The 72,089-nt window shown below is 36.7% G+C and overlaps 2 protein-coding genes across 24 annotated transcripts; one reads left to right on the top strand and one right to left on the bottom strand.

Moving 5' to 3' along the window:
- The first annotated feature begins 9,368 nt into the window (after positions 1-9,368).
- On the top strand, positions 9,369-10,162 carry LOC18438508 (large ribosomal subunit protein eL39). The gene is made up of 3 exons (XM_006848684.4): positions 9,369-9,438; positions 9,649-9,752; positions 9,908-10,162. The coding sequence occupies exons 1-3, from the start codon at positions 9,436-9,438 to the stop codon at positions 9,954-9,956; spliced, it is 156 nt and encodes a 51-aa protein (XP_006848747.1). The 5' UTR covers positions 9,369-9,435; the 3' UTR covers positions 9,957-10,162.
- Positions 10,163-37,955: 27,793 nt separating this feature from the next.
- LOC18438500 (uncharacterized) lies at positions 37,956-71,333 on the bottom strand. 23 transcript variants are annotated; one of them, XM_088853545.1, is made up of 9 exons: positions 71,044-71,333; positions 69,778-70,333; positions 64,038-64,435; positions 59,238-59,339; positions 40,456-40,557; positions 39,574-40,134; positions 38,416-38,529; positions 38,214-38,265; positions 37,956-38,137 (listed from the first exon to the last, which is right to left on the bottom strand). In XM_088853545.1, the coding sequence occupies exons 1-6, from the start codon at positions 71,286-71,288 to the stop codon at positions 39,924-39,926; spliced, it is 1,614 nt and encodes a 537-aa protein (XP_088709671.1). In that variant the 5' UTR covers positions 71,289-71,333; the 3' UTR covers positions 37,956-38,137; positions 38,214-38,265; positions 38,416-38,529; positions 39,574-39,923. The 23 variants fall into 23 exon arrangements, with proteins under 23 accessions (XP_088709671.1, XP_088709672.1, XP_088709673.1 ...); XM_088853546.1 differs by having other exon boundaries at positions 40,006-40,134; XM_088853547.1 differs by lacking the exon at positions 59,238-59,339 and having other exon boundaries at positions 40,456-40,560.
- Positions 71,334-72,089: the final 756 nt, after the last annotated feature.

Below are 72,089 nucleotides of genomic sequence, written 5' to 3'. Positions count from 1 at the left end.
TTGATGGAGCGCGTATAAGACAAACCCGAGATCAGAGAAGGGGTGCTGTGAGGCTGGTGATCGTAGAGCCTGAATTTTTCTTGCCCTTTTGAGAGAGATAAGATGAGTTTTGTGTTTACAGATGAAACTTTGTATATCTTTCTTTTTTGCTGCATTTTTCCTCTCACTGGCTTCCCATTTTATAGGGAGAAAAAAAGGCTCAACGTTTATATAGACGTTGGTTCATATGAACGTTAGATGTGATAAGTATATGATTCCTCCCACAATTGTAGGTAAAGTCACACTGGGCCATATAGCCATACGTGTTAACACAAAAAAAGAAGAAGATAAAAGAGTGTGACATCAAAGTCTTGATGGCTTGCCTATAAAGTAGAAATTGGAAGGGTACCTACAATTTTCCCATTAAAATTTCATGACTTTCAAAATTGGGAAAAGTTTTAATGTGGTTAGAACCCTATTGCAACAATTACGGTTGCAATCTTCTTCACCGTCCAATAAAATAAATGGATGGTGGATATTTTAAAAAGAAAAGAGAGACGGGAAATTGGTAAACGGAAAGCTCCGTTGTCATTTCAATTTCCCTCAAAATTCTCTCTCTATCCTCTTGGATGCCTCTCTCTCCATCATGAGAACCTCTTACCAAATTATCTTTATATCCTCTTGGACGACTCTCTCTCTCCATCAGGTTCATCACAGAACCCTTTAGAGAGATGTTCATCGCTAGGGATGGCAAGAACCCTTTAGAGAGAGGTACAAAGAGAAGATGGAAAGAGAGCATTAGGGTTAGGATTAGAAAAGGCCCCAACACTTTAGAGAGAGAAGACTGAGAGAGGGTACACAGAGAGAAGATCGAGGAAAACATGAGGAGCACATCGAAGAAAAGTTGAGACAGAGAGAGGTACAAAGAGAGAAGATTGAAGGAGACCATTAGGGCTTGGGTTAGAAATGGTCCTCTGAGCATTTGCTGCCATTCAAAATTAGCCCAATCAAAAACGAATTGCAAAGTTCAAGAAAAAGTTCAATGATTCTCTCTGCTGGCATTTGCTACCATTCGAAATCCTTTGCAACCATTGCAAATCCAGCACCTCAATCAAGCTGTCTCTATATTGTGGGTTTTACAGATTGAAATCCAGAATAATTTCTCAAGGTTTTTTTTTTGCTTTTTTTCCCCAATTAGCTATTTTGGTACATATGAGCTGCTTTCTTCTTCTTCTTCTTTTTTTCTTGGTTATTTTGTTTATTTTACCCATATGAGGATTCTTTTGCCCAAATCAATGTTCTGGTGCACCTGAGCTATTCGCTCTTTTTTTTTCTTTTTTTTTGCCTTAAATTTTTCTTCCACCTCATTTTGTTCCATGTAAAGCTATTATTAATGCATCCATTGCTTGCTTGAATTTAGTGGATGTTTATTCTAGCAAAGTCCACAGTGTTTTGAAGAACCTTGGGTTCAGTCACTAAATTTATTTTTAGTTTTTTCTTTTATTTTGTTTTGGGGAAAAATATTTTTTGGATAAATGGTGATCAAATTAGTGTGAACTACGAGAAAATCTTTTTCAATTCAAGATTGACAATTTGGTTGATTTAGTTTTGTTATTTACTTTGGAATTGAGCTGCAAATTATCTAATCTCTTAATCCACCTATTAAATTAATTTGAATCAGGCCTGGCAAATAAAAGAAATCAAACCAATATGTCTGGAAAATAAAAAGAATGAAAGATTTTAACCACTCAATTGAATAAGTTTCCTAAAAATTCTAAATACCAAAACTATTGGGCATGGTAAATGGATTTTGAAATGGTGGCGATCGGAGATGCTTCAAAAGATAATGCTAAAAATTTTCTCAACCCATTAATTTGAGTTTATATTTTGTTTTTCGATTTTGAACTCATTTATCCCAGATAAATGAGTGTTATGTACTTTTCAATGTACATTACATGCATGGATTAATTGGAATTTTATATGGATGATGTTATGAAATGTTGACGATTAGAGATATTGCAAATTTTCTGTAAATTTGCAGCAATTGCACTACTCTTTATGAGAATATTAAATATTTTTTGTATATGAATGAGGAAGAAAGGCTAGCCTATTATTTGTATGGTAAGAATTTTTGATGTGTATAAATGAGTATGTAAAGAGAGAATGTATATATTGGTAGCACCCTTATGATATTTATGTGTTCATGGTTTTATTGTTGTTGTTGTATGTGATGAAGATAACCATCTTAGAAATATTAGGAATGTTAAAAGAGTAGTACTTGAAGCTTGACAATTGTATGATAATGAGAAGTCTTTAATTCTAGCTCTAGAATTTTTTTAATAATTCTGACTTAAAAAGAGTCGATAAATGTCTAATTAGAATTTCCTTTCATGTTTATGGGTCTATAAAATAGGATGGACCTAAAACTGGACGCAAAGAACATAATTGACATGGAGGTGGAGAGTATTTCAGGTATTCATGTTGTTGAGGAGTATAACAACAATGAAACAAATGATATTATTCATGTGGATGGTGACAATGACAGCGACTCTTATGTAAGTCAGGATGAGACTTGCACGGTTGAGCTAATAACTTCGGAATGTAATGATGAGGTTCCACAAGAAGGTATGCGGTTTGAATCTCCTATAGCCGCATTTGATTTTTATAATAAATATGGAAAAAGAATGGGTTTCAATGTTCGATGTTCTTCAACTCATCGATCAAGAAAAGATGGGTCGGTCATTGCTCGTGAATATGTATGTTCAAAACAAGGTCTGTGGCAAAAGAAGTATGAGGGGAATCAATCTCAACCCTATACAAGGATAGAGTGTCAAGCAAAGCTAAGAATCAAGAAAGATGCATATGATATATGGTTCATTTCAAAACACAAGAAAGATCATTCTCATGCCTTTACTTCACCATCCAAAGTCCATCTCCTTCGGTCACATCGTACAATTCCGAAGGCCATGAGAGAGATGATCTACATGTATAACTCATGCCGGTTAACTGCCCCAAAGATAACAAAAGTGATGTCTACACAGGTTGGAGGTCCAAGGAGTCTCCCTTTTGTGGATGTAAATTGCAAGAATGCAATATATAACAATCAGAAAAAAAATTCTAAATTGGTAGGTGGGGATGCAGAGGGTTTGATGGAATTCTTTGCTACTAAGAGTGTCACGAACCCATTATTTGCATACAAGATACAAGTTGATGAAGATGGGCGCTTAACCAATGTGATATAGGTTGTTGCAAAATTAAGGATCGCTTACGAGTTCTTTGAGGATGTACTTATATTTGATACAACATACAAAACCAATGCCTATGGGATGCCATGTGCCCCAATTTTAGGAGTAAACTATCACACAAAAACTATATTCTTAGGATGTGCTTTGCTCCATAGAGAGGATGAGGAGTCTTTTACATAGCTGTTCAAAAAGTGGCTCGAGGTGATGAATAGACGCCAACCCAATACAATTATCACAGACCAAGATAGGGCAATGGCCCTTGCAATAAAAAATGTATTCCTAGAATCCCGACATCGCTTGTGTAGATGGCATATTACATAAAAAATTGAGCAGAAAATGGTGCAAGTTGAGCGCAAATATCCATCATTCCGTGGGGATTTATACAAGTATATTGACCATTGCACCATCATCATGGAATTTGAAGATGAGTAGCGAAGAATGATAGAAAGATATGAATTGATGAACAGTGATTGGATGCAATCCCTATATGAAATGCGACACCAGTGGATAGATGTATATTTGCAAGATTGCTTCTTTGCTGGCAATAGGACTAGTGGAAGAAGCAAAGCCATGAATAAGGACGTTAAGGCATACGTAAATTCCCATACTAGCTTGACTACATTTGTTAGCCGACTTCAAGAGCTAATTGATAAAAAATTTGATGAGGAAAACAATACAGATTTCAAATCTCACAATGAAACACTAGTTATGAAGATTGTGATCCATGTGGAGAGACAAATGGCTCAAATTTACTTCCCAACTATCTTTAAAAACTTCTTTCAGTCAGAGTTAATGAAGGCCACTGATCTTACTTGTGAAGTGCAAGAGGATGATGGGATGAAATGCACTTTTAGTTTGAAAGAATATGGGGCATGCTACCCTGCCCACACAATTGTATTCAGTAATAATGAGGAGAAAGTAACACGTAGCTGCCATCTATATGAGCACATGGGTATCCCTTGTAGTCATATACTTAGAGTATTTGTTTTAAAAATATACTTGAGTTACCCCAGTACTATATAATGAAGCGATGGACAAAGGATGTAACAAAGGGGGCTGCTCGTGATGGTTTTGGAATTCAAGTAAGGGCCAATCGTGAGGATGCCTATTCCATGCACTACAATGATCTATTTCAACGGTGCAACATGCTATTAGCTAATGAGCCATGAGTCCTAGTGTATATGAATACTCAAAGATGGTTATAGATGAGGCATGCGACAAGGTTGCTGCTAGAGTGGACAAGGAGAAAGCTTCCATAAAACAAGTCTCTCCTACCCCTAGTAGCCCTACGTCCTTAAGAACACCTGCCTTTTGTGTGGATCCCATCCTCTTCGGGGCTTCCAATCCATATGTGACTATCAAGGCTCCAACTTGTGCAAAGCCGAAGGGACGACCACCTACCCATTTGAGAATCAAACCTTGGTACAAAGAGAGAACAATTAAGATAAAGTGTGGTGGTTGGGGAGTCATAGGTCATGATAGGCGTAATTATGCTAGGTACGATCAATTATATTTTATAGTTGTGAGTTTAGGTTTTAAAGCTAATTGAAGTATTATTTATTGTTTCTTTAATACTTTGATGACTCAAGGTTAATGATTATGAACGATTTTGTGTTAGTTAGTTACTTAGCTCCAACTTGTGAAATATTGTTTTAAAAATGATTTTAATAATATAATCTATTACATGAAAATTGCTTTCTCAGATGCTCCAAATATTATTGAGTTGTTTTCCTTTTATGTTTTGGTACAGGAGCGTCACTGTCAAAGGGCCGAAGTAACTCCCCAATGAGTATGTGTAACACTCAAAGCACCGTGGCTGAGAAGCAACAATGATTGACCTTTAATTTGATATCTAATTGATTTTTTGATATGTAATTACACATTTTTTTGGATATCTACTTACATATTTTTTTTTAGTTCTGATGTTGGTTACCTTGCAAGGTATGACGTTTGTGTAAGAAACTTGTGTAAGAAGCAAGTGTGTGATAATTTTCTATGTATATGAGAATCGATCACTGTAAAAAACAGGGGTATTAAATTTGGGCCCTTATGATATGCATGGAAAAGTGTGGAAGATGACATTTTGTGGAAAACATAGTCTTTCTTCAACATAGGCTATTGATTATGTTCATGGTAGTTTGTCATTGTTTATGCTAAGAAAATATGAAGTATTGGACTTGCTGCTGCATAATTAATTTGATGCATTGGACCTACTGCTACATAAATTGACAATGCAACCTTTAACTTCCTTAATGCATTTCTAAAGCAGGAAAGCTTGAATATTTTGTCCAAGCTTTTTCTTAATCAGGGGCAAGTTTGTCCAACAATTAACCTTATATATATATATATATATATATATATATATATATATATATATATATATATATATATAGATGAGCATATTAGTGGGTTTAATGTACTGGGTTGATGTGTCTACTCAATTTAATCTATCTTGTCTTGTTCATTTTTTTAACAAATGAGCATATTTCAGGTCACAATTGATGCAACAAATTTGTTGGGATGTGGGATGTGTAGTAGTCGATCCTTCCACATACACTCTCTCTTTCATCACGTTTGATACCAAATGCTCTCTCTCTCTCATCCCGATAGATACCAAATGCGCTCTCTCTGTGTATCTCTCTCTATCTCCTAAGTTATGTAACCAAAAAATAAAAATGCATAAAAAGAAGTGAAACATTCAACATATAAGAATAATAAAGTTCACAAAACAAAGGATATACTCTTGTTCAACCCCCCGGGGATTATAAACCAAAATTTTACCTTATAGACAACCAAATGAAAACAACATGAACTATAGACCCCTGAATGATTAAATATATACTTAAGAGTACAAATGAATATCCTAATGTGCCATCGATCGATTAACTTTTACTACAAACTACTTAAGGAGATACTTCATGCTAGATTTGTGCATGTCATTTGCATATTGAGATCTTGACCAAATCATGGTCAAGTAAGGCAAAGACGTGCTTGCTTTGGTTAGAGTAGCTCTTCCACCACCGTTTGAATAATTCTGAAAAATCCTCAAGGCTCATGCTACCATACATATTTAGGCTATTAGTTAGGCTCAAAAGGTAATGTTGATGAGGGGCCTAAGATCAGTGGCTTTAGCTTCAGATTCTTATCCTCTAGAATGAATCTCCACAAAGGCTTGATAAACACAACACAAAGGATCAAAATAAAATTACTTAGTTATCTCTTATTTTGTAAAATTAAAAGTGTTTCTAGTCCATATTGTCAGCAAAATATTTTGCACATCCATGTGAATAAATGAATTACCAACATGTTGTTGATAAATATATAACAACTTGAAATTATGAACAAAAATTTGCTTTTGTAATAATTATTTGAACGGCTTCCAAAAGGAAAGAAACACATTACTGGAATTAAAAAATTTGAGTATCCAAATAACCAGTTACATGCACACAAAGAAACATATAGCTGTTTAAAGCTTGTGAACACAAAGAAGAAGTATAAAACATAGGAATTACTTCACAATGCCAACCTCAACAACTTAACAAATGCATATAACTTGATTGTGAATAGTTGCAATATTTATATGAAAAGATCAAAATTCAGCAAACCTATCTAAATTAATGAATTATTCACTAATTAGGTTAACCATTTGAAATTTATAATAAAGGTCTTCTTAAATAAGAATTACTTGAATTACTATTAAAATAAAATAAGTAGAATTACTTGAACAAGAATTTGGGAATAAATGAGCATTTAAATAACCATTTATATGCCCATTAGGAACCACATTTGAATTCCTTGACATCAAAATTGGAAAAAGTATTATCACTTACCAGCCTCGCCCAAATTCCCATTCCCATTGTGTTCAAATATATTACTAAATCTAGCAAGAAAAGAAAGACAAACCAAATAGTTTTTACCCCATCATGAATACTCATAGCTAAGAATACAATCTCTTTTAAAGTCACTAACAAACCAACCCTTCCCAAGAGGTTACACAGTAAGTAAATTAAATCGTTCCCCATATCATTTGGATCGAATTTACTTCAACATTTATCATGTAACAATAACGGGCCATTCTTCACTACAATAAAAAAAGAATAAGAAGGAAAACTAAAATAAAAAGGTCACATTTCACCATTCTTGTATAAAGATATATAGCTCTAAAAGGCCATTGTTTTAATATGGAGGATTTATAGGGATACATCCCTTTGTTCAACCAAGTCAAAGAAGTGAAAAAAGACATACACATAAATGGAGGCCATACTAGAGCACAAAAAGTATCTTAATATGGAAGCAAGACATATGCAAATATCCATTTGCGCATCGAAGACCTAAAAGGAAATTGAAAGAGAAATACACCCAAATGGAGTCAATAAAAGAAAACCCAGGTTATCTATATCAATCCTACCATGCCAATTGAATCATTTCTTTTAACTGGGATAAAAATAAAAAGCAAAAAAAAACCAAGAAAGACCACAAATTTGATCTATTTTGGTCCCTAAGAAAATGAAACCTCTCTTTATTAAAAAAGAAAAAGAAAACAAGGAAACCCTAGAATGGTGATGGTTATGATATGAACATACCTTGCATTTGGCATTGAAAGAGAAATACACCCAAATAGAGTCAATAAAAGAAAACCCAGGTTATCTATATCAATCCTACCATGCCAATTGAATCATTTCTTTTAACTGGGATAAAAATAGAAAGCAAAAAAAAAACCAAAAAAGGCCACATATTTTTGGTCTATTTGGGTCCCTAAGAAAATGAAACCTAGCTCTGTTAAAAGAAAAAAAAGAAAACAGAAAAACCTTAGAATGGTGATGGTTATGAACATACCTTGCATTGGCATTGAAAGAGAAATACACCCAAATGGAGTCAATAAAAGAAAACCCAGGTTATCTATATCAATCCTACCATGCCAATTGAATCATTTCTTTTAACTGGGATAAAAATAAAAAGTAAAAAAAACCAAGAAAGACCACATATTTTGGTCTAGTTGGGTCCCTAAGAAAATGAAATCTCTCTCTATTAAAAAAGAAGAAGAAAACAACGAAACCCTAGAATGGTGATGGTTATGAACATACTTTGCATTGACATTGAAAGAGAAATACACCCAAATGGAGTCAATAAAAGAAAACCCAGGTTATCTATATCAATCCTATCATGCCAATTGAATCATTTCTTTTAACTGGGATAAAAATTAAAAGCAAAAAAATCCAAGACAGACCACAAATTTTGGTCTATTTGGGTTCATGAGAAAATGAAACCTCTCTTTATTAAAAGAAAAAAAGAAAACAGGGAAACCTTATAATGGTGATGGTTATGAACATGCATTGACATGGAAGAATAACTGCAAACCACCCTTTAGGGCTGGCCTAAAAATCATTCATGAAGAAAGAAGGAATTTACAACGGACTGAACAGACATCCAGCCAAGGCCAAAGCTGCTTAACTAAGGTAGCAGGAGCAAAGTAGAATACCACCCCATTAGATAAAGCCACTCCAATCATAGAGAAAAATCTTATCTTGAAATAAACCCACTCTAGAGAAAAAGCCGTTATGTATTTTAGAGAGAGAGATAGTATTATGTAACAAATTGGTTCATCTTTCTATTTTGATAAAAGATTAAGCTTTTCTTCTCCAAGAGAAGATGAAAGGCCAAAGAGGTTACCATAGAGAAGTTTGAGAAAGTGCAAAAGTGTTACGGAAAATAGGAGAACCTAGTGAAGATGGAGAAGGTGATAGAGAGAAAAAAATAAAACTGTGGGTATACGCAGAAGTTAGAGTGAGAAAAAAGAAAGGTATGGTTGAGCTTCCTTTTTAAAAAGTCAAAATGATATCATAAAGTCAAGTTAACCTGTTCTTTTTCATTAACCGTTGTGCATAATCCTCGAAAACGGTGGGTGAAAATGTCTGCAACCAACTTCTGATACTTTCGATTGCAACCGTATAGAAATAGCACCCTTCAAAATTTCCCCGTCGTCCGTTTTAGTTTTAGCTCTCTTTGGTCATTGTGTCGAAAATTCCCATTAAAATATCACCGTCAAAGTTTTAGGACTCTTTTGTCATTATCTTGAATTTGCAGGGGCTTTTTTGGCACTCTGTCTTCCTCTCTTGCTATAAAATGGGATCCACGGCCGAAATTAGGGTTTAGGCAGGACGAGGACGGGGACGGGGACGCACTTGGAGCAGGAGCAAACCAGAACTTCAACATGGTATCCCTCTCTCTCTCTCTCTCTACTGTAAAAATGGGCTCTCATTCAATCTATTCAAGTCACAGATTAGGTATCTTAGAATCTCTCTTTCTTTAGTATTTTGAGTGAATTCTTAATCTAGAAATTGTGTGATTTCTATCTCTCTTTGTTATTGCCTGGTATCGTGAATCTGATTTTGTTTTTTTGTTTTTTGTTTAATTGAATTTGCAGCCTTCACACAAGACCTTTAGGATCAAGATGAAGTTGGCAAAGAAGATGAGGCAGAACAGGCCTATTCCCCACTGGATCAGGATGAGGACTGATAACAAAATCAGGTATGATGCGCATATCATTTCTTATGGTTCTTTTAATACTTTTTATTATTTTAATTCTTTGAAGTGTATGTCTGTTTAATCATGATTTTGTAGATTACGATATTTAATTATGACTCTGCAGATTCATTATCAATGATGTTTTCTCATGTTTGCAGGTACAATGCGAAACGCAGGCACTGGCGTAGAACAAAGCTTGGGTTTTAAGGTTATTGAACTACAGTTTTTGCATATGGACTATAGGGTTTTTCTTTTTGTTGGTATCATGAGGCCTGTGCAGGCCAAATTAGTGGATGAACAATATGACCACAGTTTTTGTCGAATTTGCTAACAAGCGGATTATACAGATGATTTAGCGTTTTTTGTGAGATTCGAAATACAATCGGCTATGGATTACTGAATATTTTTTGACCCATCCATGATTTTTTTGTTCTCGTGGTTTTTATAATTGTGAAGATATTGTTTGAAGGCATTGTCGTTGCTATGCTGCTATGGGCTTATGATAATTGAAAATTGGATCCCTCTTGCTTCCCTGTTATCTTTTGATTGGTGATCCATGTCGGCATTTTGGATCTTAATTTGTGGCCTTAAATCTGGCTCATTGCTATTCTTTTGCCAGATTGTTGTAGGAAATTATGTTTAAAAAGGCCTCTTTCTTGAGGATCAAATTGAGTTATTGTGTCATATATTGAGGTTTATCAGAACTTCTGAAGCCTCTTTTAAAGAAGGTTAATCTGGGTGTATGGCCCAAATGCTTAACATCTATGGAATGTTTGCAATTTTTTGAATGCCTTGTTGGAAAGTGGATCGTGTCTAGTGCCACAACTTTGCATTAGTTTATGCAATAACAACTTCTGTTGGAATTAGATCCCTCAGCTTATGCTGGAACACAACAATAATCCTGAACAAAAAGAAAGCTTCCAATCTAGAAAGTAATCTTAGGTATTCTGAAAATTTTGGGATGGTGATGCTTAAGGATTGTAGATTTTGATGATGCTTTAGTTATGATAATATATATGAATTTTCTATGATCATTCTATTATATATTGCATTCTGTATACGAAGCAAACTAATATACATTGTCAATTCAGCGAACAAGTATAGAAAACAGGTTACGCTTCTTTGAAGTCATTGAATTTTGTTTTGGTCTGATTCTTTCCCGGAAATGTACCATGGTCCATGGCCATTTTGAATGTTTATTTGATTGATTTGTAGTTAACAGTATAATAGATCTGCCCTCATCAAGGGCTGTAAGTGATGTTTAAATTCAAGAAATCTAGTCTTGCAAATAGAAGAAAGCACGTAGATGGTTTGTTATAAGTTTATTGCTCTTGAATGGAATATGCCATTTCAGTTTCCACTTGGCAAAAGGGAAATGAAAATTTGCATTAAATTTGGACTTTGTTCTAGGTTTGAATGCCTATATATCAAGATATGTGAGAAACATGTTTCACCTCTTCAAATTCAATATATGGGGAGAAAAGATTATTTTTGTGAGAGCTCCTCCCATGTGGGAAGGCGGTAGAAGTTGAGATATCTCCTAGCTAGAGAAAATAAAGAAAGAGACCTATATTAGTGAGGCATATTTGAGTTATTTCTTGGAGAAAATTCACATAATATATGTGGATTACATGAGGGGATTGTATGCTACTTTTTGAAAGATGTTTCAATTGAGCTTGTAGAAGAGGCATTATTTGGGTTCTATAGATTTAGAAATTTGAAAGATTAATTTTTGTCGATCAATGGGATGGCTCACATCCCCCATCTCCCATCCCCTGCCCCACTATCCATGTTTCTCCGAGATTTGGAGTCCTTCTCGGTAAACGTAAACTATCATTGTTTCTTTCTAATGCTTAATCTTTTGTGCTTTCACCTTTGTGGTTGGTAAGTTCTCATAAAAAAATACGAGATGAGTTTTATTGCATACACCACCTTTAGTCAAATTGTTGAACCCTGACCATACAACAACTAGATCCTATGTGATCAGTGGCCAAGGTGCATACCCCTTAATGGGCAAGTGGATGAGCACTTGCATGGCTAAGGTTTCATATTTTGTTACAATAGAGGTGCTTGAGCATTTGCACCATCACATAAAATTGAAAGCTGGTCATTTGGTTGACAAGGAAAAGCAAGGTATTTACTATTGTTGATGTGATGGTGGGTATATGCACTGGAGCCATATATGTGCACATGAACAGTAACAATTTAACGGATTTCTCAGTGTTTCTGTGTGTAAGTATGCATTGTGACAAGTTTTTGTTTATTACAAGGAGGTTTCTGTTTTACATGACTTGTGCATATTTGTTCTTTTGATTCTTCTCCATGTGAAATGCATATTTATTTGGCCATTGGAAAAGTTTTGCACCTTTTGTGTTGTGGCATAGGCTAAAAAAATTGGGCCCGACGGTGTAGATGGCATCAAAATTTTGCAACCCTAAAACTTACGAAATACAAAAACCCTATCATGTTTCTACTTTTTCTCTCTCGAAAACCCATATCCTCTTCTCTGCAACTCTCCCATGACCACCATTAGAAGGTGGCTCTTTCCCAGATGCCTGGAGACAACCCTTAAACTCCCCGGCAGACATCGTCACCGTCCCATTTTGTTCAAAAACCACCCGAGGTGGAGGTAGTGGTGCCACAGCTTGGCTCTTGTTGATGCTAATCTTTGTTTCTATTTCTCCCACAACTCGTCGCTGCCAACCTTTGTTTCTTTCTGTCCCACTATTGAAATGGGCTATTAAAGACTCAACATGCCTGAAAACTTAAAAAGACTTTTTAGAAACTCTGACATAAAAAGGCTTCATGACCTTTTTTCCTTTTGTGGCACATCCTTGGCTTATTCCAGGTCGGACAAACCATATGCATTCCCTCTCTTCCAAAGAAAACCCATTTGCGTATGCTGGTGGTGCATGATTGCTTGGACCCTTAGAACCTATGGGTGGCAATGGGTTTGGTCAACCTAGATCTGGACCCAACTCGAGTCTAGGGTTTTGGACCTTCTACCCATCGGATATCAAAGATGGGGTAATTTTGCATTATGTCGCTATGCCATTCAAGGGGGTTTCTTGATAGGGTGTCAGAAAAAATTGCTTTAAGTTGGTTCGGCCTATTCGTTAGCATAGGCACTGATAGGAGGTATGCCTTACATAAGTTTCGATGTCTCCTTTCGCGATGAATATGTTTCGAAATCTTGGGTGAGAAAGGTGGATGGAAGATCCTCCATGTCTCTTAGGGCCTCTTAGAAGTATGCCTTTTGAGGAAGGGCATCATGAATGCCTAACCTAACCAGGGTCTCAATGAGGGTTTTCATCCTGTATATTGGATAGTTTGTTGGGATCAGGATTGAACCTTATACGTCATTGGCCTGTGCTAGAGGTGTCTAAAGTGATGCAACTGAGCGAACTGATGGGCTCGGGACACAAGTTGAGCTAGTGGAGCCTCTATGGGTCGGTAAACATACAAAATTGACTGACTGGGTTGGACTTCCAAGCCAACGGCCTAGTCATGCTCCACCCTATGAGTGGGTTGACTCGGGTTTTTAGGTGGAGCATGGTCTGAGATAGGGGTTGTGAGCGGAATGTTGTACCCTTGGTCAGCCAGTATTAGGACTAGGGCTTAGACTAAGGGGTTTTCGATAGGTTCGCTAAATTTTTGAGATTCCCGATTACCCCAACCCTGAGCCTTTTGGTTTTGAGGGTATGGTTTGTTTGAATGGTGGGATTGGTTGTTGGACAAGGCATAGACTCATTGTGGAGTTGATTCCTACGGCTGGGTTGGGTTTCTATCCCTAACTGTCGCAAGATGACACCTGGTCTAATTCCTTTTAACTGTTGAGAGTGGTCCTAGCGATACACACCTCTTTTGGCTAGTGGTTCTATTAGGGTGGGCTACTTGATCATTGACTTGGCGATTAGGTTTTTTGAGGATGGACCCGTTGGTCTTGAAGACATACTGAATCTAGGTTGACTTGGTCAGAAGGACCTTAACATAAACAACACCTTGGGATGGGTCTTGGCTTGGGCAGGTCCCCTCGAATAGACACCACCTGTATGGTACACTAATGGGTCTGACTTAGAGCTAGGTTTGGATGCGGTGGTCGACTCCAAGTCGAACTCCCTCTGGGGGAACACCTGATTGTGAGATACGTTGACCTAGTGACCGCTAGTCGGTCGATTCTACACGTACAACAATCAAAAACAATTTTTTTTTTAAATTTGACTTATGTCACTAATGGGCAGGTTGGGTTGAGAATGTGTTCCTAAGCTAGTAAAACTTTGGGAAAATTGCATAAAACCCTCAAAAATAGACTTTCTAGGCATTTTACCCCACCTTAAATTTTCTTAGCATATTTTTCCCAAAAATCAAGTTTTATAGCAAATACCCTCTCAATACAAAAAGTTCATTTTTTGACAAAAATACCCTTTTTGTACATAACAAATCATTTTCGGATCCCAAAAAAAGGAAACGCCGAACCACGATTGTATATTGTCGTACCCATCCATTCTGTCGGATTGGAACTGTACACTGTCGGGCTGCCTATTCCAGACACAATTTTCAATTTTGCCGGATCGTAGCTCACAAATACCGAAACCGCTCATTAATCCAGAAACAAATGTTGGATTGCCTCTTCCAAACTTTGAGCTGCCATGACGAAGTTTCAGAATGTCATGGTGAAGTACCTGACCGTTCCAAATCAGTGACTTAAGCGTCGATCCGCCTCTTCCAAACGTCGGACCGCCATGGTCAACGTGTGAGGTAAGGGAGGGGAATTTTAGTCTCGTTTTTTTATTTATTTATTTGGAGGGCATTTGCTGTGAATCTTGGTTTTGGGGAAAAAGTTGCTACATGGTTAGGGTTGGGGGTAAATTGCTTAGAAAATCCATTTTTTAGAGTTTTATGCAATTTTTCCTGAAACTTTTTGGGTTATAGAAATACAGTTAGGCTGATAATAGAGCATCGGCCTACAATTGGCCTACCCTTAAGGGAGAGGATTCCAGCTAGGCTGATAATAGAGCATCGGCCTACTATTGGCCTACTATTAAGGGAGAGGATTCCTGCTAGGTTGATAATAGAGCATCGGCCTACTATTGGCCTACTCTTAAGAGAGAGGATTCCAGAGCGGCACTCACCTCTGATGCGCATTCCAACCGCCCGCCTCACCTCTCTTAGGAGTTAGGTAACCCCCTTACGACTTGAACGCCAGTACTCGGGGTTTAAGAAAATAAATATATTTAATAATTTCAGGGCCAAAAGCCTAAGCAATCAACCCTACGAGCACCGTTCCTCACCGAAGGTTGTCGGGGTGTTATTTGATTCTCAGAAAGTTGTCTGGAATGTTTCGTATTGTCTGATCAAGGGCTTTCCAAGTGAGACTTTGATGTGTTTTTAGCTCAACAGGCCTCATGGTGGGTGCCAAACTATATACAATAGGAGTCGATGCTGATTTCGTCTGAGATCGGGGCATAAATCTGTTCTTCATGAGTTATTCAAGAGATGGATGGGGGTCCTATCGAATTTTTACGCATAACGTGACCGGATCTCGAATTAGAGATCAGATCCTCTTTAGATCGTCGGTAGCGTCGGCTTGTGAAGCACGTCGAAGTTTGGAAATGAACTAAAAACTTAGAAAATGAATAAACAATGCATAAACTATCCTAAACATGCATAAGCTTCTAAGAATATATCAATGAAATAAGCTAAATGCAAAGAAATTAAACTTATGACCAGCCTGCACCCAGAATAAGAGGCCTCGATCAGAGGTTATGTTGATTGAAAGAACTCCTTTCTACTGAATTGGACGATTAGATCTTGAACTTTGAATAGGTTAGTTAAAAAGGCTTAAGAAATTCTAAGGTTTCTGATGCTCCAAGTGATGAAGAAAGGATGGTTTTCTTATATTCAATGGGTGTCCTATGGTTATTAGGCTAGTGTGGTCCTTGGGGCCTACATGGTTCTTCTAAGGCGTCTATTGTGCATTTAAGGGATCATTTCCTATGTTTTGAGACTTAGAATTTCAAAAGAAATGTCAATCTCAAAATGTGGTGTCTACACCTTGGAAAATAGAAAAGTAACCTAGAAAATTTAATTTGGAAGTCTCTGGTTGGAGAAACCCTATTTCTTCTACTCAAAATCCCGGAGTACCTTAGGAATTATTAGCTAAGATGTAGGTTAAAATAACCCTAGTTACTTCGGTTTCTCAAGGAATAGAGCTTCTAAAATCAATTTCTCAAGCAAAAGTGTTTGAAAATGAGGTGGGCATAAAAGAGACATGATCCGAGCTCAAAACTTCAGGTTTTGAGTCCCATATAAGCATTCTAGGTTTTCTTTACTATATTTATTTTTGTATTTTTTATTTATTTCATTTTTTCCTGATTTAATTTAGAATTTTAGTTCTAAAGATTTATTTGGTGTTTAGATTTCAGCTAGCGCTGCCAGCAAATTCAAATGGGGTTAGATCTGCTTAGATTTGCATTAGTTTTGAACTGAAATTTGACCGGCCGATCTATTCATATTTTAACCATTTGTCATGATTTTGAGATCTCTCATATTTGTACATAACGATTATTAAATATTATAATTAAAAATACAAAAAAGAAAAAAAAAATTCAAAAAATTACACAAAAAAGGTAATTAATATAATTGAAATTATAGTTTTTTAGTTCTTTTCTTTTTTTTTTCTTTTCCTTTTTGTGTCTTTACTTTTTCGACTTGCAAATTCTAAATCTAATTTAGACAATTATTTTTGAAGTATATTTGGACTATTATTATCTAATGGAAGCTCTTCTGTGAAGATAGAACCATAAAACTCGCTTTCTCACTCTATAATTGAAGATATCTCTAGGAAAATAATATTTCACGATTGAAAATTTGTTTAAATGATTAAGATTTGATATCACGTGCAACCACACGCTTTATTTGTTGGAAAATGGTTGGGTAAAAAGGGGCAAGAAAGTAGTATAAAAACATAAAATCGAAGCTTAAAATCTTCTTGTTTTTGGATATGCATGAACAATCTTAAGACGTTATGTACTCTCATTTGATAATGTCATTGGTGTACATAAGAAGTGTGGTTTTTTCTCGAGATACAGGAAAACATATGACTCTTTTGATGTTCTGAAGCTCTATGCACCCGAGCTTGGAAACCCACAACAGAAATCAGAGTCTTGTGAAGTTTGAGAGAGAGAGAGAAACGAGTAGAGAGTGATGAGTTTACTGGTTTAGTCTTTGCGAAATAAGTTTAGTCTTTGCGAATTTCGCAGAGAAAGTTATTTGTTGAGAGGCTCAAAAATGTCTTCGAGTATCTATCGTGTATTGAAAGGAGACCCTATTTTATAGAGCTATAAGGAAATTGCTCTTTACTATCGTGGTGGTTACATGTATTACCAACAGTCACAAGTTATATGCATACTTTTAATCTTGACTGTTGGTCTCACAACTTCATTTTCTTCAATAGCTAGATGATCGTTAGATGTTCCATATGAGCTGTCATAAAAAGATATCGAGCTATGAGCTCGACGAGGGATGCCGAAGTGCGAAGAGCGCCTCAAGCGCCCAACGCCCTCAGACGTAAGGTGCGTCTCACGTGCCAAAGTGCATCATCAAGTGCCCTTGCACCCAGGGCGAAGTGCAAAGTGTGCCATCATACCCTTTTGCACCCTCACCCTCACACACGTACGCACACAAGAATGCCTATTCCTAAAAAATGCTCAAATTACTCTTTCTACTTCAGCTTTGTTTTCTACAAAATACATCTTAGAAAAAACCACAACAATCATATTGTTGTTTTGAAATACATGGAAGTATTTTTCAAACTAAAATACCTACATTATTCCCAAACAAACCCCTCCTCTCTTTCGATCCCTCGAAACTCCTTTTTTCTCTCTAAAACCAACACGATCTAGCCTATAGCCTCTCCATTTATACGATCTCTCCTCTTGCAATGACCATATCCTTCTCGCCGATTTGATTCACTAGCTCAAATCTCCCTCTCTACTTGAGAGCGTGTATTGAGAAAATAATACTAATAATTTCAGGAATGCCCCAACAAGATTCACTAGCTCAAATCTCCCTCTACTAGAGAGCGTGTATTGAGGGAAAAAATATTGGAAAAAGAAGAAAAAAAAAAAACAAATAATTCCAGGAATGCCCCAACAAGATTCACTAGCTCAAATCTCCCTCCCTACTAGAGAGCATGTATTGAGGGAAAAAATATTGGAAAATAGAACTTGAGGCAAGTCTAAGCCTTAAACAAAAGAATGGCTTTATCTCCATCTACATGTTCATGGGAAAAAAATTAAAAAATATTGGAAACTAGAACTTGAGGCAAGTCTATGCCTTAAACAAAAGAATGGCTTTATCTCCATGAAAGAACTAACATGGCGAAAAAATTATTAAAAATAAAACATGTGGAAATCCCTAAACAAAAGAACTGTAGATTGGTCCATTGTGAATTTGAAAGAAGCCCATGTGGACATGGGAGGCCATACTCAAAAAGGTCCACTGTCTCATCTCCTAAGAGTTTTCTTAAAAAACCCTTATTAATAATATAGAAATTTGATGTGAATACTATTAATATTAATAATGATCTAATTATAATAACAGAATTTTTATTAGAAATTTAAAATAATTACTTATTTAAATATTATAAGTTATATAAGTATACTTAATTAAGGAAAAAGTTTACGTAAGGTGTTAACCTTGTACGATTGGGAAGAGTTTTGATGTTGGAAAATCCTTCATTTTGATCATCTCAACTTTTAAGTTATATGGATATTAGAAAAAAAAAAAAAAACCAGGTCCTAAAATAATGCATCAAAACTATATGTACTATCTATTTTTAAGATCTTCAGGGTGGAATTTGGATCCATCGAAAAAGACTACATGGGAAAATATATTTCCTTTGACTTTTATTTCAATAAAGGTTTTTCCTATCAAATAGATTTCGGCTGTTTGGATGGGTACATGAATGCATAACATTTTCATGGTTTTTTTTTATCTTTACGTTTTCCGGTAAATATTTTTTATTTTATTACTCATTATAATGTCATTTTTTTTTATATATTTGAGATAGTTTCTCTCTCCATATTTTGAGATAATTTAGAGAATTTCAAGTAGGTTCTTTCTCTAAAAATTGATATGGTTTCTCTCTAAAATTTTAAGATATTTTCTCACTCTAAAACTTAAAATTCGAGATAGTTTCTCTATAAAATTTTTGAGATAGTTTGTCTCTCTAAAAATTTTATGTACTTTTCTCTCTCTAAAATTTGATATAGTTTCTCTCTTTCTCCTTCTCCAAAATTTTAAGGTACTCTCTATAAAACTTAAAGTTTGATCTAGTTTCTCTCTCTAAAATTTAGAGAGAGTTTTTCTCTTCAATATTTTAAGATACTTTTCTCTCTAAAACTTAAAATATGAGATAGTTTCTTTCTCTAAATTTTTTGAGATAGTTTCTCTCTAAAAAAATTTAGGTAGTTTCTCCTTCTAAAATTTGCTATAGTTTCTCAGTCTCTCTAAAATTTTAAGATAATTTCTCTCTCTTTATATAAGACTTAAAATTTGATATAATTTCTCTCTAAAATTTAGAGATAGTTTCTCTCTCTAAATAGTTTCTCTCTCTAAAATTTTCAAATACTTTATCTAAAACTCAAAATTTGAGATAGTTTCTCACTTTAAAATTTTTTATATAGTTTCTCTCTCTAAAATTTTTGGAATATTTTCTCTCTAAAAATTTTTAAGTACTTGCTCTCTCTAAAACTTAAAATTTGAAATAGTTTCTCTCGAAAATTTGATATAGTTTCTCTCTCTAAAACTTTAAGATACTTTCTCTCCCTAAAAATTAAATTTGAGATAGTTTCTCTCTCTAAAAAATTTCAGTACTTTCTTTCTCTAGAACTTAAAATTTGATATACTTTCTCTCTAAATATCTTGAGATAGTTTCTTTCTAAAAAATTTGAGATAGTTTCTCTCTCTAAGGCTTAAAATTTGAAATAGTTTCTCTTTAAAAAAATTGCGATAGTTTCTCTCGAAATATTTTCAATTACTTTCTTTTTTTAAAATTAAAAATTTGATATAGTTTCTCTCTCTTAAAATTTTGAAATAGTTTCTCTCTCTAAAACTTAAAATTTGATATAGTTTCTCTCTAAAAATTTTGAGACAGTTTTTCTCGCAAAAAAATTTGAAGTCCTTTCTCTCTATCTCTCTCTCTAAAACTTAAAATTTGAGATAATATCTTTAAAAATTTGAGGTATTTTCTACAAATTTTGAGATAATATCTCTCTTAAAAAGCTTCAAGTACTTTCTCTCACTAAAACTTAAAATTTGGAATAATTTCTCTCTCTAATACTTACAATTTGAGATAGCTTCTCTCTCTAAAAATTTTGATATATTTTCTCTCTTTAAAAATTTTCAGGCATTTTTTACTATAAAACTTGAATTTTTATATAGTGTCTCTCTCTATAATTTTCAGGTAATTTCTTTGTATAAAACTTGAAATTTGAGATAGTTTATCTCTCTAAATTATTTTTGATAGTTTCTCACGCTAAAACGTTAAATATGAGATAGTTTCTCTTTCTAAAAATTTAAGATAGTTTATCTCCTAAAAAAATTTCAAAGTATTTTACTTCTCTAAACCTTAAAATTTGAATAATTTCTGTCTCTAAATTTTTTTATATAGGTTCTCTCTCTAAAACTTTTTAAGTACTTATATTTCCGAAATTTGATAAAGTTTCTTTCTAAAATTTTAAGATATTTTCTCTTTCTAAACCTTAACATTTTGAAATAGTTCATCTCTCTAAAAATTTTGAGAGAGTTTCTTTCTCAAAGTTTTCAAGTATTTTTTCTCTATAAAATTTAAAATTTGAGATAGTTTCTTTGTCTAATAATTTTCCAAAACTCTCTCTTTATAAAACTTACAATTTGATACAACTTTTCTCTCTAATAAATTTCATGTAATTTCTATTTTGAAAACTTAAAATTTGAGATAGTTTATGTCTCTAAAATTTTTTAGATACTTGTGTCTCTAAAATTTAATGTAGTTTCTCTCACTAAAATTTTAAGATATTTTCTCTCTCTAAAATTTAAAATTTGAAACAATTTCTCTCTATAAAAACTTTGAGATAATTTCTCTTTCTATAAAATTTCAATAGTTTCCCTCTCTAAAATTAGAAATAGTTTCTTTCTAAAATTTTAAGATGCTCTCTTTCTAAAACATAAAATTTGAGATAGTTTTTCTCTCTTGTTCGTGGGATGTTTTGCGAAATTAATTGTATTTTATAAAATGGATGTCTCTGTAGCCGGGAAATTCAGCAGAAAATCAATTTCGAAAGATAAAAACAATGATATTGATTTCTTTATTTTTTGCTTAAAATATGAGAAACAGTTACGACCAAAAATACTTTTCTGTCCCAAAATTTTGATCTAAACGTCAGAAATGTTTCATCTGCCCTTGAAAACTTTTTTAGAAAAAGGATCTAAACGACTCCAGGTGTTTATAGGTCTGTACATTTTTTTCTTTTTTTTTCCTTGAAACTTAGAAATTTCATAACTACGAATTAATCAAGGCATCTTAAAATTTTCAAAACACTTCCAAAAAGAAGTGCGCCGTAATTCTACAATATAAGTAGGGCACTTTATAGCCTCATCCATAACTCAAATGTATATTAAAAAAAAGGAAAATGTTCAAATAAGGCCTAGGCCTGATGAGAGAAGTAAAGCAGCGACAGCTATAGTTTCGAAGTAAAAAAAGGTCATTTCATTCTTCTTGACCATTATGGATATATATATATATATATATATAAAAGATTTTAGGCCTAGAAATAATATATAGTGGAATATGTTATCTAGTCCGTCCATTTTCAAATATTTATAAATATATGAGATCTATACCATTTTTGAGCTGCAAATTTCACAATTAGTGGTAGAAATAGATTTTAGAGTCATCATAGGAGTTTCCCATGCCGAAAGTATTTTACGGCTGAAATGCTTTAGGCGAGGCTTTACTATTTTTCATAGCCTAGGCCCTATAGAAACTGCATCTTAAAAATAATAAATTGTGAGTAATATAATTTTATATGTAAAAATTTGTTGATGAAAGTTATATAATACTAATTAATTTATTTTATGAAGGATGAGGTTTATATATGGACTAGGCTTTATGAAAACAAAATAAAGTTTTACATCAAATTGTCATCCGAAAAGTACTTTTAGTGAAGAAAATCTCTATGATGGCTCCAAAATCAATTTCCAACACCAACAACAAAATTTGAAACTAAAATATGATACAAATATTGCAGATATGTGAACACTTATTTTTAGGCGAAATATATGGTCTAGATAATTTGTTAGAATATACACTACTTTTAGAGCTTAACGTCCTATTTCATTTTCACAACTATAATGTTCAAGTAGAGATGATTGATGTAAAGGTGTGGTATATATAAGGTTGCAACTTTAAATAATCCAATTAAGGCGCACCTCCAAATTTTATCATAATATGTAATTTTGGTGTAATTTTTTTTTTTTTAAATTATCTGAAAATCCATTTTCATATCTAATTATAAAGTTTTAAACTTAAAAAATGGTTAAAATCTAGTAGATCTATAAACGTATGAAAATATTGAAATTGATGGCCTAGATAATATGTTACAAGATGCACTACTTGAAAAAAAAGACTTATGTGATATTTTACTGGGGAATATATTGTTTTTTTTTCTTCACCCCTTTCTTTTAGCGACAGATCACTTACATGTGGTCTTTATTATAATAAGATAAATTTCAAAATAAAATCAGCATAACAATAAAACCAAGATCTTAACAACTTGATGCCATTGAAACAATTGTGCACTATGTTTGAGAATAAAAGATAAGATTGCAAGAAACAAAAGGAAGAGTGCCGGAGTTTACCTCAACTAGGCTTATTATACCCCACACCGAGTCACCACTATCCGATGACGCGGGATCAACAGTCTAGCTTCAATATCTAATCGGGAAAGGAAATTTCGGCCAAGCCACACCAATGGAACATGAATCCCTTTGATCACAAACTCAAACCCTAGGTGAATTGTCGTAGCAACCTGGTTTGCGAGAGATGGATTATCTTTTTGCTAAACCCTAAAACCCTTAGCCATAAATCCATATTTGAGAGATAGGAGAGAAGAACTCCATAACCAAAACCCTTAGATTCTTTCACAATGTGGGAGAGAGAGATCAAACATGAGAGAGATAAACTTTTTTAAGAGAGAGAGATACAAAGATAAGGTGTAGATATTTTTTGGTAGAGAATCCATGTTTAAAGACTTTGAATGAGATTATTCTTAAGGCTTTCTTTGGCTTGCCTCTTCTTGTGAGATTGAACATAGACCGTCGATCAAGAGTGACTTGTGGGATGAGAGATCTGAGCCATCCATTCCATAGATGGGTCATCAACATTATGGAAGGTGCATGAACTATTATCCTCATTTCCTAAACTATTTTCTCATCAATAGAAATTAAATAAATTAAATCTAATCAAAATATTGTGTATATAATAAAATAGCACAAGTCTACTCAATTTTCAACAAAATCTTTCAAAGATATATCAAGTCAATATTTAGTCAATATCTTCCAACCATATGGCCACATGTCATATCACCAAAAAATAGGAAAGAGAATAAAGGTAGGGCGTGTCACCTAAGGGGGCACTCATGGGCCCCACCTTCTAAAAATATGGCTGGCCCATGTGTACAATAGGCCCTCATGATATTTTTATATATTTAAAATTAATAAAAAGATTTTAGAATATTATTTGAATATTTAAACAATTGTAAAATCAATATCTTTAATTTTATAAATCCAAAAATTATAAATAAAATATCTAGGGATTCATAAAAATTAAAATAATAATTAAAATAATTTTCATCATAAAACAAATACAATTAAATAAATTTGATGGGAAAATGATCCATATGGTTTAGGATTCAACAATCTGGGGGCACTATACATTCAACTGTAGACTACAGACCCACACTTGCTTTATCAGATCGATCCAGTATTTTTCATGACCCACAGTTCAAGCAGGAGCTCATTAGCAGGTCACCAAAGTCTGGCCGATGAGCCAAGGGATCGCAATCCCAGTCTGTGGATTTCAGGTCCTCCCCTAGAGACTAGTCAATGTCACCTAAACCTGATGCGACCATAGCTCCTATAATGCATAGGGGTACCTCTCGCACCTGCATACGCTTCACCCTAAAAGGTGGATTTCTAGCTTTCCCGAACGATCTATCGATATGCATGCCGTGTGATGGCACACAGATGAGGCTTTGGCCCCCGTCTCTGTAGGCCACCATCACACACAAGGGTCACACAATCCCTCGGTTCACTCATCCGGGCATATTCTCCGACCTCATCAAGGGCTAACCCATTAGAACCCTTCTCGGCTTGTTCCTTATGCTCAGGTAACATGGATTTTTTTCAACCAACTGGCCTAGATCGTCAAGCACAGTCCGGTATCTATAAACATCGTTTGCTTAGTATGGCCCACAAGGGACCACACTCCCACTGAGTTCATGTTCCACTCTATCATTTTATCTAATAAGCACTCATAAGGCCTTTAAAGGCCACATGAACGCAACACTATTTATGAGACTAATATATATATATATATATATACATCTCGATGTTGAGATGATCAACTAGTGGGCTTTTCAACATTAAAATAACCTTTTCGGATAGATTTATGCGGTGCATGTTGTAACCTTATATAAACGTTTTTCTTGATGTAAAGGTTTTCCAATACGTGAATTGTAATTTTGGAGAAGAGGTGCGGCTTACTTACTTTGGTAGGGCTGCAGCCCTATCAAATCATATTCCTTTTATGAATATTATGTATAATTATATTTGTAATAATTATAAAGACCCGATTTCTATGCAGCCAAGCCTGTATATGTAGAAATGCGGGCCTAATAATAAATCTATTTTTTAGATAGATTTTTGGATTTAAGTTTTAAGGACATGTAATCTCTAACATGGAGATTATGAATATAAATAAATAAATGAATTTTAATAACTAGAAATAATAATTCTAGTAAAAAAACATTTGGATAGTTAGTTTCTATTACTTTTAGATGGAACACCCACTTATATCCACCTTTAAGATAGATGTTTTACACTTTTTGGACCGCATATGTAGAAATGCGTCCAGCCTGCATACCAGCCTGCATGAAACAATTTTCTTAATTATAATTACAATTGTATCCTTTATACGTTACTTAATTTACTGTTCCAAGTTTTGGTAAGTTATTTTAAAATACCACACAATAATTTACATATTTCGATAAATGTCTGGTATCGAATCACATAGCATAATGAGAGGGACATAATCATGTTTTTTCATTTACAATATTATTTCACATAATATTTCTATCAATACTATATTTATGTTATGTAACCTTTTGATAGGACCTACAAAGCAGATGCAATTTAGGAGAAACAATAGATTGTAACCTAAAACAAATAGTAATTTCAGTTATGCTCACAGCCATTAGATTTTAATTAGATGATTGATAATACGTATTATTGTTTGAATTTTTTACTTTTTTTTATCTGAAACTTTAAGCATATCTACTTGACATCATCAAACTTTAACAAAATATATAAAATAAATATTTCCTACACATGACATATTTTAAGGGTATTTTTATCATTTTAATTTTCGAAAATATTTTGTTCTATATTTTTTTATGCGCCCTAATACACAATACACAAAATTTTGCTTCTCCAATTTGGCAAAAAAAGATTAGAACTCAAATAATAACACATACTATCAAACCTTTCGATTAAGATTTGACGGCTAGAAACATGAATAAAATTACTATTCATTTAGGTGATAACCTGTTGGCAACTTACATCCCTCAAATCTCAATCGGACGGTTGAAAATGCATGTTACTATTTGAATTTTAATATTTAAAATGGAAGTTTGAGTATGTATACTACATAATAAAGCACACACACAAAAAAAATATTTTTCAAAATTTAAAACGACCAAACCCTAGAATATGGCAGGGTAGTTTGGTTATTTTTTATTTTAAAAAATATATTTGTTTTATGATTGTATATGATATGTGATGTTGTGAAGTAGATACACCTAAAATTTTAGCTTAATCCGAGTAAAAAAAATTAAAATTCGATAATATATATTTTTAACCATCTGATCAAGATCTAACAACTTTGAGTATAATGTAAACTATTATTCATTTTAGGTGATAACTCATAGTTAAAGGGTGGACACATGTCACAACAATATAAGGGACCCTAAGATAATGAGAGGAAGAGAGAGGACACGGTGAAATTAAGGTATATAAATAAAAAAAAAAATCTCAAATTTTAGAAATTGGAAAACAAAGATAAAGAGAAAGATAGAATGGTATGTGGAAACATGGAAGGATTCCATGGTTCCATTATTTTTTGAAATAGTAATAACCCTCTGTTTTTTAGGAACTTATATAAGAATTAATATTTTTTTTGAAAAAAACTGACAGGCATCCCAAAAAAAAGATGAGAAAGATTTTAATATAAAGGAAAATATAAAAAAAGGGTTGAAAGCCCTTATAATATAATTAAAGGGGTCAACAAATTATCAATTATACGTGAGGGTATACTTTTAAAGTTCTATATCAATCACGTACTTCTTCCAAAAATATTTTAAAAATTCCTAAATTGCCCCCATTTGGTGTTGAGAAGCTAAAGCAATTAGGGGTACTTTGATAATTTTACCTCCAAAGAAATACTTTTGTCATTCGATTAAGGTCTTTTTGGGATAAAATTATCAAAGTACCCCTAATTATTTTTGTTTAACTGGAACAGTTTAGGAATTTTAAACTTTTCTTGAGGAAGTACCTAACTGATATAAAAATTTAAAGCGTAACCTCTAGTATAAATTTTAATTTTTTAATATTTTAATATTTTTACCTACTTAGTGATATTATAGTTTCAACTTTCAACCTTTTTTTTTCATATATATATTTGGAAAGCTAATCTTCCTTACGCCTTTTCATTATTATGTCATCTACAACACCCCTCTTCTTGGAAACATGTTGATTACTTCTTTTAATATAAAATTACATATCTTTTTTGGGTGAGTAAAATTACATATCTCATTGAATGAAAGCTATATATATCTCTTAATGGAATTTCATATAATCTCTCATACAAAGTCCTCCCTGGGCATATTCATAGGATAAATATCAATTTTATCTAATAGAAACTTTTTCTTTCTTATTTTGGAAAGTTAATCTTCCTCAACCTTTTTATTACTGCATTCAAGATCCAAGGACCTCCATTCAAAGTGCGTCTGTTCTACTCTAGCCAGATCTGCCATACAATAGCATTTCTGAACATGTTCCACTCTAGCCAGATCTGCCATACAATAGCATAAGATATTCCAAAAGATCTGTTGGCATAATAAGAGTGATACCCAAAAGACTGAAAGCCCACTTCCAAATATCATATGTAAAAGAGCAATGAAAGAAAAGGTGGCAACAATTTTCTTCATCATTGATACATATTAGGAATGATTTTCCCTATCTTTCGAAGATTGTCTATAGTAAGAGATTTTTCTTGCAAGGCAATCCAAAGGAAAGCCTTAATCTTCATAGGGATAGGCCATTTTCATATTGCAAAAAGATAGTCCTCAGACCACCTTAGATGATCATAGAAAAGTAGTCGATAAGCAGATTTAACAGAAAAGACCCCGCCACTTTCACTTTCCCATATAACGGTGTCTCCTGTAGGTGAGATATAAATATCCTGAAGGATAGATAATAAATTATGATAGTGTGAAATGACTTGGTCCCGCATTTTGTTATACATTAAACATTTCATACAGAGGCACCCGAGAGTGAGCGAGAGAATAAATGTAAAATTTTTGCCACCGGAGAGCTTACTCTCGCAAAGAGATCTGGAAAGAGAAGATATAGGGATTGATCCCCGTGCCACTTATTAAATCATAAGAAAATCTCATTACCATTACCAATAAGCCATCAAGAATTACCAAGCACCACCTTTTTGCAATTATAAATTTTCTTCCAGATTTGTGAAGAAAATTTATCTCCTCTCATTTTTTTCATCAAATGAGTGAAGGGTTCAAAACCATACTTTGCTGCTAATACGTCTTTCCATAGCTGACTGGGTATATTTAAGCTTTCGAATTCCCAAGCCACCCATTTCCATTGGAGTGCAAATTTTATCATATGATACCAAATGGAATTTTCTATCGTCATCATCAAAAGAACCCCATATGAAGTTGCGCATAAACCTTTCAATGATTTTAATAACATCGCTCAACATTTGTAGAATGGACACAAGATAAATGGATAGATTTGTGCAGGTGGATTTCACAAGGGTAATACGGCTTCCTAAAGAAAGAGTCTTTGACTTCCAGAGGTCTAGCTTTACTCGGTAACGCTAGATTAGAGGGTCCCACAAAGACCTAGGAATCCTCGAATATGAGACTTAGACCCCCAAATGTTTGAGAGGGAAAGACTCAATTCTGCAGCCGAGACTAAGAGCCAAAGAATGAAGCAAATTACTGGTACATGAAACTCCAACCATAGAGGTTTTATGGAAATTTACTTTGAGGCCCAAGGCTAATTGGCAGAATAAGAGAAAAGCACTGAGATTTTTAATCATGATTAGATTTGCATCACAAAAAATCAAAGTGTCGTCAGCATATTGTAAATGTGAAATAAAAGGCCCGTTGGTCCCAGCTTGAAACCTCTCAAGTCTTTCTTTCCTCACTATATTTTTAAACATCATGTTGAACCTTTATGTCATAAAGGAAAATAAGAAAGGGGAAAGAGGGTCACCCTGCCTAAGACCTCTAGAAGCTTTGAAAAAACCTCTGGGACAACTATTAATTAGGATGGAGAAGTGAGCCGATGAAAGACAAACCAAAATCCAAAAAATCCACCTAGTGCCAAAACCCATACACCTCATAATTTCTTGAAGGACTTGCCATTCAACACTGTCAAAGGCTTTTTCTATATCCAACTTGATAACTACCCCCACTTTCCCTTCAAGAGATCTAGAGTGAAGTTCCACTTAGTGCCAAAACCCATGCACCTCATAATTTCTTGAAGGACCCGCCATTCAACACTATCGAAGGGCTTTTCTATATCCAACTTGATAACTACCCCAACTTTCCCTTCAAGAGATCTAAAGTGAAGTTATTCTTGTGCAATCAAAATATTATATGAGATCATTCCGTCACGAATAAAGGCAGACTGTTCACCTGAAACCAGATAAAGGATGACCACTTTGAGTCTTTCGGCTAGGACTTTTGCAACAATTATATATAAGCTCGACGGAAGGCTAATGGGCCTAATATCTTATATATCAGCAATGATATCTTTTCTAGGACTACGAAAAATATATGTGGAACTACTGATTTTGAGAATCTTACCACTGCACATAAATTCCTTTATCATAAACAAGAGATCTGATTTAAGCAATCCCCAAAAATATTGAAAGAAAACCAAAGGGAAACCATCTGGTTTAGGTGCTTTATCACTTATTAGCCCAAAAACAACTTTTCTCACATCTTCTTCATAAACCTCCCTCTATAGGTCTTCTACCAAATCAGGGGATAACATTTTGAATGGAACCCCATCCAAGATAACCCCAAGATTATGCTCACAAGAGAAAGCTTTAAGAAAATGATTGATGATAGCATTTTCTTTACCCAAAGATTCTCCCTCAACAACTCCAGGCATAAGCAGTGCTGAAATGTCATTTTGCCTCCTACGAGAGTTAGCTATGGCATGAAAGAATTTTGTGTTATTGTCACCCTCCATGAGCCATTTAACTCTAGATATTTGCCTCCAATAGATTTTATCTAGTCACCGATAATCATGTAATTGATTTGATACACTGCTCTTATTGGCCAATAATTCTGCAAAGAACTGTTGTTGCTCTTGAATATGGTTTTCCAACATCTATCAAAGTCCATAACAGTAGTATCAATTCTATACTTTATCTGGTAGCTGATAGAATTCTTTCAGGCAACGAGTTTATGCTTGAGAAAAATAAGTTTCCTATGCAGCTGATACCCCGCACTACCCAAGATAATGCAGTTACCCCAGGTTTGTTTGATGATATCAACTACATCAGGCTCTTCAAGTTAACCAATGTCAAACCAAAACGGCTTCGGACAAGTAATTACTTCATCAATATGAAGGCACAATGGCCAGTGATCTGAAGAGAGCTTAGTTACATAGTTAATCTTAATGAGAGGAAAGACTTTCTCTCATTCGGCAAAAACCAGGAATCTATCCAGTATGAAAAGAATTAAGTGATTGACACTATTGTTTGACCATGTGAAATGTGCCTCAGAAACAGGAAGATCAAAGAGGTTGTTCCTTATAATAAATTCATTGAACAAGTGCATATGTGAATTGAAGGGAACAGAGGAAAAATTTCATCTAGAAGCCTAATCAAGTTGAAGTCCCCTCAATACAAATAGGCAGCCCAGAAAAAACAAAGATATTGAAAATGTCATCCAAAAAAGCAGGCTTAAGAGCAGAATTATTACGCCTATAAACATTAACTAACACCCAACGAAAATATCTAAGAGGCATTTCAAAAGTGATAGCAATACATCTATCAGTTTTAAAAACATTGTAGTACAGAAGAATTGTAGCGTCCCATAAAAACCATGAACCACTAAAATTACCTTGAGCATCATTTCCCTCAAAACAATTAGAACTATTACCCCATCTTTTCTTAGTATTCAAAAAAGAGGGACTAGAACATTCAGAATTAGCTTCTTCAACGTCCAAAGATGGTGCATTGTCCAAAGAGGGAACTTCACTGGTTGTAGGAAAGCCTTCCATAATAGCAAGACAATCACTTGTACTATCCAAATGAGGGGCTGCACCAAATGCATAATTACCTTCCATGATAGTTGGACGTTCAACAGCCCATCTAAGGAAACTATCAACCGTTGCTTTCTTAGGAGAGGAAATAAAGGAGTAGGGTCTCGGGTTCCTATCTAAAAAGGTAACACCAGGGAGGTCCAAGGCATTCAAAGACAATCCAATCGAACCTTCCTTAGAGGGTCATAGACCATTAAAAGAAAATCCCATGAAATCAGCTTGAAAGAAACGACCGGTTTGGATCCATTTTTTTCTCACCATAACTGCTAAATTTGAATTGCAATAGGAGGTTGATATGAAGGATCCAATGGATGTGAGCATCTTAGCCTTGCCACGTGTCGAAGGGAAAATAGTGGGTGCGTGCCTCGCCATGGAAGGCTCTGTTGAAGCTGGTTTATGAGATTTGAAAGAAGGTTTCTTGACAACCTCCTCCCAAAATTCAAGTGGTTCATTTTCAATCGCATCCTTTGTATTATGATCTGAAGTTGAATCAGAAAGAGGGTTAGAAATGCCTTCAACGGTAATATCTAAAAGAAAATAGTCATGACCAACTTTGAGATAAATCTTCTTAGGAATCGGAGACTTAGGTAGTCGTAAGACTTTGATTCTAACAAAGGACATATCATGGCCCACCACAGAATCCCAATCCACTTCACAATATTACCCACAACGATTAGCAAGACTCTGAAAGATGCCTAGGTTTCAGGCGTGAAGGGGGAGACCCCAAAAACGTACCCAAGAATGAATCATAGGAACTAGGGATAAGTGATCGCTGGGCTTCCATTAATCAATGGTCATAGACTTGTTCCGCACCCTCCGGTGTTTTCGAGCAATCAATCTACGGACATCATAGACCGAAGACAGATAAAAAGCAATCTAGTTGATCCCAAACGAATTAACAACAGGAGAATAGGGTAGGTTCTAGGTTTTTTTGGCCCACTTGGTCAACCCCGAAACATCTTTCGATGGGGGTGAAAAGGAGCTAATAACCAGAAGAGAAGAGGTTTGGCAAGTAGCATAGAGAGTGCATGCTTCAAAGGAGACAATAGGGGCCAAAAAATCCATGGCTAACCCGTTACTGATGTGGTGATGAAGCAAGCATGCTCCCCGCAGAGAGAGAGAGAGAAGAAGACTACATGGTTGCTCAAAAGGGATGTAATTTGAAAAGAAGACTACATGTTCCCTACAGAGAGAGAGGAGAAGCTCTCTCTCTCTCTCTCTCATATTGTAGTAACTAGGTAATTTAGATAACAAGATAATTATTGAATAAAATGAACATCAATTTGATTGGCTTAATATTGTCCAGGGTAATTCTCCATTTGACTATTAATTGGTTATAATTAAGAATAAAAAACATGTTTTGTTATTATAATTATTAAATTAATGTCTACCAATTAATTATCTATTAATATGATAAATGAATGTGATGACATAGCTTTTCTAAGGATAAGACACCTTGTTTACACTTAATAGTACGGGTGTGGTTTCTAAAACCGTAAACAATCTAATTAAGGCACATCTCCAAATTTTATCATAACCTGCAATTTTGGTGTAAAAACTTCTTAAGTTTATTTAAAAATCTATTTTCATATCTAATTATAAAATTTTAACTCCAAAAATGGTTAAAATCAAGTAGATCTATTAACATATGAAAATCTTGAAAATTGACGGTCTAGATAATGTGTTGCAAGATGCATTATTTCTGGGACTCAAAATCTGTTGTCTTTTTCACATTCATATATCTCGATGGTGAGATGATCAATTAGAGGGTTTTTCAACATTACAACAACATTTTTTGATGGATTTTTTAGGTGCATATTTAATTTTACATTTTAAAGTTGAAACCAGCGTTTTAAAAAACGTCGAGTCGAACCGGACTCGCCCGGTTCGACTCGAAAATCGTGAAAGGGGACCGGATCGCCTAAAAAATCAGAAATCGTCAGGTTCTAGAGAGAACCGGACGATTCTGTACAGTGAATCGCCGATTCACTGTACGGAATCGACGAGTCCGAACAGTGAATCGGCAAGTCCGTAAGGATTTTTTTTTTTTTTTTTTTTTGTTTGTTTGTAATCTATGATAGATTTTTTTGTAATACTTGATCGATTTTTTTGTAATCCATGATCGAATTGTTTTTGTTTTTTTGTAATCCATGATCGAATTTTTTGGTTTTTTGTAACCCATAATAGAATTTTTGTAATCCATGATCGAAATGTTTGTTTTCTTTTCTTGTAATTCATGATCGATTTTTTTGTTTTTTTTTTTTTTTTTTGTAACCCATGATAGAATTTTTTGTAATCCATGATCGAATGTTTTGTAATACATGATCGAAATGTTTGTTTTTTTTTGTAATCCATGATCGAAATGTTTGTTTTTTTTTTGTAATCCATGATTGAATATTTTGTTTTTTGCTTTTTTTGTAACCCATGATAGAGTTTTTTGTAATCCATGATTGAATTTTTTGTAATCCATGATCGAATTGTTTTTTTCTTTTTTTGCAATCCACGATAGAATTTTTTGTTTTTTTTTGTTTGTTTTTTTTTGTAATCCATGATCGAATTTTATGTAATCCATGATCGAATTTTATGTAATCCATGATCGAATTTTATGTAATCCATGATTGAAGTTTTTGAAAATTTGTGATTTTTTTTTTTTAATCCATGATCGAATTTTTTTTTGTAATCCATGATAGAATTTTTTGAAAATTTGTGATTTTTTTTTTAATCCATGATCGATTTTTTTGAAAATTTGTTTTTTTTTTTTTTAATCCATATTATTCAAAGAGAAAATGAGAGAGATGATGATTCTGAGGCCACCCTATCCCAGCCATATTATTCACATATCGAGTCCCAACAACAACAGTGTAGGGATGAGCACGAAATACTGTAAATTAAATGCTGAATGGCGGTTCATGCAGGGAAAGAACATATCAATATTCGCATATTCATTCAAAAACATGAAAATTCTTAATGGAGTACCCTCATTTTTTATTGAATTCCTAAAAAACAATATTTATAATGAATTTTAATAATTTTTTCGAATTTTTTTTAAGCTTTATTCTGACCGATTCACCCGATTCCCGATCCAGATCGCCGATTCGCCGATCCGGATCGATTTTTTGGAAACCCGATCCGGGTCACCAATCCGTTTTTTAAACCATTGGTTGAAATGCATGATCAGCTTACCAATACTTGTCATTTTAAAAATAATGATGAATTACAATTATAATGATAACTAAAATAGGTAATTTTAACATTGTTAGTTAATTATCCAACCTCTTTACTCTTTATAATTTTGCATGCATTGTGTAATGCGCTCCCCTCTCTCTCTCTCTCTCTCTTTATCTATCTGTGTGTGCGTAGGTATTTATATAAGTAATGAACTCTCTCTATCTGTGTGTGCTTAGGTATTTATATAAGTAATGAACTCTCTCTATCTGTGTGTGCGTAGGTATTTATATGAGTAATGAAAAACTGTTCAAAGAGATCATTTATTTTTGATACAATGAGGTTACAAGCACTCTTGTCCATCTAATCTCAAATCGGGTGGTTGTAAGAGTATCATTGACTAGACTCAAAGTTCAAAAAATAGAAATCTCAAACTTCATGACACACTTATAGGCCCCAAGCCATCTAATCTAATATCTAACGGTTATGATTGATCGTGACCTCCTAGTAACAAAGATAATGGTCTTATAGTATACAATCCCATAAGTATTTATTGCATTCTTTCATTTATTGTTAATTTCAGTTTATTTTTTGTGCATTTTATTCAAAATTTACTTCGAGTAACTCCACGTGGCCCGTCCCAAGCCGGTCATATCAGTCTCAAGTCTCAAGTTTCAAGCATAAAATTTTGTCATATCTTGTCATGAATCTTAAAGACGAAACAGATTCATGTACGGAACAGATTCATGTAGCCGACTCCAAATAGTTGAGATAAAACTCGAATGGTAATGATGATTCAAATTTTATTTTATTATATTTTTAACTATTTTAGCTCACCAAATATCAGTCGTAGAAGCATTACATTAGGCACGATATTTTGATGACGCCTACAGCAGTGTAGTTGCCTAATTCTAGTATATATGAATTCATAAAGCCTTGGGAAAGAATGAGTATAGTGAGCTCCTATGAAAATACATCTTGATTTTGTCCTTCAAATAAAAGACACATTATGATGGAAAGTCCAATTTTTGTTTTTAAGCACAATCATCCTAAACCTAAAGTAGACCTTAACTTTTCGAAAAAAAAGAAAACATTTGTCCGAAAGGAACAAGGAACAACTATATAGTGTGCATCGAAAGAGGCACGAAATAAAAATAAAAAAGAAGAAGAAAAAGAAAGATTGCAATTAATGAGGTGACTTTAGCGCGTTAGATGTAATTAAATACGCGTTAACATTTTTACTTTTTGTTAACTTCTGTCCTTGTATTTTACTCACGCACACTATGCAAGTGTTAGACTAGTCGGACGAGTTGCTCGGATGTGCCCAAGTACCTCGGCTCACAAGAGTATCTCCGAGTTTGGTGTCCTACTCGGGATCTTACAAAAATAATTATAAAAAATTCAAAAAAATTAAAACACTTATTTATAACATGTTTATTTATGTGTTCCATCATTTTGGCAAAGATTGAAAAGGTTTTTTGAGGTGAATACTATGTTTTATATTTCCCCAATTTTTGGATTATTTTCAAAATATACTTGGTCACCAATTAATTTTTGAAAATCTATTTTTTTACTACTTTTTTTAACTCTATTTAGATGTATTTTGTTTAATTTTACTTTAAACATATATTTCATATTCTGTTGGATTTTATTTGTATTTATTATTATTTTTTAACGCTTTTTGCAGCTACAGTACTTGGCCCAATTCGGGCCGAGTTGCTCGCATGAGAACTGAACACTCAGCTCAGGCGTGGGCCAAGTACTTGGCCCAGGCGTTTATTCGAACACTTCCCTCTAGTTGCTCCCAATGTATCACAAATACAAATATACCTTAATAACTTGAATTAATATTACGGTACTTTAAATACTGTAAAACCTAAATCATATTATATAATATTTTTAATTATAGTACTTTAAATACCATAAAATTTAAACCATGGCATTATAAAATGTCACATAAGGCAAGCATCAACTACCGACATCTTATCTGAACGGTGAGGTGTCTTGAGAGAGAGAGAGTAAGGGGTTTTAGAGTGAGAGAGGGATGGGGATCGACAAACCTGTCGTGACATAGCAAGAGGTGCAGGAACCAGCGAGTTTTTTTTTTTTTTGAACGGTAACATACGACTTATTATTAATTCATATGTAAGATACAAGATGTTCAAGCAATATCACAATATTACAGAAAAGAAGTAACCAACAAAGAGGGAGTATCCTCCTTTAGCAAGAACATCGTCATCTGCATTTTTTGATAACAATGTTGGACCATTGCTATAGAGGTTGACAAACTATCCCAAATTTGATGAAAATAGTCCTCAATCTCCAAAGGATTTTGGCCTTTCTTTTACTCCAAATAATGACATTTGTCGAGTCTCCTTCGATAATCTTGTCGCAATTTCAAACCTTCTAATAAACCTTGTGCTTCTGGTTCATTTGCTGTTGTGATGCCACAAGGACCCGGGTAAGAAAAAATAATGTGACTCCAATTATTTCTAATGAGTCCACCATAGCCGACTGGCCTTGGATTGCCAAATGAACTGCCATCAAAATTAAGTTTGAAAGAATTCACTCGTGGTGGTTTCCAAACAACCTCACTACGAGTGTTGATGGTAACACCCATATTCGCCACTGTCGAAAGATTGCTAATGATGAGACTTTTAAGAATGAAGCCACTATCCTTATGTGCAAGGAACCAATCAGCTGCAACTGCCAAAATATTCGATTTTAGTGCAGACAGATCTGCACTTATATTATCAAAGACTCTTCTATTTCTTTCCTTCCACACATTCCAAAGAAAGCTAACCTAAATAGATCTCCAAATTCCAAAGAAGGTTAACCTAAATAGATCTCCAAATGATAGTTCACGTTTTTGAAATATCGGGTGTGATCCACTTGTCAAGAAGCGATCTGACATTTTAGGGCAAAGTTAATGACAGATTGAGGCACTGGCAAGCCCAATCCCAAAGATAAATAACAAATGGGCATGATAGAAAAAGATGTTGCGAAGTTTCATCACTGGCTTTGCACATGATACATACATTGGTGATAATAAACCACATCTTTCTCAAGTTGTCAACAGTTGCTAATTTATCTTGACACATGATCTACTTTAAGAAGCACATGTAATTTTTTAATCTTGAATAAATCAACATCTAATTCTTTCCAACGATCAGAAAATAATGGTTTGTAGGTTAACTTAACCGAAAAGTCTTCCTAAGGGGTAAGATCCCAACTAAATCTATCATCCATATTTGGAGTCAAATATGTGTCATTCAATAATTCCAACTATGTCTGATACTCCTCAATGAATCTGTCTGTACCTCTTCTATACTTGCATGAAACGGACCAAACAATATTAGTATAAACACCCCCATTAGCCTCCTTGACAAATGCTAGAGAGTTTAAAGCTTTTGAGAAAAACTAGGGGAAAAGGTATATCAACGGTTCATCTCCAATCCATTTGTCAAACCAAAAGAGAGTGGATTCTCCATTCGCCACTATTTTTCAGAATTGCCATATATACATAGATCTCTCATAGTCAATACCTCTCCAAACATGAGACAAACTTGTCTTGTTTCTTTGACTTTTAATGAAGCCAAAATTCAAATTCATTCCATATTTTTCTCTCAGAATAAGCACTTAGAAAGACTTAGGTTGTGTGTAGATCGTCCACCACCATTTTACTAAAAGCGCCGAGTTCTTATGTTTCAATCTCCTAGCACCCAATCCCCCCTCCTTCATTGGTCTACAAACTTTTTCCTAACTCACCAGATAAAATCTCATCTTTCTTATGTCATTTCCTCACAAGAAATTTCTCATAATTATTTTCAGTTGTTTTTCAACTTCTTTTGACATCTTAAATAAATACATAAAATATACTGAGAGGTTAGACAAAGTAGATTTAATCAACGTATATCTTCCCCCATAAAAAGAGCTTTAGCTTTCCAAGTGTTCAGTTTCTTCTCAAATCTCTCCATCACCGAATTCCAAATTGATCTCGAAGGCATTGAATCTACTAGGGGCATTCTCAAATAAATATTTCCCAAATAAGTAGAAGGTAGTAACTTAATACCACAACCTAATAAATATGTCATTATTGATACTACCATTTGCGGACAGCCAATACCAATGAACTTGATTTGAATATACCAATGAACTTGATTTTACTCAAATTAACTTTAAATCCAATTGAGAATTTTACATTTTTCAAAAATATCATGAGTGACGTTCAGGAGGCCAATTGCCAACATCTCCTTGTTCCCATCCACCTGATAATTCTTCAGCGCTGCGAAGGTCCTACCCACCGCTACACCCTCCTGCAAAAAACATATAATATATCACCGCCTCAAAATCCTCTCTCCCTCTCTCATGTTTTGAAGTCCTTAAACTTACAGTGAGAGAGATGATTCCAGTCACGGCTCCTGTTTTCCCAAGTAAGTGAAATCTGTTTTTACATTGCAAAGACAATAAATAAAAACACCAGAAAGTTAATATCTTTATATTTTATCTTTATATTTTACTGCACAAATGAGAAAATCTCAAAATTTTGCACTCTCTTTTTTACTCTGAATATTAAAAAGTTTATCTCTCTTACTGCGCAGATTCCGTGTTTCTGAGCTTTGAGGGCAAAAACCAGAAGTGTCGATATGAGGACAGAGGCCAAGGGAACCGCTACTGAAACCCAAAACAGCTTCGGTTTTCTCATGCTCTGCGTAAAAAACAAGAAATATCTCAAGTTAATTACCTGGGAAGAAATCTAATAAATGCGAATTATTAAAGATGCAGTTTGATGCGATGATGGCAATGAAATTACAGTGAAAAAACCAATCGTTTTAATTTAGTGTATAAGTACATAATGCAACATATTCTACACGTTTGTGACGATGGGGCTTACCATGTGACTCGTTATAAGATGTAAACCCAGGAAGCAGATGCCCATGAGATTGTTTGCCATGCCCAATGTAGAGGAAGAGAGATAGAAGGAGAGAGAGGTGAGAAAAAACTTTTGTTTCTCATGAAGGAGAGAGGGTAGTCGCCACGGTATTTATAAGAAACAATAGTTTTTCTCAAATAGCTTAAATAAAGCTCAAGATGATGATGATAAAAGTTCAATTCAGATCTCTCTCTCCTAGATTAACTAGGAGTTGGATGGGATTACATTCCCAAATTCGGGGTTCTAAATTTTCTTATATAATGGATTTTACCCAAGAGAGTAAATAGACAGCATATTCCTACTGGACAATAAAAATCTTTCAGCCTGTTATATCATGCCTATGATCCTCATGACCGTAGATTCCCTGTGGTTATGATAATCGTGATAACCTTTCACTGAAGAAAGTACTGTTTTATTAGGGAAAAACAATATGTTGCTTAAATTGAGGGTGATAAACCCAGGTGTGACAAAAATATCTTGTAACCTTTCCCTAGGACCGATTACATCATGAAGAATTAATATTCAAAGAGGAACACTAATATTCAAAGAGGAACACCCTAACCCAAAACGAAGAATTGAATGTCACAAAATTAAGAGGAATGCTTTCTTTTGTATGTCAAAAAAGAAACAAAAAAGTCACCCTAAATGTTCTGATTCTCTTTTCGTTTATCCTTATTTTCATTGGAAATAAAAGAGAAGTAAAAGATTAAGGAATGTTCCTTTGAAGACACCAATCTCCATCGTGGGAATTACAGACAATGGAGATGATTGCCTGATAACAATGACATACTTTTTTAGGGTTGTGGAACATCAAATCACCTTCTGCATCTGCAATGGCCAACAGTGGAAATCAGGGTCCTACGTTTTTACTGAAAGACCTGGCATGATTATTTGTCTTCCAAATTTTGCAAAACTTCCCTGGACTTTCCGAGAACTCAGGCAAATTTGTAAGAGCTCTGCTACTTTACCACTTAGTGTCATACCACACACGCCAACATAAGGCACTTGTCCGAACTCACAGTAATGTAATTAGAAGTTAAGCTCATGTTCTGAGGATCCATACGACAATCACAGATATCACAAAAGATGTATTTACATATTACACTAGAGAGTCGTACACAGGCTTCCCAATGCAGCTCCTCTCTCTCTCACACACACAGAACAGAGGTTTATGTGGTTGTCCACATATACACTTGACCATAACCAGTGGCACCAGCAAGTGTGCCGCTAATGCATGGGTGGGCAGCAAACCTGCAAGGGCTTGCAGTCATGTAGGTGCTATCCAGTGATGAGGTTGTTCTGTTCACAACATAGATGACATCGACTGCTCTCTTCATATTCCCCACAAACAAATATGAATCGTCCCAACCCCAAATTGCTCTGAAAATAACAGCAAACCTAAGATACATGACCATAACTAGGAGAGAGAGTTAAAACTTAGAATTTATCAAAATATACTGCAAAAGAAGCAGAATTTTGAATTAAATTAACTGGAAGGTAAAGCATGACATAATAGAGTATGATATAGCATCCACTGCCTGTTTTTGCTGATGGGTATTGGACACTGAAGCACTCAGCTGCAACATCCACCAAGGTATAGGTCATTCCAACATCTCTCATTGGAATGCACAATGGATGCCCCTTCCGACTACTGTTTAACATACTCCATTTGACTATGTGCATCTTTCATAAGGTAAATACCTGAAGAATGATTGCCCGCTATTGGCATGGTTATTGTAATGGTGAATCATTGATATCTCTGAAAAATCTACTCCACTGGAAAGTCCAACTCTATTATCCAAACTGCTACAGAAATTAAGGAAAAAAAGTTCAGGAAAGCCATCTTCCAGTCTCATTGTAATAGTGGATCATTGATATCTCTGAAATATCTACCCATGTGATAGACCAACTATATTATCCAAACTCCAAAAGTAATTAGGAAAAGAAACATTTCAAAATGAATACATATATATATATAGGAAAAAGTTTTTGTCAACCCAAGGGCTGATGCAATAGTATACACCCATTGGCCCCAAAACCGATCGGATGCCCACATTTGGGTTTGTCTTTGAATTTGTTATTTTGGTTTTACAAATCTAAATCACTTAAAATATTGAGCGTCTACTGTTTAAAAATAGGCAGACTTAATAAACAATTCAAAAAATAAATTATCCAAAATACCCCTGAAAGTTCTATGTATATTTTGGTCAATTTATTATCTGTAAATTATTTTTTAATAGTTTTATTAGGTGTGCCTTAATGAAAAAAGTGGACACTCAAAATTTCAAGCGATTTAGAATTTTAGAAAAAAGATTAAAATTCAAATATAAAATTACATCGTGATCGTCAAATCAACCCAAATTCAATCAAGGCCATTGGGCATACACTATTGCATCAGTCATTGGTCGTATAAAGGCCTTATGAGAGCATTTAACCAAATTTACTATAGTAGAACAATAAACTCAAGTGGGAGTATGGTCCAGAGAGACCAAAGATGGCAATATTGTTTTGTCGAGACTCAAACTAGCCTTGACAAGCTAGGTCAGTCGAATACTAAAACCCTAAATACCTGGGCATAGAGCACAACCGATGAGGGTTAGCAAGGTTATCCCTTGATAAAGTCAGAGTTGCCCAAGGTAGAGAGCCAAGGGATTATATGACCCTTTGTGATTTGTAGGCCTATAGGGACGAGAGCCAAAGCATCATCTTATACCATCACACAACAAGTACACATAATAGCCATATCGAGAAGCAAATCATCATTGACGGTGATACATGTACATGTGCGAGAGATAAGCCCCATATTTTAAAATCAATAATATAAAAAAAAATAGCAATCATTTTCTAAAAATCATTTTCGTTATTTTAAAATCAATAATATACATGGGGGCACATTATACTCCATCTGCCCCACTAGAATAATTGCATGTGGGCGGTATGTAGGACCCACTTGGCACCTCATGAGAGGCACGCCCCATACATCGATATTCTTTCATATTTTGTGGTACACCAAAATTAGCCACTCAATCAATTTGATTTGAAAAGGAAAGTTTGTGCAATTAAAGAGATTTAAATTTTCAAAAGAGCATGTGTAAGAGCCAATATGGAAAATTAATAAAAAGAGAAATATATTTCCCATATTATGCATATTCGATGGGATAAGGTTAAGGAAGTTTAAGGATAAGGTACTAGCACCTTCTTTTTAATCATGATGGTTGATCAAAGGATTGTAAGGCTAAGACCTCTCACTCCACTGGTCTCCCATGATCAATGGTCTGGATCTATTCTCCATAAAGATGGCTAACCCTAGAAAACCCTAACTCTTAGGATGAGTCTATAAATAGTTGCTATGGGGGTCCCAAATATCTACACCTTTACTTGGCTCTCTTTCTCTCTCCCTCACAAGGTGGCACGCTACCCTCTCTCTCATCTCTCTCTAGAGCTCTCTAAGAGCTAGAAATATTTTGTAAGAAAAAGAAAGAGGGGGCACGCCCCAGTTCTTGAGCTTTGAGTAGGTGAGCCCCATGCAATACCTAAGCCTAGTTTTGTTCCACTTTGCTCTCTGTGATTGAAGGGTTCATAGCCTAGACTTCCCATACTTATAAGATTTTAGAAAGACCTTGATCCCCTGAGCCATGGGAGAAGGAGACCCGGAGTAGGGTGTATCAAGTCCAATTGAGGTCATCTTTTGGCACATTGTTTTCTGTTTATGCAGTTTGTGTTTCTTGATCCCAACCAAGTCTTATGGATTTTTGTTATTGAAACAAGAGAGTTTTATTAAAAGGCAGCAAGTGAGAATCTATTTTGTAATTCATCTTTTGTTTATTTTGAGTTTATTTTGTATTTGGAACCTAGTAAGTGTTTAGCCAGTAGAAAAGAGAAAAATTAAAAACCGCATACACCATGCTAGTTCACCCTATCCAACTTTCAAATACAACACTGGTTAGGATTTGCGGTTTGGTTCAAGTTGAAAGCTCTAAAAGGACAAGGAGAAGACCCAAAAGAACATGAATGAAAGTAGTGGGAAGAGATATGGTGGCTTATGGTTTTACTGAAGGTATACCCTTGATAGAGAAGAATGGAAGAAACAAGATTTATTTAGTCCATCCCATATAGTTGGGACAAGGCTCGGTTGATGATGATGATAATATACATATAGAGTCAGTATGTAAAAGTGAGAAGCAAGAAAGTACAATACAATCCAATGGACTCGGAAAGCCATCGTCCAAAGCAGAGCAATCATCATCCAATAAAATGTTGGGTGGCAATGAAGTGCAAGCTATTAAGCACAATGAAGGAGATTGTGGCTCTCCCTTATATGAAAATTAGAGTTAAACAGTTCAAGAAATGTTATTATCTAATCAAAAGTTTGACAAATACAGAGCCATTAACAATTTAGGCATGCAATATGGTTAATTACTCATTAAACAACAGTCTGCAATTTTACTTTATATGAAAATCCAAGCATCTGATTCAAGGTTTATAAATGACCCTTAAAAAGTTTTAAATACATTAAATACAAACTTACACAGCATCTGGACAACTTTAACTGTAAGAAAATTTCTAGTTATGAAATTCTTTTTTAACTCATTTGCATCATTGTACAAAACTACTTTATTTTCTGCATGTGGAGTATGATCTAGGAAAGCTAGGTCCCAATATTAGCACTTTGGGACCCTTGACATCCCTTAGCTCTCAAGAAAGGACCCACTAACATTCTTTGCTTACAATCTTCTAGACTTAATCTCTTCATGAAGTACACCACATCACCTTTCCAATTCAGTGGAAACAATATGTCTTATACGGTAAAACATTATTTGCTTACAATCTTCTAGACTTAATCTCTTCATGAAGATACCACATCACCTTTCCAATTCAGTGGAAAAAATAGGTCTTACAAAGTAAGAGATTCTTCTTCTGCATCATTGCGCAATTTCTCTATCTTCTGACTAGGTATATAATCTCGAAATGCAAGTTCTCAATATTAGGACTTTGGGAAACTGCAACAACTCTTAGATTCAAGAGAAGGATCCATCAACAATCCTGGGGTACATCTTTCATCAATTTCGTCAATGCCTTACTTCTACCTCTCCACCATAGCTGAAAAGACGAATGTTTTATAAGTTTGAGATTCTTGATTACCTTGAGTTAGACTAAACTGAGTGGAAGGGGCAAAAGCTAAGGAAATCGATGGATATCATCTTTGATATATAGGAAAAGATAATAATAAAAATAACATAGGTATAATAGTAGACGAATATTTAAAAGATAAAATAGTTGATGTCAAGAGAGTGGGTGATAGGCTCCTATTAATTAAACTTGTGTTAGGGGATGAGATAATTAATGTAATTGGTGCTTGTGTACCACAGGTAGGACTAGATGATAGAATTAAGAGACAATTTTGGAAGTACATGGTGGACTAGTCCAAGGATTACCAAATGGAGAGAGGGTTTTTATAGGAGGGGACTTAAATGGTCATGTAGGAAAAGATAGTAAAGGATATAAAAGGGTAAATGGGGAATATGGCCCTAGGGAAAGAAAATAGATGAGTGATGTTATTTTGGATTTTACTGGCTTACAACCTAGTAATTGCAAACACCAGCTTTCAAAAGCAAGATGAACATTTAATAACTAACAAAAGTGGATCATATAAAAGCCAGATAAACTTCTTTCTAGTTAAGAAGGCAGATCGGCCATCATTAAAGATTGTAAGGTTATCCTAGGAGAGAATTTAACCACGCAAGATTGTAAGGTTATCCTAGCATAAAGAGATAGAAGAGAAGGAAATTAATAAGTGTCCAAGAACTAGGAGGCAGAATTTAAAAAGGGAGAAAATAGATTGTTTAAGAATAAATTGGTAAAAAAAGGAAAATAGAATTTTGAGCACAAAGTTATTGTTATGTTTATGTGGAATGACATGTCTTTCTGTATTAAAAAAGTCGCAAGAGAAGTTTTAGGAGAAACTATAAGGAAAAGAAGTCCCGATAAGGAAATTTTGTGGTTGAGTGATGAGGTTTAAAAGGCTATCAGTGAAAAACGATCATGTTATAAAGCTTGACAATATAATAGAAATGATCAAAACCTAGAAGAATATAAAAATATTACGAAAAATGCTAAGAAAATAATAAGGTTAAACTTAATGTATATAATGTCTATACAATACACTAGGAACAAGAGAAGGTGAAAAAGATGTCTTCAAATCAACAAATATGAGAGAGGAAGTATAAGGATCTAAATCATATTAAATGCATTAAAAGTGAGGATCAGAGGAATTGATGAAGCATGATGAAGTTAATAAAATATGAAGAATTAATTTTCAAAAAATTGTTAAATTGCAAACACTGTAGGAGCACGGAGTTATGAAGAACCTTAGAAATAAATGAGGTCGGACGCCATAGATATATTCATAGGATTAGGATATCTGAAATGAAACAAACCTTAAGAAAAATGAAGATAGGAATAGCTTTAGGATCGATGCAGCCCAAAATACTGCTTTTAAGTACCCACAAAATGATAAATTAGTCATTGAGTCTATCCTTTTGTCTTTTATGTATTTATTACGTCTTTTTATTCACTTAGAGGCATAAGTAGTAACCCGAGCCAAGCCCGGCTTGAATGGATAAGGAAGAATAATGCATTGCAGCAGTGGACAGGAGGGAAACCCATCAATGTCATCTACTTGTTGAGAGAGTGATATTCAATACAGTGCAGACAAGGACAACCCCAGACAGACTTCAGCTCAACGTACCTATGAGACGAATGACATGTGTTCAGACCAGCAAAGCCCGAGACATAACATAGCCCCACAATCACCGGGAGAAGTCAGAGTCTCAAGTGCGTAGAGGCTACCTGAGAAGGGACAATCGAGTTTAGACGTATATTATTAGGTCATGTTGGCAAGATATATGATGGGCTACTATGTCCTGCGGTTTGTAGAGGACTCAACAATTAGTTAGCAACCCCTTGATTAACGTAGGAACATGACCAACGAGGTATGACCTAGACGAATGAATTTTTACCCAAGACCCAAAAGAGGTAACATTGGATCTAGAGACCTTTATGTTTCTCCTGACAGTGGTAGGACATAGCTTTTGTCTCTCAGGTAGGGCATAGCACAGTAATCCGCAATGAGAGATTGGTCCCTCGCAACCATGAAAGAATTTATAACAAAGAGTTATGATTACTTTAGATGGATGGCCAAGATTAAGGCTTGTTTAGGGTTTTCTAATATAAAGGATGTGCTCACGCATAATGGATGATGTGATGAACTTTTATTCAAAACTCGATATCAACAAGTGCTCCTTCTTTTACCTTTGGTTTTTTAATCTCTCTCAATTTCTGGATCGTCCCAATATCCTTCTTTGCTAAAACCCTAGCTCAAGCTCCTAGGATTTCTTCAAGTTGGTATCAGAGTCCGATGATCAGTAAGGACAGTACTGCAACACAGTATTGTAGCATGGTATGGAAGCACAATACTATATAGCATGTTACTGTAACACATTATTGTAGCACAGTATTGTACCATCAATTTTTGTGTCGAGATCAACAGTCATACCTCCACGCAAAGGAAAAGGAGGAAAAGTGACAACCATAGAAGCTTTTGATGCTAGTTTGTAAGAAGGGATTGCAAATATGAGGAGACTAGTTGAAACCCTAGCTCTGTGTTTGGCGTAGATGAAAGCCCATCTCAAGAATATGAGAAGCCCCATCTCAAGAATCTGAGATCGAGGCAGATGAAGAATCCATAAATCCCTTCCATGATCAAGCTCCAAGGACAGAGCTAGATGATTGTACAGATAGGGATAGTAGGAGGTGGGAAACGGGTCTCAAGGCTGAGATCCCAAAGTCTATGGAGGTTTAACGGTTTAGGAATTTATTGATTGGCTGAATACAGTGAAGCGGATATTGGAGTTACAAGGAGGTTACTGAGAAAAAGAAGCAACTTTAGTCACGGTAAAGTTTAGGGGACAAGCTTCGGCCTAGTAGGAACAATTGAAGATGACACGTACACAACTAGGAAAGCCAAAATTCATAGATTGGGCAAAGATGAAGCATAAGGTAAAGAGGCTTTTCTGCCATTCAATTACTTGCATACTCTATATTAATGTTTAAATAATCTTCGACAAGGAAGTAGGTTGGTCGATGACTATATGGCAGAGTTATATCAGCTGGTTTCATGTACTGAGCTTTCTGAGGATGATGACCAGCTGGTAGCGCGATATACTAGAGGTCTTAGGTAGTCTCTACAGGATCTGTTGAATCTCCACACCTTCTGGACTGTATCTGAGTCATATCAGCATGCCTCGGTAGTGGAGACACAACAAAACCGAGATCAATTCAGATCTGGAAATATGCCAGCAGTAGGGGCCAGATTTGGGCCAAGGTTTGGACAGGTGCAGAAGCAGGTTGTGGGAGTCTGGCAGCGACAATCTGGGGTCCAGAGAGGGGCCGCAGCCCCACAGATGGGGCATCCTATTGGTCAGGGCCAGAAATTAAGAAAACAGGTTGGTAGTTCGACAATAAAGTGTTTCAAGTGCGGAAAACAACTCTAGCCGAGAGGGAAAACAACTATTGATCGAAGAGAACGATTCAATTGATGCAGATGTCAGTGTTGATCATGTTTTTGATGATTACGGTGATGAAGAGGTCACTTCTTCATGGAGATGTTGGTGAAGAAGCATTAGTGGCCAGAAGGAGCTTTTGGGGCCAAAAGAGGACACACAAGAAGATTGGTTGCAAACCAATATATTTCGTGCACAATTGGAGGAAAGGTTTGTACCATGGTGATTGATAGTGGCAGTTGCGAAAATGTTGTGTCAGAGAAGGCCGTGACAAAGCTGCATTTGAGAGTAAAATGCCATCCACATCCCTACAAATTGTCCCAGTTCAAAAAGCGCAATGAGATAGCAGTCTCTAAATGTTGCCTAGTTTCTTTTTCCATTGGCCAGCACTATAATGACAATGTGTTGTGTAACATGGAATGGATGCATGTCATGTCTTGTTGGGGAGCCCTTGGCAGTATGATAGGCATGCCATACATGATGGGTGCAAGAATACTTTACCTTTGGAAGAATAATCTGAAATTTATTCTAGCCCCATTCAAAGAGCTTGGACCAAAACCTAAACATCGGGAGGGTACCAATTTTCTTTCTTTGGCCAGATTTACAGAGCAAATGAAGGAATCTGGGGTTGCGTTTGCCCTTAAAGGTGACGAATAGTGGTTGAACCACTTGTTCAATAGTGGTCGAACCACTTAAAGCTGATGAATCCAAGGTCCGAGCAATTTTAGATTGGCCAGCGCTGAAGTCGATCCATGATGTGCATAGTTTTCACAGTCTAGCCTCATTCTATCAGCACTTCATACATTATTTCAGCACTATTATGGCACCTCTCACTGATTGTATAAAGAAAAAAGTCCTCTAATGGACCCCACAAGCAGAAAAGAGCTTCACCGAGATCAAGTTGAGGATATCGGTAGCACCAGTGTTAGTGCTTCCAGACTGTGACAAAGTCTTCGGAGTAGATTGCTTCTAAGGTCGGTATTGGTGCAATGTTAAGTCAAGATGGTAGGCCCGTAGCTTATTTCAGCGAGAAATTGAATGGCACCAAGCAGAGGTATTCTGCTTATAATGTCGAGTTCTATGCTATTGTGCAAACTTTAAGAGACACTACCTGATCCAACAGGAATTCATTATTTATTCCGATCACGAGGTGTTAAAGCACATTAATGGCCAGCATAAGTTGAATCATCGACATGCCAAGTGGCTGGCATACCTTTTACCCTGAAGCATAAATCCAGTGCACAAAATAAGGTGGCGGATGCACTGAGGAGAGCCTCTTTGCTTACTACTATGCAGGCTCAAGTGTTGGGCTTTGACACTTTCCGAGACCTTTTCTCAGCAGACACACACTTTGGGACAATTCTTCAGGAGGTTGATTTAGGCCGGCGTGATGATTATGTTGTGCATGATGGGTTTCTTTTCAAAAGGAATCATCTGTGTCTTCCTGATTGGTCTTTGAGGCAGCAAACTATCCAAGAGTACATGGCGAGGGAAACTTTGGCAGAGATAAGATTTTGGCTTTGGTTAGTGATGATTATGATTGGCCAAAGTTAAAGCAGGACGTGAGTATATATGTAAACAAATGCCATATTTGTCAAGTCTCTAAGGGGACAGCTATTAATGCTGATCTATACATGCCATTACCCATTCCACAGTTGCCCTGGACAGATGTGAGTATGGATTTTGTCCGAGGTTTGCCACGTACACAGTGAAGTACGGACTCAGAGTTCTTTGTGGTCAATCGATTTTCTAAGATGGCTCATCCTCTAGCTTGTAGGAAAACCATGGATGCCTCGCATATTGCACATTTGTTCTTCAAGGGGATTGTTAGATTGCATGGTGTGCCTAGATCTACTACTTTTGACCGTGATCAGAAGTTTATTAGTCATTTTGACGGAGCTTGTGCAAGAATCTTGGCACTTCACTGAATGTCAACATTGCGTAGCACCCATAAACAGATAGTCAGACTGAAGTGGTAAATCGGAGCTTAGGAAATTTGATTCGGAGTTTAGTGGGCAACAATTTAAGCAGCGGGATCAGACGTTAGCTATAGCCGAGTTTGCTTTTAACAGGTCCCAGAATCGCTCCACAGGATTTAGTCCTTTTGAGATTGTTTATGGTAGAACCCAAGGAGTGCACTTGATTTAGCACCAGTTCGCCATATGGAACAAGTTAGTGGCAAGGCGGAGGATTTGATCGAACACATCAAATTTGCTCATGACAAGGTTTGGCAGCAGTTAGAAGAGTCCAATGCCAAATATAAAGCAGCCGCTGAAAAGCATCACTGGCATATGATTTTTGATGTTCGTGATTTTGTGTAGGCAGTCATGACTAAGGATAGATTTCCAGCTGGGCAATATCATAAGCTGAGCCAATGCAAGATTGGACCATGTGAAGTGGTACAGAAGATTAAGGACAATGCCTACAAATTGAAGCTTCCTAACCATATTCTTTTTAATGTCAAACATCTCATTCCATATCGTGATGATACCTCAGGAGATGAGCCGCCAAATTCGAGAGCGGATTCTTTAGAGAAAGGGGGGGACTGATGCAGCCTAAGTAGTGGGTTCTAAAGTTTATTCATTCACGGCATAAGTAGTGGGTTCTAAAGTTTTTTATGTCTTTTTATTCACTTACAGCCTTTTATAATAAAGGGTCATTGATGGATGGCCAGGATTAAGTCTTGTTTAGGGTTTTCTCACATAAGGGATGTCCTCAGGCATAATGGATGATTATGTTATGGACTTTTATTCAAAACCATAGAGCAGCAAGTGCTCCTTTTATCTCTGGTTTTTTAATCTTTCTCTATTTTTGGAACTTCCCTATCTCCTTCATTGCTAAAAGCCTTGCTCAAGCTACTAGGTTTCCTCCAAGGAAGACACCTTTACCTATCCCCACGAATCGAACAATACTATGTTATTCCCCTTAAGAACAAAGGAAATGCCAGACAAATTGAGAAAAAGTATCGCGGTACCTGTTTCTAAGAACAAATGAGTCATACAGAATTGTACGAACTATCGAGGGATCAAACTTACAAGCCATACTATTAAGCTTGGGGAGAGAGTGATTGAGCAACAACTAAAGTATAAAATAAGTGTATCAAAAAATTAGTTCCATTTTATGCTAGGGAGGTCAACAATTGAGGCTATTTTCCTACTCAGGCAACTGATTGAGAAGTTTAAGGAGAAGGGAAAAGACCTCCACATGGTTTTCATTGATTTTAAAAAAGCATAAGAAACGACACCTAGAGAGTTAATAGTGGATGTTGGAAAAGAAAAAGGTCTCAAGAGGATATATTAACATAGTGAGAAATATGTATGAGGAAGCACTAACTAGTGTGAGGACAGCTAGTGGAGAGACAAGTAAGTTTTCACTTTTCAGTCTGTAGGCCTGCATCAAGGATCAGCATTGAGCCCATATCTCGTTGTTTTAGTTATGGACGAGTTAACTATGTATCTACAAGATGAAGCGCCATGGTTTATGTTATTCACTGTTGACATAATTTTGATTGATGACACTAAAGGTAACGTCAATGCAAAATTAGAACTTAAAAAGGATATTCTAGAATCTAAATGTTTTAAAATTAGCCAGATGAAGACAAAATATACAGAATGCAAATTTAACAATAATAGGAGTAAAAACAAGTAGTTAAGATCGATAACCAAGATACTATTTTCGATATCTCGGTTGATAATCCAAAAGAATGGAGATATTGAGGAAGATGTCATGCATAGAATTAGAGCTATGTGGTCGAGGTGGACATGTGCATCCAGAGTTTTATGTAATTGTTGCATCTCAATGAAATTGAGGGGGAAGTTCTTTAGGGCGGCTATAAGACCAGTCATGCGTTTTGGGACGAGATGTTGGGCGGTCAAAAAATAACATATTCGTATGCTGGGCATAGTTGAGATGAGGATGTTGAGATGGATGAGTGGCAAGGCAAGAAATGAGAGAATTTGGAGTAAATATATTCAAGGGAACTGAGGGGTGGCTTCAATAGGAGATAGGATGAGGAAAAGTAATGGGCTATCTAATACAACAACGGTTAGGAGATGCGATTTGGTTCACGTGGAAGGCTCTAAAAGGGCAAAGGAAATACCCAAAAGGACATCAATGGAAGTAGTAAGAAGAGATAAAACGACTAATGGTTTGACTGAGGGTATCGTATTTGATAGAGCATAATAGCATAACAGAATTCATATAGCCAACCCCAAATAGTTAGGATAAGGTTCGGATGATAATAATGATGATGATTTTAAGAGATTGAAATTAGGTTGGGCATATTTGGCTTTTCATTTTTCTTTGTAGACATCCTCCACGTGTCTCCCGCCCACACAGATGTCGCCTCCACCGTCTCTTCTAGTTGTGGTTCATCTCTCCATGACGGCTGCATTAAATCCTCAGCCTCTACCCTTTGACCCCTCCCCTTTCTTTACGTTGACACTTAGAACAACTGCTCCTTCTCCGAGGCCCACTTTCTCTGACTCTTCGTCTCCATCCCCGCTCATAGCTGATGGAACCTATCAAGAAACCCCTCCCTTATCTGGTCTTCTATCCTACAACTCATCCCCCATCCCCTTTCAAACCAATTCCTGGCCCTCCTCCCTTACTCCAGTAATAGTTACTACCCTTCCCCCCTTCATCCTCCTCCTGCTACCCCTACTCTCCCCCTCCCTCTTGAACCCTTCAATCCCAGCACATCTCCCCCCCCCCCTCGTTCCCATGCCTCGTCGAGAAAAACAATACCCCACCTACCCTAGCAGGTTGCACCGCCCCCCCCCCCCACCACCAAGTACCCCTCCTACCCAGCAAGCAGCACCTCCCCCTCCCCCCCCACACCAAGTCCCCCAACATCACCCCACCCTCATTAACCTCCTCCTCCCCTGAATTTCATTCATACTGCCACCCCTCCACCCTTCTCCACCCCCAATACGTGAATTGCCCCAAGTTCCCAACCCCTACACCCCTATCCTCTTGGCCCCCTGCTATTCGTTTTCTTCAAGTCATGCCCAGAGAACCTCACTCCCTCTAACCCATTCGCCTCCACCTTACCCAACCCTCCTGATTCCAGCCTCCAGTTCTCAGACCTCAAGGAGTTGGTCCCCATCCCTCTCGAGATGAGATTTGCCCTTAATGTTGCGCAGGCTTCGGGAGGGTACCCTCCCCCCTGCATCCCACCCTTGAACTACTTTTTTCCTCATCCCACTCTTCCTTCATCTCCCCCCTGAAGAGACCCCTCCTTTTGCTGCTGCTCAGCCTTTCCCTGGTACAGTGTTCCCCCATCATACACAAAACCCACCCCCTGTCTCTAATTTCAACTCAGACATCTAGTCCACTATCTCGACCGATTCTAGGGAGCTCGAAAGAATAGACCGAGCCGAGCTCCTCTTGGCAAACATAATTGACGATTGTGGCCTTGCTTTCTCGGGAGACATCTCAAAGATCTCATTGCACCCTAGGACTGTTGCGGGTGCACCTCAGGTAACCTCCTCTCCAAAGCCTATTAAAGGATCTAGGGAGTGACAAAACTTCAAACTGGGGTGAACTATGAAACCCCTAGGAGTTCAGCCCAGTTGATCTCCCTCTCTTCCATTCTACCCCTTAGCCCTAAGAAGAGGAGATCCACCAGGAAACCCTCCCGTCACCCAAACCCGCCTAGATGAGGGCCCTCTGTTGGAATATCAAAGGACTTGGCAAAACACTAAGAGTAGCACTATTCCCTCCCTATTATACTCTCAATTTCCCGATATACTTGCACTTTTTGAAACTAAACTCCCATCTCCTGACCTCCCCCAAGTTAGGAAAATTTGGGGATGAAACCCTATGCTTGGGTCACCAAAGACTCCCAGGTTGCCTCTGGGGGCATTTGGGTCATCTGGAACCCAATTGTCTTCAATGGAATTTCATCCTAGATCCTGGATTACTCTATAACCATTTCTTTTCATCAAAATTCAGATGATTTTATCTTTAGGTCCACCTATGTCTATGGCCCTAATAGCCCATCTCTCAGAGAAAATCTTTGGTTGGAACTCTCCCTCTCAGCCGCTCCTCCCCTCATCCCCTGACTTCTAGGGGAGGGGGGAATTTCAACTCGATCATATGTCCCCATGAGAGATCGAATGGTGGCCGTCTGACTACATCCATGAGAGCTTTCTCAGAATCCATAGAGAGTATCCGCCTCATTGATGTCCACCGATCTTTCACTTGGCCCAATCATGCCTCCATTCCTACAAAATGGCCAAGATAGACCGCTTCCTTTTCAACCTTTCCTAGGAATCTTTTTTCCCATGATCTTGTTCTAGGGCTCTCCCTAAAGCCACCTCAGACCATAAGCCCATGCTCTTAGACACCAACCCAACTCCTTCAAATAAACCTTTCAGGTTCGCGCTTTTCTGGTAGGAAGAACCGTCCTTCGCCCATATGTTCTCTTCCATTTGGTCCTCTGCTTCAGTTTCAGGTTGGGCTGGCTTTAGGCTAACCCACAAACTCCAAATACTTAAAGCTTCTTTGAAACATTGGAGCCAAAACTTGCCTGCAAATTTTAAGGATCCTGTTAGAGCCCACAAATCCACAATCTCAGATCTAGATGTTGTAGAGGAAACCCGCTCTCTTACTCCACATGAAATAGACTCTAGATTTCAGGCTAAAGCAATCCTAGCCCAACTTCTTAGGCAAGAAGAAACAAACAGGTTCCAGCGCTATAGAATCAAATGGCTTAAAGAGGGAGATAGAAACACTGGTTTCTTCCACAAGACTGTCAGCTCTAGACACAGGGGAAATTCTCTTACCCAGGTCTCGGTAGGCTCAAACTATTTCTCTCAACCCACTGAAATTAAGTGCCTCTTCATTAGATACTTTCAAAATCTTTTCTCTAGGCCTTCTCATCCCTGCCCTACTCTGGGGAACCTTACCTTCCCAACTATCTCCCAAGAAGCATCTCATAGCAACCTAATTTGAAAGCCATATTTCGACCTGGATGTTTTTGCGATGCCCTCAATAACCAACGGATGGCAAGTGTTTTTCCACGTGTAGATCCTATAGGCCTTTCTCCATTGAGGAAATCCGTAGAGTTGTATTTGATCACCCCAAAGGCAAAGCTCCTGGACCAGATGGATTTCTAGTAGTGATTTTCCAAAATTTCTAGGACACTACTGCTCCAGACCTCTTAGCTTTCTTTGAAGATTCTTTCACAAAGGCAGGCTCAATTCGGCATTAAACAATACCTTCATTGCTCTTGTCCCCAAAGTAGAAGGAGCTCATAGATTGAGGGACTTCCGCCCAATCAGCCTTCTCAACTCCTCATACAAAATCCTTGCAAAGACTCTTGCCTCCCATCTTCAAGAGGTCCTGACCTTAGTCATTTCCTCAACCCAATATGCCTTTGTGTCTAGCAGGCAAAACCTAGATGGTGCCCTAACAGCTCATGAGGCATCCACTCTAGGTCTATCTCAAGGCAGAAAGGTCTCATTATTAAATTAGACTGGGAGAAGGCTTACGACATAGTTGACTGGGCAAACCTTGATTTCATCCAAAGTCGTATGGGTTTCAGTCCTCGTTGGTGAAACTGGATTCTAGACTGCATTTCTAACCCTTCCTTTCTATTCTCCTTAATGGCTCCCCGGAAAGACTCTTCCAAACTGATAGAGGTCGTAGGCAAGGTGACCCTCTCTCACCCTTCCTCATAGATGAGTTGTTCTCCATAACCATCTTTAAATAGTACGATAGGGGTCATCTCTCGGGACTCCCTTCTAGCACAGTAATCTCGCACCTCCTTTACGCTGATGACACTCATCTTTTGTGATGCCTATCCTAACCAAATTGACTGCTTATGGCAGTTCCTAAGAACTTTTGAGCTCCCTATTGGTATGAAAGTTAATCTTGCCAAAACCAAAATGTTAGGGGTTATGGTCGACAACTCAAAACATGAGAGTCTAGCACTCCGCCTAGGTTGTTCCACAGAATCCCTTCCGTCCTCATACCTAGGTTTGCCCCTCTACATAGGAAAACCTAGAAAACATCTTTGGGACAACCTTATAGAAAAATTTACTTGGAAGTTTGCCTCTTGGAAGGGTCGCTTCTTATGCTTTGGGGTAGAATCACTTTAATCAGCACCACCCTCGCCAGTATCCCCATTTACTCTATCGTTATTCCAAATTCCCATCTCGGGTATAAAGCACCTGGACAAGCTTATGCGAGACTTCCTTTGGTCTGGAGTGGAGGGCTCCCAAAACTACCACTCAGTTGCCTGGGAAAAGGTCTGCATCCCAAAACCATTTGGTGGATTAAGAATAAAAAACCTGAGAACCATGACTCTGGCCCTTTTGGGAAAATGGTGGTGAAAGTTTTCTTCACCTCACCCCTCCTTTGGAAACAAGTTATCAACTCTAAATATGGGATGGGTAATAAAGATTAGATGCCCAAATCCCCCCCATAGGTCCTCGGGAGCTTGGAAGAGCATCTCCTCCACCAAAATAGTTCCTTAACCGCACCAGATTAGGAAATGGTCTTCATATCAAATTCTGGACTGATCTCTGAATTGGTCACTCCCCTCTTAGGATATCCTTCCCCTCGCTTTTCTAACTTGCCACAAATCAAGAAGTACTTATTGCAGACTACATGCAATTCAATGGGTCCAGCCTCGTTTGGATCCCTACCTTTAGAAGAAACCTCTCAGACCAAGAATTTATTTCCCTCACCTTCCTTCTCCAAACTCTTGCACCCATCTTTAGTCTGCTCCTACAACAAGATACCCTAATTTGGTCTCCAAACCCCTCAATATGTTTCTCTGTCTCCTCCTATAACTCTCTCCTACCCGACCTGAACCCCAATCCTCTCCTCAACAAAATTTTGTTCCTGCCTATCCCACATAAAGTTCAAGGTTTCGTTTGGATCAGTGTTTTAAAATGCGGGATGTGGCCAAAAGTGGTGGGGGGGGCGATGCCGCTCAATGCGGTCCAGATGCGGGTGCATCGCGACGATGCGGTCAATAAATATAAAAAAATTCTAAAAAATCTAAAAAAAAATAGGTTAATGCATAGAAAAAAATATGGAGGTGATATATGTGATAGTAGGTATTTTAGTTTAATGATTAACTCAAAAATATTAGTTCTCAGAGATTATGTATCCACTATCCCTTGATAGAAACTAGAAATTTGAAACTAGCTTCATAAAACATTAACAATCAACAACCATAAGCACAAATTTACAACCACAAACTTTAAAGTTACAAAATAGTGATACTACAAACCAAAAGTCCACGTCTCCATGAAGATTAAAGAGTTTTGCAGTCAAGTTCAAAAAGAGTTCAAAGTTAATACAATCATCCATTCACCATAGAAGTCATCTTGAAAGACAATTTTGAAGTTTCAAATGTTAATCAGAGAAGTCGCTTTGAGAGTTGTCATGTGCATCATGAATATCATCCTCGGCAGCCTCCACGTATTCTTCTTCTTCGGTCTCCTTTGAGTCAGCCTCCTCCTCCTCGACCTCCGGAGCTAATGTGCAAATGCGACTAGACCCAGCTCCTCTACTCCTCTGTGCTCTAATGTTAAGTCAGCCTTCTTCATTACTCCCTGTTGCTAGCTCGACATCAAGCCATCTAAGATCCTCACCCTCAAACACACGCTCTCGTCTTGAACCCATGGTTCACGTACTTGTGGAATCACCATCAGCTTCATACAATTGAATAGGGTTGAGCTTCATGCGATTTTGATACCTCTCCCTAAGCCACTCATTATACCGAACATAAACCAAATCATTCAACTTTTTCTGCTCCAACCTTTTTGTTTTTTTGTATGGAGCTGTGGTAGAAAATTGAAATTAGATAAATTAGATATTATATTAGAAAATCGAAATTTGAAATTGAAATTCAAGAAATAAGGATTAAGGAATAAGGAGTTAAGGACTTACATGCTCAAATGCATTCCAATTGCGTTCACAACCAGATGAGCTACATGTGAGATTCAATACTCGAATAGCGAGATGTAGATTTGGTGTCTCGCTATAATGCCGACCATGCAGCTGTATAATATTTTATAATTTAAATTATAATATAGATAAAAATTAAGGGTAAACAAATAAACAATGGAACTATACATAAAGTCATAAACAAATAAGGGTAGTTTTGGCCTTTACTTGGATCTTTAGTGTCCCTATTTCGAGTAGCAATATCTCTCCCAAAGTTTTCCAAGGCTAACTTGAACTTAATTAATTCATGGCTCTGGATCTCATCCTGGATATCTTAGTCAGGCAGCATCCTCTCAAGCACATCTAAAAACCCACCATTTATTACACAATCTGACTCAATAGATGGGTGCTTGTAGTAAAGAGATGGGTTTAGAAAGTAACCGGCTGAATAGAGGTGCCTATGAAGCTGGGTATCTCATCTCCCATCAATAATTTCAAGTATACCCATACGCATATATTCATCATCCTTTAAAAAACATTTTTTATATCTACTCTTGCCCTAGTCATTGCCTCATGTATGTAGCCCATAGCGGGCTTCACATCACCATCAACCAATTGAAGCACTCTCACTAAAGGGCGAGCTACCTCCAATGCAAGAATTATTTGACTCCAAAAAGATATATTCAAAATAAATTTTTCAGCCTTCTCCCATCCTTATGCTTTGAACATTTACTATGACTCCATTGCTGTGAAGCAAACATGGTCCTCAAGGCACTGTTTTGCTTGGCTAAGCTTAGAAGAGTGAGAAATGACGTGGCAAATCTAGTGATACCCAGTCTCACTGATTCTCTCTTCTTTATAAAAAATCTCATCATGCTTAAGACTATGGTGTGATTGTAAATAAATCCAACAACAAACATAGCTCTTGAAATCACCCCACTAAATAAAGATGTACCCATTTCCTTAAGCATAAGATTAACATAATGAGCTACGCAAGGAGTCCAAAACATATGCGTCATGTTCAACGTCAAGAAATGCCAGTTGCGGCATAATTGGCACCATTGTCAGTGACAATTTGTACCACATTTTTCTCTCCAACAAACTCTACAATCTCATCCATCAAGCCACATATGACAAGTATGTAGCATCATGTGACTTGTCTGATGCATCAACAGACTTAACAAAAAAAGTACTTGTTGGACAGTTAATGAATGCCCTCGACTTCCCATCGGACCAACCATCACACATAATAGTGGCCCCATATTTCTCCCATCCTTCTCTTTGAGAAATCAAAATTTTGTTGACATCGAATACAACATCCTTCAACAAGGGCTCCCTAACCTCATGTAGTGAAGCAAGAACAAGTCTTGGGCCATACATGCAAAATTATCGAGAGTTATAATATTAAAAGGAATGTCGGTCATGTAAATCCACTTTGCAATCCACTTACATACCGACTTCCTCTGTTCTTTCTTGTATCTATTTTCAATTGTAGTTTGTTTTGTTTTTTACTTTCTCTCCTGAACTACAATTTCGGGACTAGGGGTGAAAAAAACATCCATTGGCCCCTTAGAGAGAGTGTTCTTTTTTCAACACTACCACCAATATTTATAAGAAAAAGTTTATATAAGGATGCAACCTTATAATGTAGAACTATGGATGCACCTCAAAAATCCATCGGAAAAGGTAGTTTTAATGTTGAAAAACCCTTTGATTGATCATCTCGACATTGAGATTTATGACCATGAAAAATAAAAAGATTTTAAGTCTCAGAAATAGTGCATTTTACAACATATTATCTACACTGTCCATTTTCAAGATTTTCCTATGTTTATAGATTTACAGCATATTATCTAGACCGTCCCTTTTCAAGATTTTCATATGTTTATAGATCTACCAGATTTTAACCATTTTTTAAATTTAATATTTATAATTAGATATAAAAATAGATTTTGAGATAATCCTAAGAACATTTTACATTAAAATTATATACCATGATGAAATTTGAAGGTGCACCTTACCTCTGCTGCTACGGATGCATCTGTTTGCCAACTGCACCCATATTTATAACCCTCTCTCTTGAGATTGGAGTTCGAGTACCGCTTTGCCTCATTGCACCTTCAGATATATCATCATCATCACATAATCATGAACATCATCATCAAATAATTGCATATCATCAAGTAATTCTTTCCTTTTTATTTTTTTTCTTCTCTTTATCTGTTTTCAATCTATCCATGTATTCTCTAATCTCTTTTTTTATTTCATCGGTAGCTTGTAGGCATGCGTTTACATTCCCAGAAATTCCGGCTAAATGTTTTTTTTTTTGAAAAATACCACCAATATAAGTATTTCCACAAAGCATGCAAATCACATGATTTCTATCTTTCTGATTTTTTAGTTTGGCATATTTCCAAGCCAGATCCTTATTACTAGAAGATTGGGAAGAAGACATTGCCTCAAAAATAAGTATTACTGTACAAAGAATAAAAAGTTACCGGTTCTTGAAGCAGTGCTCGATTTCTTCACAGCCTTTGAAACCCCTGATTTCTTGTCACAAATTCACCTAAACTTCCCCAAATCAACAACCAAAAGGTTCAAATCAAGATCCAAGTATAAAACAATCCCCAAATCCAAAATCTCAATGAAAAACAATTTCCGCCTTTTTTTTTCCTCGATTTGATCCCAAAAAAGCCATGAAAGTGGCTGTAAATGCTCGTTTACGGGGTTAATACCCCCCCCCCCAAACTATTTCCCCCAAGTTTTGATGGTCAAAAAGACCATTTTGCCCATCCCCGAGGGGCACAATCGAAAATAACATCGCGGAACAATATGCAGCCAGATGCGCTATGCGGCTCTGATGCGACGCATATGCGCCCGCATATCTCCAAACTGCATATGCGGTCTTTTCCATGCGGTGCCCACCGCATACCACCTGATGCGACCGCATATGCAGCGATGCGGCCACATTTTAAAACACTGGTTTGGATACTCATGCAAGGCAAAACTCTTTCCTTGGATTAACTTCAACGTAGAGGGGTTTCTCTTCAAGAAGAGGAGAATATTCCTCATCTTTTCATCCATTGAGGCTTCCCTAGGTTTATGGTCATCCATTCTCAAACTTTTTTGCCTCCAGTAAGTTACTCCCCCTCATTCTCTTAAAGTTGTGGCATATATCTATTGCAGCTTTGTTATGGAGTCCGTGGCTTGAGCAAAATGCAAGAACTTTAGAGGAAACCCAGAAGCCAACAAGCGGTCTTTAAAACCATATTTATCCTTATTTCCCTCATGGGCCAAATAATACCAACCTTTGCTGCCATCCCCATTTCCCACTTTTTGACAAACTAGGAGTGCCTTCTTAACCTATCCCCCCACAACAAACCCAAGACAATTTGGGCTCCCCCACCACCAGGCTTATTGAAACTTAACATTGACAAATCCTCTATTGGTAACCCAGGTCCCTCTGAAATAGGAGGGCAGCTCGCTGACCCATATGCAACCTTATGGACATTTTCTAAATATATTGGAATCAAGGACTCCACTTTTGTGGAGGCTCTGGCCCTTCTTGAGGGCCTCAAACATGTGGCTTCATTGGGGACTCCTGCTGAAGGGATCACAGTTTAGTCAGACTCCAGAAATACAGTCCTTTGGGCCACACACCAAGAGGAACCTCCCTGGAGGCTATACTCCATCTTTTAACACATCAACTTTTTGTGCAGCACAATGCCACGGGTTATATTCAAACTCATCTTCCGCGAGACCAACTCAACAACTGACCAGCTATCAAAGGAAGATGCAAATCAGGGCCAAGGTGCAATGACCAACCTCTAATCTCTCTCTCTATTCTCTTGTCTCTCTAACCATCACTCTCTCCTCTCTAAATCCTAGGGGTGGGAACGGGTCAGGTCCAGCTGGACCTAGACCCAGAGGACCAGAAATAGACTATATGTAGCCGAACCCGACTGGGTCCAAATTGAACGTACCCGTACTCGTACCCGACAAGCAATTTTGGACCCGAGACCCATACCCATACCCGACACTAGCCCATGAGGGGGTTTGGAAATAGTTTTCAACCAACAATTGACATGCCTCTGCTTTTATAGATCTCGACCCACTAATTTCTTTCTATTCCCATCCATGTCGAACTAATCTTCCTATCTATAAACAACAACCTCTCTCTTCTTATCACTTCATACTTAATTCTGAGATGAATGAACTTAGAGAGAAAGCAGAGAGATGCATGGACTAGAGAGAGAGAGGCAAAGAGATGAATGGACATATAGAGAGAGGTAGAGAGATGAATGGCCTTAGAGAGAGAGGCAAAGAGGTGAATGGACTTAGAAGGAGAGAGATGAAGAGGGCACGAAAGCAAGAAATGGCACTAGAGACTAAGAGAGAACACAAAAAATTAAGATTTTAGAGAGAGAGAAAGAAGAGATGAGAATTTGGAGACACCGACAGATAGAGAGGACTTTGACAAAGAGAGTTTAGTTTAGAGAGAGAGAGAGCGAGAAATCGTTGCCCACATTAGAGAGAAAAAGTTTAATTTAGAGAGAGAGAGAAGCACTGTCCGTGTTAGAGAAAGTTTAGTTTAGAGAGAGCGAGAAGTCGTTGCCCGTGTTCGACAGAGACAAAGGATTTTAGTGAGAGAAATGCGGCTAGACACAGAGAGAGATATAGAATTGTTGTTGCTTTGTAGGTTGGGAAAATTTTTTAGTCCCACATCGAAAGATTTAGAGAGGTAATATGAGGGGTCTCCTATAAAATGAAGGGTAGGTTTCAAAAGGGGTGGGAAACTTCGGGTCTCGGGTCGGGTATGGGGTGGGTCCACTATTACCCGGACCCATACCCAAGAATCTTCGAGTCCATTAAGAAGGACCCGGACCCTACCCACGGGTCCAAGGTTTGGACCCATACCTGGACCCGTGTCGGGTATTCCAGGCAGGTACCGGGTCGGGTTCAGTTCCATTGCTAGCCCTACTAAATCCTATTATCTCTCTATATCTCCTTTCCTCCTGAGGGCACTGAAGCCAATTTCTACAACCCCCTCCCCCTCCAAAAACAAAAAAAACAAAAAAGACAAAAGGAAAAAAAAAACTTTTGGTTTTCTTATCTATTACATTCTCTCTCTCTCTCTCTCTCTCTCTCTCTCTCTCGTGTCACCCACCCTCTCTGGTTTATTCTATACTACATATTTTATCTTTATCTTGTCTCCTTTTCTCTATATCCCTCTCGCCCTTTCCAATTATTCTACTATCTCCCCCTCCCCCTGTCTCTCTTCTATCTCTCTCCCCCTTCCTCTCTTCTTTTCCCTCGTTGTCCTCACTAGTGTCTGATTTCTACATTGCTAATAAACACCTTATTGATCTCCTAAGCTACTCTCTTAAGCTACCTATTTCACCTCTTCCCCTCTTCAGAAAGAACAAAGGAATCGATAACCTCTCTCAACACCCTCTTTTCTGCTCCTGGTAGATCTCTTAAGGAAGCATGACCCGAAGGACTGCCTGCTTCACAGGCTTGCTGCCCCTCAAGACCCGGTGAGCGAGATAGTCCTGCGTCATAGGTCTGCTGCCCCTCAAGACCCAGACCAGCAATACTCTCCTCGAACTACCAGTCCCTCAGAATGAGAGCTATCAATTTTTCCCAAGGAACACCTACTCTCTCCCTCTACTTGTACCCCTATCACTCTATTTCTTTCTTTGGAATGTAAAACTGTAATGATGTCAGGCTAAAACAGCCCACCCTTTTGCTCCCGCTGTAACAGAGTCCTCAGTAGTGCCTCCTACTTAGTAATTTCTCCTTCTCCCCTGTGAGCAATCTTGCTTTTTCTGTCATCTACTTAGTAATTTCTCCCTCTCCCCCGCGAGCATTCTTGCTCTTTCTATACTTTTTGTATGTAATCTGAGCACCCAATATGTGGGATGCCCATCAGTAACCATTTCTTCACGGAAATATTTTTTTAATACAAAAGTTAAGTTTCTCAAAAAAAAACAAAAAGTGGGACCTACATAACGAGGTAAATTTTGGTTTAAGGAAGGGGGCCATTTTCACTGCAGAAAAAATTAGAAGATAAACCTTGCATCAACTTCCTTCAACCATTTTTTAAATTTTATGATTTTATCACATTTTTAAATATTTTACATAGCATGGGCAGTCCCTAATTGGGGAGCTTCCCGCAAGCAATGATCTCCCACTCTCAATACCACTCCTGCTCCTGCTTCCAAGAACAATGGATCAGACATCAGAATTTATTAAAGGTGATAGAGATTAAACAATTTCTGAGTAAAATCTACTTTTTTTTTATTTAACGCATATTATTTATACCTTGGCAACATGTTTTCAAGTATGTTTTTAATGACAAAGAGAATGTTCAGTATAGGCCTCGATGCAACCAAAGAGGAGAAAGAAAAAAGGTTGGCTACTAATCTCCTTTACTTTTGTGTTTGTAAGTGCACGGGGAATGGGCTTCTCCAGAGTTCATATGTACTAGTGCTATTGTGTTTACGGGAATGGGCTTTTCTAGAGTTCATCTGTCCTAGTGCTAATTGCACAAGGACACTTTGAAGATCTTGTTATACATAGTACCTCTTGAACCACAACTCTTTCAGCATCAATATTAGAATGAAAACTTGTCAGGGACAAAAACATGCACTTTTTTACAATGATAGATGAATGGCAGAAAGAACATAAAAACAACCATAATTAAGAAAAGATCTCCAATCAGCAATTTACAATACAAAAAATAATTAAAATGAGATTATAAACTATGCCACATGGTCATTAAAATGTTTACGTTCAAAAAAAGAATATGTTAACCTTGTTGTAGCAAGATATTGTCCAGTAGGGGAAAAGAATGCAGAAAGAATAGCCTTTTGATGCTTTACTTTTTGTAATGGATCATCTCTGATACATCTAAGATCCCAAATGCAAGCTTCCCCATCATTGGAGCTCGTGCACACTATGTTGTCGTTTTCTGGATTAAAATCTATAGTGTTAATCCTTCGAGAATGCAAGGAATATGAGTTTGAGATGCCTTTTGTTCTCTCGTCCCAAACCTTCAATTCCCCTTGACCCTCAGCAAAATATAAGGAATTCATGTCACAAGTCTGAGTTGAAAGAGCAAAAACCTCATCATCACAATGGTAAATCATATCAAAATTTCCGTCTTCGACATTCATCAGCCTGATAGACCCATCATAGCTGCTGGTGAAGATCTGCAAAGTTATTAAAAAATTATTGTGCCATATCAAGAGAGGGACTCTACACACTGAAATTCCCATGCTAACATCTCCCAAAATATAGCATGGAAACATAGGCAATGAGTGAAATCAACAAACTAATATAATTTAGCAAATGTATCTCACAATAAGGATAAGTATTTCAAGAAACGCTACAAAACTGAGTCTAACAAAGCATAATTATAGTCACAATCATGTATACTGTGAAAACAAACAATTTTAATATAAACAAAATCATCCTGTTGTAAACATTAAAATGATTGCCAAGAAAGTAGAGGAAACTTTTTTTTTATGCTGTAAAGTAGAGGAAACTATTAAATCCCAAAAGTACAGCGATTTCATTAATGGGCATCAAGATGAAGGGGAAGTGCTAAACAAAATCTAGGAATATTATATAGATGTTGAAAGTGAGGTGGAAAGTCAGGGACGAATGGAATATCTTATTCAACATGATTATGTGTGAGTAAGTTATTTACACAAGGGCATGGGCATTACTTGTATCATATCAATGATATAAATATATGTGATTGATTCCATAGGGGGATCATGCCCCCAAATCTTCTTTCTCTTCCCTCATATACTCAACTAGTACTTGTTGGTTGACATAAATCTAGGTCAGATCTTTCAACTTGGAATCTGTGAACAGTGCCATAAACAGTGCCTGAACAATACCATGAACGATAAAAAGTGTCAAAACTGGAGAGAGAAAGGGGAAAGAAGAGGAAAAGAAAAGCGAGAGTGACATGAGATTCAGTAACCCTATACCCCAATAAATAATATCTTTATTTAAAATATTTGTTTAGGGTTTACAAAGGACAAAAATAACCTCAATGAAAGTATCCTAAAGTATAGAAAAATAACAAAAATGCCCCAATACACAAACCAAGTTATTCTTTAACAGTTCCCCTAAAGTTGGAGCATAGAAGTCACCCATGCCAAGCTCGAAACAAAATCTGTTGAGTCTGGTTACAACTAAGTGCCTTGGTGAATATATCAGCCAATTGAAACATGCTTTATTTATTTTTTAGTCAGTAAGTTCCCAGGTATCTGTGGCCCTTAATAGAGCAGAATGACGGACCTAGATTCGTGTAGCCGGCCCCAGTTAGTTGAGAAAAGGCTTTGATGATGATGATGGCTGTCTCATACAATGGAGGAGTGAAAAACCTATGTTTAATTGATTACAGATGGTTTCACTGAGAGAACAAGATACATCGTTTACATACAAAGGGTCTTCTTTACTACCATCAACTATTTTTGCTCTCCTTGGGTGTTGATCTATTTATAGGTGTTGACCAGGTAGTTCATAGTTATGTCTGATAGTTATGGTGGAGTGATAGTAGTGGTCTACGTGGGTATGCAACAAGCAACCCTGCACGATCATCACATCCTCAAGTGGGTTCTAGAGTGTTCATTCAGTCTTGAACGTGTGCAACAGCATGCCTTATCTTAGTGCAACATGAGTGGTTCTTTCGTTAGGAGTGACTTGGAGGAAAGGGCTTATATTTCTATTTTGGCCCTCCAATAAGTGTGAGATTGTTTCTTCCATAATGTGTTTTACATTGCTCTTTTCCTCGTGATCTTGAGAAAAGGACAAGGGTATTTATGTCAATAATGAACTTTGAAAAAAAGATGAGTTGATGTAGTGAATCTTATGCACCAGAGCGCATGAATATTTTGGAATGTGTGAGAATGCACTAGAGAGTGGCATAAAAAAATTTTAGATTCAGCAAAGAATTTTTGAAAGGTGAATCGAAAGGTCAATGATAAAGACTATCGGATCTTTTTTAGATTTCATCCCTTGGCTTTTCTGTTTGCCAAAGAATTGAACTCTTTCTTTATGCGGGTCCAACACTTAGTCGAACTTAGCACTTGTCATGCTTGACTAGAAAGGAAGAATTGTGTTTCTCAAAGGTGTATTGCAGCAGAAGTTTAGGCTATGTCAAAAGCATACTCAAACAATTATTAAAATTCAAACACTATCAGACAATCGTGACTGTTTGATGGAATTTGGATAGTAATGAGCCATAAGTGACATACTGTGGAACTTCACTCATGAGTGTTTTTAAGTGTATTCCTATATGTGTGTGCGCGTGTGTTATCAAGTTGCCTTTGAGGCAATAGATGCCCGCCTAGGCGGCCAGGACTCCTAGCGTCGAGGCAGCCAAATCCGCTTGTTTAAACATCAAATACAATCTTCACATAACTTTGCATACTTACCATGTAATGTTGCACAACTACGCTATACATAGACTAGTTACAGTACTTGAACATAGTAACTCACATTCTAATTGTGTGAATCTATATTCACCACTAATACCTACGGGTATTCAAAACAAGACACAAGGAAGGCATAACACCCACAAGAATGAATTGTTTCATGTGCAATGCCCAACATTCTAGATTAAGAATTATATCAAATTTCATTAAATGACTTGAAGGTTGGCAATTCTCCCTTTCTAATAATGAAATATAGCAAACCCAAGATACACCGACATAGTTCAATCCTCCACTTACCTCTTTATGAATGGGTCAGCTCAAATTTAGACCACAAAACAATATTTCCATCGAAGTCTCTCTTATAAAGCAAGTCCACAATTGCCTATGTTTGCACCAAAAAAAAAAGAAATTTGAATATTGCTGAATGGATGGAAACACCTTTCCAAACCAAGGAGATAGAAGAGGCCGTGTTTGGGTTCGGTAGAGATAAGACTGATATGATGGATATCTTAAGGGCTTCTCTCAAGAATTATTGGACCTTCCCAAGGGTGACATCATATGCATGTTTCATCCATTCCTCTGGCACAAAGGGATGAAACTCCTCATTCATGGCTTTTGCCAGGAGGGGGCGAGGTGGGGGGATGTCTACAAGATTATTGCCCCAAGGTCCATGCAGCAAAACTGAGTGAAATATTGAATCAGGTTATATCACAACAACAGTTAACTTTTGTCAAGGAGAGACAGATTCTTGATGGAGCAATTATTGCTAATGAATGTATACATTCTAAGGAAAGGAAAAATCACCAAGAATCAATTGTAAAATAGATCTAGAGAAAGCCTATTAATAATGCATACTTGGGATTTAGTAAATAAGTAATAGATCTTTTGGGGTTTGTTTCAAAGGTGAAGGAAATGGATACATGCTGTTCGTCTTCGACAATGTTCTCGGTATTAATTAGTTGTATCCCTTATAGTTACTTCTCAACCTCAAGAGGCTGGTGGCAAGGGGATCCATTATCCCCACTCCTCTTCATCCTTGTTGCAAATGCCTTTGAATGGATGCTTGAAGAAGAGTATAATGATGGCCTGCTATCTGGGTTTTAAATATTCGCAGTAAGTGCAAATGACAATTTAATTGTTTGTGATCCTATCCTGGAGTAGGTGACTAATATATGGTTATTTTCTATGGCTCTTTGAAGTGGTCTTTGGTCTAAGAGTCACCGTCCAGGAAACCAAATTATTGGGTGTATTGATGATGAATGAGAAACATGGGAACCTGGCTAACATTGTTGGAAGTGAGGTTCATAAACTTCCAAGCCAATAGCGGATGCATTCAGGCAAGCCTCCAAAATTTGTATGCAACAAGGTCATTGAGAGAGTTTATAGGAAATTAGATTCATTGAAAGAGTGATTTTTATCACTTGGTGGGAGAGTAACATTGATTACATCAACCTTATCGAAATTTGCTAATATTTTTGTTTCCCATGCTGCTACCTGTAGTCAATCACATAAAGAACTTTAGTGGAGGGTGAAAAAGGGAAGTATTACCTGGTTATTTGGATTTAGGTCTATAAAAATGAAAAAAAGGGTCTGGGTATAACAAAGTCAAGAGAAACCAGTCAAGCTTTGATAGAAACATAGTGGAGAGGTTTAGACAGCTAGGTCAACAATTGTGGAAGAACGTAACTGACTATAAGTATAGGCTTGGGGAATTTGGAAGGGAGGTTCGCAGTACGAGGACCAAAGGCACAGTTTTCGATGTTTGGAAAGGTGTTACTCAAATTGAGGAATGCTTGTCTCTACTAGTTGTTTGCACACTAGATAGCGCTCCCTCATATCTCTCACCAAGTCGATGTAGTTTTGGAGACTCCTTTCCTTTCCAACAGGTACTCTATCATAAGCTAGGTACTCTATCCTAAGCTTTCTCTAGATCAATAAAGACCATGTGAAGGTCTTTTCCCTTCGCCCTAAACTTCTTAATCAGTTGCCTAAGTAGGAAAATAGCCTCAGTTATTGACCTCCCTAGCATAAAATCGAATTGGTTTTCTGATACACTCGTTTCATGCCTTGTCGTTGCTCAATCACTCTCTTCCACAGCTTCATAGTGCTGCTCATAAGTTTGATCCCTCGATAGTTTGCACAATTATATATACATCTCCTTATTCTTGTGAATAGGTACCACAACACCTTTCCTCCATTCATCTGCCATTTTCTTTATTCTCAACACCTTGTTGAACAGCTTGGTCAGCCAATCAATGCCAATCTCTCCCATGCAATTCCAAACCTCTATCCGGATAACATCTGGTTCTAAAGCCATTCATATCTTCATCCTCTTCAAAGCTTTTTTCACCTCTAATATCCTAATCCTATGAGTGTATTTATGACCTCCGCCCTCATTTATGCCAACGGTTCCTTCTACCACTATCTTCCTATTGTGTCCAGCATTTAATAATTTTTGAAAATAAACTCTCCACCTTTATTGGACAAGGGTAAGAAAATGTTTTTGGGGTTAATCTATATCAGATTTTCAGAGTTAGTAGTTTGCTATCTCACGAAGTATGGCACGCCATTAATCAAGGAATGCCAGTCAAACCACCGCAAAAGACATATGGCATGAATGGAACTTTGATGAAAGCTCAATTGGGGGATCTAGACCTAGGCAAGAGTTAGGGGAGCTTTTCAAGATCAAGAGTCAGTGATTCAAGCGAGTCAGAAGCACAAGCTCTATTAGCAGGGTTGAGAGCCATTGGGCTAGGTGTACAATAGTAAGAGGTGGGGTTCTAAGAATGTAATCAAATGGCCAGTAATGATATGGAATACTCTTGAAAATATGCAAAGATCTTAGAGAAATTTTTTATATTGTTAGTAGAATCAGGACATGTTTAATTCATGCATGGGGAGAGGGCAATGAAATGGGTGATATGTTGGCAGTTATACATTTCTGATTGTTTGTCACGATGTATTCAATAAGCGAGAATTTTCTAAAGAAACTATGCATGTAAAGCTCACTTTCTTATTAATGAAAAATAGTTAGCAATTAAAACACACAAAAATTGAGAGAGAGAAAGAGAGAGAGAGATATAGAGAGAGAGAGAGCATACCTTTGTGAGATGAAATGGCCGAACCACAACACCTGAAACGGCGGCCGAATGAGGACAATATGTGTAAACCCCATCCCCTTCTTTGTCATCAGTATCCCAAAAACCCACATAACCAAGCTTGTCCCCAGCCACCACAACTGTCCTCTCAAGACATGGGAAAAACCCCAAACTCAAAATTCTTCCAGGTACTAACCTTGCAACATTGTCAGCTTTCAATCTCAATTGCCCAACCTCAAAAGCCTCAACTTTTTTCACCCCAATTCTTGATAATGGGGACTTATCAGAAAGGCCGATTACTGTGTCAATGAAATGGTTATCTGAAACATCAAATTTTTTGCTCTCATAAACCTCTCCCATGGTGAAAGAACCCATTCTTTTCTTAATGGGCACTGAGGTAGAAGAAGATGATGAGAGATGGTCTATACAAGGCATGTCATCATGGCCGCCCTTGGCTGAAGATGCATCAGGTGGGATCCCTCCAGTTCTAAGAGACCTTCGAAGAACAATAGGGACCTGTTTCCTTTCTGGGATTTTCTTATAGCCCTTGGGCTCCACCCTGAAAATGGATAGAAAAGCAGCATAAGAGCTATTAACATCTCAAACAAAAAAATATGAGAGATTGAGAGAGGAAGAGGAGGAGGAGGAAGAAGATATAGGGACCAGTACAATTGCTGAAGTTTCATAGAAATCATGAGAAAAGAATTGAAGCATAAAATAAGGAACTTAAAATTGTTAAAATTGACCTGTAAAACTTCAGAGAAAACTTAAGCAAAAACCATCAGAAACAGCCCTGAGATAAATAAACAGTGCCATAAGACTGGTCCAGAGAGAGAGAGAGAGAGAGAGAGAGTAAATAAACGGTAACATAACAAATGGTGAAATTTTAAAGGGAAACTTTAGAGGGAAATCTTAAGAGGCAAAGCCACTAGAGAAAACCCCAAAAATGGATAAAAACAGCACCAAGAGAGTAGTAAAATTTTACCGAAAATAGATAATAACAGCACCATGAGATATGGTGAAATTTTAGAGGGAAGTTGAGAGCAAACCATGGGAGAAAAATTCACAGTGCAGTAAAGAATTGTCAAAATTAGAGGGAGCTTGAGGGAAGACCATTAAAAAAGAGAGACCATCAGATCTAGATAAATAGTGCCATAGAAAATGGTGAAAGGGAAATCAATGAGACAGAGAGAAAGAGATAAAAAACAGGACCACAAGAACTGAAACTTCAAAGAAAACATTAGGGAGAACCATTCTAGAGAGAGAGACCTGGGATGCTTTGTAGCAACAGAGGATCGGAGGGATTGGACGTTAAGAGAGGCAAGCATCCGCTGGTTTCTTTCTATGTTTTCAACCCTCCTGCGCTCGTACTCTGTCATCCCTTCTTCGCCCTTCTTCACAACACCATCTATCCTCTCTTCTTCTTCTTCTTCTTTCTTCACAGAACCTTGTATTGCTTTTCTTGGCTTGTTTTCTTCAATGTTTTGGAGCCTCGTGCGTTTCACAACACCCATTTGCTTCCTTTCGATTTGAAACCAGATTCACAATTACACCTTTCCTCTGTAACAAAACCCTGGACCTAGAGAGAAAAAAATTAGAGGCTTTTTATCTGCAACAAAATCCTAGGCATAGACAGAAAAAGTGAGAAGATACATTTTCTCTGAACACTTTTTGCTCCCTCATACATAGAAATGGGCCATCCCCAATTGCGTCACGGCCCAAAACCTTGGCGCCAAAGAATGGCCTTGCACTTAATTATAATTTTTTGAAGGGATTTTATGAGGGTGTGGTTTCTATATAAGGTTGCAATTAAACAATCCAATTAACGGGCACCTCCAAATTTTGTCGGATCATGCAATTTTGGCATAAAAAATTCTTATGATAGCGTAAAAATTTATTTTTATATTTAATTATAAAATTTTAAATTCAAAAAATAATTAATATCAAGTAGATCTATAAACTTATGAAAATATTAAAAATAGAAAGTTTAGATATCGTGTTGCAAGATGCATTGTTTAGAAGACTCAATATATTTCCTTTTTCATATTCATACATCTCGCTGTCGAGATGATCAATCATAGCATTTTTCAACATTAAAGTAACTATCAATCATAGTATTTTTCAACATTAAAATGACTTTTTCTAATGGATTTTTGAAGTAAGGTTGTAACTTTATATAAACTTTTTCCTTAGACAAAAGGTCGTTTATCATTGGGAAAAGTTTATATAGAGCCTAGGCTCTAAACAATCAAATTTGAACCTACCTCAAAAATTTCACTAAAAGAAATTGTTTTGATTCCCACATATCTTCAAAT

The sequence above is a fragment of the Amborella trichopoda genome, chromosome 12, assembly GCF_054954075.1.
Source record: "Amborella trichopoda isolate Santa Cruz 75 chromosome 12, AtrichopodaSantaCruz75HAP2 v2.0, whole genome shotgun sequence".
NCBI classification, from domain to species: domain Eukaryota; kingdom Viridiplantae; phylum Streptophyta; class Magnoliopsida; order Amborellales; family Amborellaceae; genus Amborella; species Amborella trichopoda.
This window is presented reverse-complemented; position numbering and strand designations above follow the sequence as displayed.

Coding starts and splice junctions, on each gene's coding strand:
- LOC18438508 (XM_006848684.4), top strand. Junction 9,753..9,907: donor AGGACTGATAACAAAATCAG/GTATGATGCGCA, acceptor TCATGTTTGCAG/GTACAATGCGAAACGCAGGC.
- LOC18438500 (XM_088853545.1), bottom strand. CDS start 71,288: ATGGGTGTTGTGAAACGCACGAGGCTCCAAAACATTGAAGAAAACAAG. Junction 59,340..64,037: donor CAATATCTTGCTACAACAAG/GTTAACATATTC, acceptor ATATATCTGAAG/GTGCAATGAGGCAAAGCGGT. Junction 40,135..40,455: donor AGCGGGCAATCATTCTTCAG/GTATTTACCTTA, acceptor TGTTATTTTCAG/AGCAATTTGGGGTTGGGACG.